We start from the raw sequence: 71,420 nt of genomic DNA, 5'->3' as shown, positions 1-71,420 counted from the left end.
TGCATGTATCTTCTTTCATTTTAATGTCATTAACATGGGGAATAGTTCGCTGCAAAGGCAAGTAGGAATACAGTACTTTACTAAAACCTTAACCTCCTTAGGTACTTGGCTCATCTTATCTCTGTGGTTCAAAGAAAGTAAATGTTCTAGAGTTTCTCCTCCTGATTTTGTCTGTTTCTCCCCCAGGCTTGGTAACCTATTTATACTCCCCTGAATTCACACATTTTCTTCCTAGGAATTAACCCTGATACACTATCCTCTCCTGTTACTTCTCCTTCTGATCAAGATAACCAGTGCAACAAAAGGCGTCTGCAGCAGTCTAGCTCAGAACTAGGAGCTCTGACTAGTTAATGCACAACAGTGACCTCTAACCAGCCTGCAATGCATAATGAGTCTAGCTCAGAACTAGGAGCTCTGACTAGTTAGTGCACAACAGTGACCTCTAACCAGCCTGCAATGCATAATGAGTCTAGCTCAGAACTAGGAGCTCTGACTAGTTAGTGCACAACAGTGATCTCTAACCAGCCTGCAATGCACAACGAGAGACAAGACTGCAAACCCAGGAGGGGCAAGAAATAGGAAAGAGAATTTTAAAATGTTATTCACCAATTATATAAGAATTGCACGTTAAATGTATTGGTTACTGCCTATGAATCCTTTTATAAAACTAAGGTATATATATACACACACATATATACATATATGTGTTATGTACATATAATCACTCCCTAATTTCTCTCTTTTATACAGTGTTTTCCAATTTTATGACTCATCCATACAGTTGATACATTGTATCTAGAACTTGACAATACTGTAAAGGCCAAAGTATTAGCACACTTTCTACTTTAAGACACAGTTTAAATACTTCCTATCTAATCTGAACAAAAAGAATATAGTTACAATGTTCAAAAAACCTTGCGCGTTGAGTCTTTGTTGCAACTTACACATCGCCTCAGAATCCCTGAAGAGGATCTGATTTCCCTGAGACTGATTCCACACAAAACCCCAGAATCAGATACTCCCCACCCAGATGCTTCTATGCTGCTGCTTCGAGGTGTGGGATTCAGCCTTGGGGGCCATGGCCATATTCCAATTTAGGGAAATACATGTTGGTGACCAAAAATTTCCTGGGGTTTTCATTCGAAAACAAAGAAATAATTTTTTAAAAACCTTTTTCAAAAAGATTGTATTTTCATTGAAATTTCTACAAAGGTATTTTCAGCCACTCTAAATTAATGTAGAAGAATCAATCCTTTTAAAATTTCTCTCCTTCAACTTCTTTCTCCCCCTCTTTCTATTAACACACGGGCTTATTTTTCCCCCATCCCCCTCTGCATTTTGCGTTTCCCCTTTGTCACACCACTGTCCCCTGAAGCCGAAGCCTGTGAGTCAGAGACATGTATTTCTGGCTTTACTTCTGACTAATATAACATTTCCCTGAGGAAGTAACTTCCTCCCTATTTTGTTTTGGTTTCTTGAGCTTAAAGACGGCTACAGCAACACAAGATATCCTGAATATCTCCAGCGATGATACCAAAACCAGAGTCACCGCATCCATAAAAGCGGCGTTTTTCCTCACAGATTTAGAATTCAAGCAGGTGAGCCATCAGGAAGCTTCCGGGGCTGCGTCTGGGCCTATCATATTCCAGGTTTAATTTTCACTGCCTTGGAGCAGAAAGTCGTGCTGTTTGATGAATGGTATTAGAGCAAGGCTCCACTCAATTACCAGGTCAGACGCCTTTTATTTTTTTCCTCACAAAAATGTGGTGAATTGCACACGACTGAATTAAATTTATTTCAATTAAGGCCAGGCGCGGTGGCTCACGCCTGTAATCCTAGCACTTTGGGAGGCCGAGGCAGGTGGATCGCTTGAGGTCAGGAGTTCGAGACCAGCCTGAGCAAGAGCGACACCCCCGTCTCTACTAAAAATAGAAAGAAATTATCTGGACAGCTAAAAATATATATAGAAAAAATTAGCCGGGCATGGTGGTGCATGCCTGTAGTCCCAGCTACTCGGGAGGCTGAAGCAGGAGAATTTCTTGAGCCCAGGAGTTTGAGGTTGCTGTGAGCTAGGCTGACGCCACAGCACTCTAGCCTGGGCAACAGAGTAAGACTCTGTCTCAAAAAAAAAAAAAAAAATTATTTCAATTAAATCCCTTACCCAATGGCATTTGAATCCCTGCTTCATGTTTTAAAAGTCTTTCTAAGAAAAAAAAAAAAATCACTTGTCAAAGGATTTAAATTTTGAGTAACACAGCAAAGCAACGTGAAAAAAAGAAAAACACATGCAAGAACCTCAAAACCACCTACGTGAATTCTTTAAGGTTTGTGTATACCCAAGAAATATACTAAATTTAAGTCTTTAAAATATTTTTTTTTCTCTCTCCTCAAGGTAAAGCATATGCTTCATAAAACTCTTCTTTTCTTCTGTTGGCTCCCCGATGAGAAGATTGCTCTCAGTTTTCTGATAGGCAAAAGAACTGAAATAGGAATCAGAGAACTTTTATCCTGTATTTTTTTTTTTTTTTGGCCAGTTTCTCCATCAGCCAAATAGTATATTTTCAGATATATTCAGTATATTTATTTATTCATTTATTTATTTATTTTAGAGACAGAGTCTCGCTCTGTCGCCCTGGGTAGAGTGCAACAGCGTGATCACAGCTCACTGCAACCTCAAACTCCTGGATGAAGTGGTCCTCCCACCTCAGCTCTGGAGTAGCTGGGATGACAGGCATGTGCCACTATGCCCAGCTAATTTTTTTTTTTTTTTTTTTTTGGTACAGACAAGGTCTTGCTCTTGTTCAGGCTGGTCTTGGCCTCCCGACCTTAAGCCATTACAGGCATGAGCCACTGTACCCCGCCCAGCTACCATTTACTGAGCCTACTATGTGCTGGGATTAGGATCATTTAGAAGCCACAAAAGCAAGATTAGGAACCTCTGTCATGAGGTAGGTATCAGTCTTTACTGTACTGTTCCTTCTTGGCACTCATGAAAACTACAAAGAACTAATTGTTAATGCAATTATGTGTTTGATGTCTATTTCACCCCCCACCCCCACCCCCGCATGGGCTACAAGGTTCACAAGGGCAGGGTTTGTGTGTAAAGTGTTCATTTTTGTAACCACAATGCCTAACCCAGGGCCAGGCACAATAGAAGACACACAGTGAATATTGCTTGAATAAATTAATTGGCAAAAACAAACACACCAAAAACCAAGGCTCAGAGGTTAAGGCTGTTAACCACGTTGTTAAACAGCAGAGCTGTGACTAGAACTCAGGTCTTTAACTCCAAGAGGAGTTCCTGTTCTCAAGTTATTTTCATTTTCATTTATATTCATCACTTCCTTTTCAGAGACTTTGTGAGAGAATATCAGAAGGAACATGGAGGCAAAAAATGAACTCCTTGGGTTTAAAAAAAGTGAAGTGGGTGATTTATTTTGTCTGATTGCCCAAACTCCAGGTCACGATCAAATCCTTTGTAGACTTTCAAAGAGGAACACTAATTTCTGCACAGAAAGACCCTTGGACTTGGACTGTCTATTTATTACAAAATAAGATGGAATTAGTCGGGTTCCCCACTGTACGCTGCCTGGAGGAGTTAGCAGAAAAGGCCAAAAGTATTTCACTTGCCATTTGCCTCTTTTCTACTGTGGGGTTCTAGTTATAAGAGTCTCTGGGTTAGGCTGACTTGCTACACCAATTTTTATCCTTGAAAATGGAAATGTTTAAACTGTAAACATGAGTAGATTCTAAATTTATTGTGTTTTTTGTTTTTAAGGCATTTCACAGAAATACATGTACAACATTCTTTTTTCAAAAGTGAGAAAAAAGTTTAAAGTCTCAACAGATAATGCACAATTATGTCTGAAATTGTTTGATAGCATAACATTTTTTAAAGTCATTCAGGAATCAACATCGTTAAGATTTCCTGCAGTTGTGAATCAAGGATGAACACAAGAGTGAAACACACTGTAGAGGACTTTGGGGGAGGGGGGACGCCTGCTACTCTGTTCTGGGTTAAGATTCTGAAGTTTTCTCATTCACGGTAATAATTGCCAAAATACAGGGTCATTTTCCAAGAAATTTATGTTGCTTAGACTTTCTGCTCCAGCTGGCGGATTGATTCCCCAGCGCTCTGTTCCAAATCTCAGCTCCAGCTCCTCACCGGTGCTGTCCTGCCGCGATGGCCAAGGTGGTGGTGCCTTGTCTGGACGGGGTGGAGGAGGGAAGAGATGGGAGGTGAAATCCATCTTCACTGTGAAAAGCCCAGTGTTGACCTGCATTTTTTAGGTTGATATAGTCATTTAGACACACTGATTGACTGCAGATCCTCCCTGCTTCTGGCTTTTCTCCTTGCAAGAGAAGACAGGCTGTTTTTGCAATAACCTTTCTCGCTTCTGCCCACACTCGGTGGCTCCATTCCCTGCTTTAAATCATTGTCTTCATGAGGTTTAAGTGAACCTCCTTCCAAAGCTCTTCAAATTCGGTGGCATATTGTAAATCACACCCTGGCTTTTTCAATTGCCTGGGCATTATTTTGAGGATCTTTGACTGTTTTTCAAAAAGCAGCAGATTTGTGGCAAAAGCTTGGCTGAATTTTCTACAGCATTTGCCAGAATTTGAATTTTAAATGTAGATTTTTCCATTAATCTCAGTTGTCCTTTAACGGATGTGGTCTCTTTCATGTTCATAACTCATCATTTCATTTCACTAATTATGATATCATCCTTCAGACGCTTCTAGGGGACTTGCAATGCCTCACAAGGACTCTTAATCAGGTTCACACGTTTCCTGCGGTCTTCTAAAGCCCCGCATCACGAGCTGAAATGGTGGCCAAGCTCACCTGCCACTCCTGCGAGTTCCCTTCGGTCCTGTCAGGGCCGTTGTCCTCCTCGACATGACACGCCACACCTGCTGTCACGCTGCACCTCATGACAGTCCCCACAGCTTCCTACACCCTCTCCATCCTCAGGACCAATTCAAGTGCCACCGCCGGGACCATATTAGATCCCAGTCAGGTTTCTCTTTCTTCCCAACCCCGTATTGTCCACATACATTTTGGCCATTCCTTGTGTATCAACTTGGGCACCAGACAGGTCTAGGTGGGAGCACCTGTTCTGTCACTGTCAATGTGACCTTGTTCACATAATTTTTTACACCTCTCACCTTCACTCAGCATCTTAATTTATAAGATGAAAACAGTAACAGATTGTTACGAGGATTATATGTATAACACGAGGCAAATGCTTAGCTCATATTAGGTACTAAATACATAAGTTTCATTCCTTTTTACCCTGTAATTTACTTTAATTGTTTTATGTCGCTAAATCCTGATACTTCAGTAAAGTGTCCCAAAGAAGGATTACTGTATGCATTTTTTGCAACCTGCAAAAAGCTTGTTCTATGTGGAGGCATATCAGATCTGAAGAAAAGTAATAATAAACTGGAATATAAATTGCTCTTCTTCCTGAAAACCGATGAATGAATGAATTGTGGTCACAGCCTGTGGACACAGGGCCGTGAGCTCGTACTGGGAGGAGAGGTCCCTAGTGGGACTGCCAGTCCCGGTGTGTGTGTGACTTTGGGCAACGTCTCTGTGTTTCAGGTCCCTCTGCTGTGAAATAAGGATCATAATGGAACTGACCTTACAGGTGTGTTGTATTAAATGAGTTCATCTACAAATATAAACAGTGTGTGGCACATAAATGCCGGATAAGTGTTTGTTCTATTATCGTTATACTGTTGTTGTTGTTGTTATTGGAACTGGGTAAAAAGAGGCAGCTGCTGTTACTTTAAGAAGCAGTGTGACCTTGTGGAAAAACGACAGTTTGGCTGTAGATAGACCTGGGTCTGGAAGGCTTATTTCTTATAAGTTAAAGCCTTCCGATCTCAGTTTTCTTTTTCTTTTTTCTTTTTTTTTTTTTTTTGGAGACAGAGTCTCGCTTTGTTGCCCGGGCTAGAGTGAGTGCCGTGGCGTCAGTCTAGCTCACAGCAACCTCAAACTCCTGGGCTTAAGCGATCCTACTGCCTCAGCCTCCCGAGTAGCTGGGACTACAGGCATGCGCCACCATGCCCAGCTAATTTTTTTTTGTATATATATATTTTAGTTGTCCATATAATTTCTTTCTATTTTTAGTAGAGACGGGGTCTCGCTCAGGCTGGTCTCGAACTCCTGACCTCGAGCGATCCACCCGCCTCGGCCTCCCAGAGTGCTAGGATTACAGGCGTGAGCCACCGCGCCCGGCCTTTTTTTTCTTGATATGTACTGTATGGTCTCAGTTTTCTAACACACAAGATGACAGTGATCCTCGTACATGTCTGTGCAGATTACTTTAGATGAGATACTAATCATAAAGCACTTAGCACAGTGACTCGTACAAAGAAAGTTCTCAAAAAGTGCACCCGACATCGTCATCATTATTATTGTGGCATTTTACTTAATGTATTTTAAAATGGGCCATTAATTTATTCCCCACCAAGCTAAAAAGAAATATTATCAACTAAATAATGATGGGCCATCGGGATAAGATATATTTCATTTTACATGAATAAAGACGTGGAAAAAAATGTCTTTAAATAGATCAAATACGCTAGTTTTGCTAAGTGAGGGATCACGAAACAGCTGATCTTCCATGGGGGCTCCGTGGTGTGGGAGGCAGAGACGGTGGGAGAAATGTGTCAAGAGGGATCCCTGGGCTGATCGGGGCTTCGAGGCCCGAGATCTCTGGCCTGGGTGTGTGAGGGCACATTATTTTCATTGTCGGAGCACCACGGAAGACTACTGGGAACTCACGGCTTTGCACAGTTTCCTTTCTTTCCCAAATACCTGGCCATAAGAGTTTCAACTAAACACAACTAAACCGTCTATGCAATATTTTTATTATTGCCTTTTCTCAGGTATTTCTACTTTAAATTTAAAAAATAGCCCGAACATAGAAATTGCATAGAGCAGCGGTCCCCAACCTTTTTAGCACCAGGGACCGTGTTCATGGAAGACAATTTTTCCACATACTGGGTGGCAAGGCTGGGGGGAGGGGGATGGTTTCGGGATGATTCAAGGGCATTACATTTACTGTGCACTTTATTTCTATTATTATTAGATGGTAAATATATAATGAAATAATTATACAACTCACCATAGGTTGGGGACCCCTGGCATAGAGGATTTCTTAGTTTTTGAGGTTTTTCTTTTTTAACTATATAGTGGTGCAAGATTTTTCATTCCATTTCCTCTGAGTGACCATGAAAAAAGTCTCTTCTTTGTCTTTTCCTGGTGCTAAGACCCTAGAGAATAAACTGGGTCTTTGGGACGTTGCCAGATGTGTGATAGTTCTACAAGGAAAACAATGCGCAATCTTTTCTGTTTGGAGAGACTAGATTCAGAGACCACGGCCCTGACAGGTTAGACATAAAACCAGTCCTCTCTGCTCTCCTCCAGCCCGTCTTCTGATTAGCTTTCCTTTGAAGGTTGACTGAGATGAGTTAGGGCATCTTTTCCAATTCAGACCCAGTGGGTGTGGGGGTGTTACAATTTACACACAGCACTGAAAACTTTGCAGTGCCAGGTCCTAAATCATCACTATCACTAAGTTTAGTCTAGTGCCACTGGCCTCGTCAGACACATATTTCTCTCTGTCATAAGGGATTTTGGGCCAGCTCACTTCAAAATCTTAGAGCACGACGGTTTCCTTTTCATTCCTACACATTCTTCATTCAATATTAATCTAAACAGCTTTTAAAAAATTATACCTTATTTTAGTGCCAAGAAATTCTGCAACGTCCATTCCTGTTCCTATTTCTAACCGAACGGCACTCACCTTCTCGCCACCACAGGGAGGAGAAGGCTGATTATCAGAGATGAAGGAGGAGATCTCAGCGCAGGAACGCGTGCGGCAGAAAGAGAAGAGCAGCAGTCACTTGCCATTTTGAAGTCATGTGAGAAAGACCCTGTGTTACCTGGAAAGAATGATTTCTCCCCTTAACTAAACCTGGAGGGGAATTTTCTAGATGGAATGCTGCTACCATCTGAAACTGAAGCACATAGTTTCTAAGCAAAGTGAACTTGACCGAAATTAAGATAGAATACGATCAACTGGCCAAAACACTCCTACAAAGTGTTTCCCGCCTTGATTCCAGTTTGTAAGATCCTTGATAACAAGGAAAATCTTAATCGTATTTGAATCTTCTGCTATTTTAAAACAACACATGTCAACTTCTAAGTTCTCAACAGATGTTTGTTGAATTTAGTAGAATTAGCGTCCAAGTTCCCAGCCATTGCTACAAACACCCATCCTAAAGAAGTCTACTTTTATACTTAACTCATAGAAGTAGAATAAGTTTCTTGTAGAGTACTGAAGAACTACAGAGAAACAAACAAAGATTTCAGCCACAATCCCACCAACCACAGACAACCACTGTGAACATTTAAGCAAATAAGTGCTTTTAGAACCTAGTCTGCCTTCAGTGTTCAGAATTCCAAACTCAGTGGAATTGTATACAAGCCATACCATAATATAATCAGTAATTCCAACAAAAATGCAGTGGACTCGCATTGTAGAACTTTTTAACTAGTAAAGGAAGAAGTTCTTTCCTAACCTAAAGCCATAAAGATTGGAGAAGGTAGGATTCCCCAGGAAGCAGACCCTGAGATGAGGTCAGATGTGCAGAAGTGTTATTGAGGAATAACACCCAAGAAAGAAAAAAAAGGGTAAGCAGGACTGGGGGGCAGGGGGCGGGGGGCGGGGCGCTGCCAGACCAGAATGCGGATCTGACAGTCTCCACCCAGCAGGGGCTCCAGAGCAGAGGTTGCCCATCCAAGGAATCCCGTGTTGGGTGGAAATGGATTGAACTTTGATCACCACCTTGCTCAGTTGTTGGCTGGTGGCCTCCTCAAGAACAGCATGAACTTGAGCTAAAAGCTGAGGTGGATCCAGAGAAGGCGGGAGGCCGACAGCTCTTGACACTCCCTGCTGTTGACCAATGAGACATTTCTTGAAAATGGATCTCAGTGGTGCCTTCTTGCCAGTCATGAAGATATTCTCTTATGTTTTCTTTCAAAAGAAAAATGCTTTGTCCATTGAGATCTTTAATCCACGAGGAATTTATTTTGGAGTATGTTGTGAGTTAGACCTCTAAATTGTTCCATCATTCACTGAATCGTCCATTGCTTCCCAGAGAATTTGAATGTGACTATTTAATGTGACATTGGATGTTTTACTGGATAATAGTTTTCAAGTATTGGAAGAATATTTCCTCAATGTCTTGTGCTACTTGCAATGTAAGTGCTATAGACATGATACACTTTTAAGATTAATCTGCATTAGTAACATTTTCCTAAATCTCCACCATCAACAAAGCAATAAATTAAGCCCTGATTTGTAGGAGGGTTCAATTCCTGTGGTGTAAATACTCCCATCATGGCTAATTTCCAGCTACCGATATGATTCCACTCCGTGCAGAGCGGAGAAGAGAGGCCCAGTAGCACAGCACGTGGCGTTTCTTCCGCACAGACACAGTACATGTAAACAACCTGGAGAGCACAGGTGATTGTAGTATGGACATAAGAGCACAGTAAATTGTAGCAAAATAAAGTGAGGAGTTTGAGGTACTTGTTACTTTTGTTTTTATATAACTAACTTACTTGTAAGCTTATATAACTTAATTTTTAATAATTTTTGTTTAATAACCAGCTCACAAAAGTTTGAAAATTTTACAATAGGCTCTCACAAGCCAGTACAAGCTAACTCCAGTGCACCAGCGCAACCTAGAACTTTCCCTCGTAGGTGCTATCCTGGAGTAACTTGAGTACCTATGCACAAGGACGCAGGCACAAGAATATTCATTGCGGTGCTATTTATAATAGGAGAAAGTGAAACTGACATACTTGTTCATAAGTAAAGAAGTGGGATTCATTTACACAGTGCAATATTAAAGCGTAGTTTTAAAAAATGACTTAAATCCTCATATATCAACATAGATCAACCCCAAAAGGAAGCTGCAAATACATTCATACAGTGTGATACCAATTGAGTAAAAAATTTTAAGCATATGAACATATTTTAAATCCAGTTTGTGAAAATATGCATATGTAACTAAGGGATAAAATTATGCACGAACATGAAACACACAGAGGTATTTACCTCTGGGGAGGGAAGGATGGTGGGACAGGACTTTGCCGGGTCTACATTTTATTTCTTTAAAGAGAAGATGATAAAAGAGAAGATAATCTGAGCAGTAATCATAAAAGAAAGTCAAATCAACATTACATGCCCCTGATTGAAGCACACGAGATTATCTGTGAAATATTCTTGCTAAAAAAGAGAACTTATGTTCACTTAAACGTCTAGATCGAACTACCAACTGATTAAAAAACGGGACAAAGAAAAATGTTAAATGGAGCCACTGGTATGCAATCAGCAAAATTTGGAGGGTGGGTTTCTTCAACAAATAAAAAAATAGAGGCGGAGGTGAGGAATCTACAAATTAGAAGAGAGTTAAGAGATTTATCAACCAATGGCAATGTATGGACATTACTTTGGTTCTAATTTAAACAAACATAAATTACCGAAACAAAAGGAAAAATTGAATACTGAGTGGATACTCAAGGATATTAAGGAACTACTATTAATTATTTAGGTGAGATATGATATTATGGGTCTATTTATTTTATTTTATTTTATTTTATTTTTTGAGACAGAGTCCCGCTCTGTTGCCTGGGCTAGAGTGCTGTGGCGTCAGCCTAGCTCACAGCAACCTCAAACTCCTGGGCTCAAGTGATCCTCCTGTCTCAGCCTCCCGAGTACCTGGGACTACAGGCACGTGCCACCATGCCTGGCTAATTTTTTTTTCTACATATTTTTAGTTGTCCAGCTAATTTCTTTCTATTTTTTTTTTTTTTTAGTAGAGATGGGGGTCTCGCTCTTGCTCAGGCTGGTCTCGAACTCTTGAGCTCAAATGATCCACCCGCCTCAGCCTCCCAGAGTGCTAGGATTACAGGTGTGAGCCACCACGCCTGGCCTATGGGTCTATTTTTAAGTAAGCCTTATCTTTTGGAGATTGATGTTTAAAAATGTATGGATGAAGTGATATGATGTCTAGGACTTGCTTCCAAATAATCTAGGGGGATGGGGAAGCATGTAGGTGTAGAGATGAAACAAGGTTGTTGTTTCTTCTTTTATAAGTTTGAAATTTTATATAAATAAGTTTTTTTAAAAAAGAAGGAGGAAGGCCAGGCATATTGGCTTATGTCTGTAATTCTAGCACTCTGGGAGGTTGAGGCAGGAGGATCCCTTGAGGTCAGAAGTCCGAGACCAGCCTGAGCAACAGCAAGACTCCGTCTCTACTAAAACCAGAAAAAATTAGTTGGGTGTAGTGGCACGTGCCTGTAGTCCCAGCTACTCGGGAGGCTGAGGCAGGAGGATCGCTCGAGCCCAGGAGTTTGAGGTTGCTGTGAGCTAGGCTGACGCCACGGCACCCTAGCCCGGGCAACAGAGCGAGACTCTGTCTGAAAAAAAAGGAGGAGAGGGAGAAAGAAAAAATAGATGAAAGCAGAAAAAACATTTATAAAATCTAAGTGGTTTTATCTAACATGTATCATATCTAACTAGGTGTCATTTTATTTTCTGTATATTTGGTGAGTTTGAAATATTACATAATTTAGTTGTTAAAAGATTTAAATTTGTATAAATACCTCCATAGTATCACAGACATAAAATATGCCCTGACTATATTTTAAATACCACGATCCAGCTTCAATGCAGGGAGATAAGTTATCAGCAGAGGAGCTGGGGCTTCCCAAGCCTGCGGCTCACGCACGCCAGACCCTTTTGATTTACCCTCCTGCCAGATCCCCTCGGCCCTCCAGATAGGGGACCACCACCGCCCAGTGCCATGAGCCAGAAATTAACCCTTCGTGTCCACTTAAATAAAAGAACTTAGTTCTAGCCACATACTGAGTAGCTCGACTGTCACCTTCAGTTAAATTTACCTTCCAATTATTTATTCTTTGCTCCCTGGTGAATGTCAAAGTCACAAGATCAGTTCATCGAGGACAGTGTCTAGTCCCAAGAGTACAACATGCCTTGTTCTTGTGTATGTGAAGAGGGTGTTTTCATGTTCTGTTGTGTTTGCTGCAATGGATGTGAATTTGGGCATCTGGGTTGGCCGTAATGGCCCATCACCAGAGATCGTCTATAAACTAGTCATGTATTTCTAAGTTTACCCACCAACCAGCAGTGAGAACAGAAAGTTAAAACATCTGGTATGTTACTCTGAGGTTTTATCAGGCCGCTTACATGTTGCTGAACAGTTTCAAACTCTTAAGAGTGATTTAAACATTCCCCATGCAACACACGTGCTCATATTCATCGGCACATATTACAGACTATAAGACACCTTCCGTGGTGGCCACCCACAAACAGCAAGGGAGAAGTCAGGCATCCTCAAAATTAGATAAATTAAAAAGAAAACAATACTGGTCAGAGGCAGAGAACAGTTTCCACATCCTTCTGAAGACTTTATGCTTAATTTTTTTTTTAATGTAAAAACTTTTTTCTCAGAATCCTTAGTGCCTTGCCAGATCTAGTTTTCCGGTAAATACAGAGAATTTTCCATTAATCTGCAGATACATAGAGGTGCCTGAATACAGCTCTATGTGAACAGCCAAAAGGGACACAGACCGTAGGGTCAGGCTCTGTGATAAATGATTTACTGGACTGGCAACGTGGAATTGTTAGGAGTGTGGACTTGGTTTTGAAAATCAGAATGCTTCTGTTAAAATTCCATCTGTATTGTGACTAATTAACTGGCCTTGGAAAAACTACTAAACTTTCTTGTGCCTCAGTTTCCCTTCTTTAATATGAGAATAACAACAGTACTTACTTCATAGGTATGTTGTGTAAAGATTACTTTAGTTAATGTGTGTAAAGCACCTAGAATGATGCTTGGCACACAAGCCTTAGCTGTTGTCATTTAATCCTCCAAACAACTATCACTGTTTTGTAGGTGAAGCAAATAACTTGTTCAAGATTAGAAAGCTGGCCGGGCGCGGTGGCTCATGCCTGTAACCCCGGCACTCTGGGAGGCCGAGGCTGGTGCATTGCTCAAGGTCAGGAGTTTGAGACCAGCCTAAGCAAGAGTGAGACCCCATCTCTACTAAAAATAGAAAGAAATGATCTGGACAGCTAAAAATATATAGAAAAAACTAGCCAGGCATGGTGGCACATGCTTGTAGTCCCAGCTACTCGGAAGGCTGAGGCAGGAGGATCGCTTGAGCCCAGGAGTTTGAGGTTGCTGTGAGCTAGGCTGACGCCACAGCACTCACTCTAGCCCGGGCAACAGAGTGACACTCTGTCTCAAAAAAACAAACAACAACAAAAAAAAAACAACCAGTTGATTATCACATATTTTGTATGATATACATGTTATATACTGTATTCTTAAAGTAACCTAGAGAAAAATGTTATTAAGAAAATCATAAGGGAGAGAAAATACATTTACTATCAAGTGGAAGTGGATCATCATAAAGGGTCTTCATACTCACACTGAGTAGGCTGAGGAGGAGGAGGCGGAGGGGCTGGTCTTGCTGTCTCAGGGGTGGCAAAGCGGAAGAAAATCCAAGTGTAAGTGGATTGTGGAGCTCAAACCCACGCGGCTCGAGGGCTCACTGTGCGGGTGCTGATTTCACAAACTGACCCCGTCCTGGGTCCTGCAGGAAGTAGATGCTCACATGGGGTCAGGAGAGCCCGCAGCTGACGGGGGAATAACAGCAGTGGGAGACAGAAGGAGGATGCTGAAGAACTGGGCAGAGAAAGCCTCGAGAACACGATTCGAAAGAAAAGGAGGAGAGGGAAGAGAATTTGGCAGGGAGAACCTCAGACCAGGACACAGATCTGATAAAGTCTCAGCCACCCCAACGGGTAGCTTGAGGAACCGACTGCCTGCAGAGGGGTCCGACCGACGCTGGGCACAGAGGGCAAGGCCTAGTTAGTTACCTCGTTAGTGTTAGGTTATTGGCTAAAGGCTGCCCAGGAAGAGCACAGCTTCAGCCCAAATCCAGGGTGTTTTCTAAAGGCGCTGCAACTAGCAGCTAGCTGCTATTTGCATCATCATCAAAACAAATCTATATTTTCAAATAAACTGATTAACTTCTTTAAAAAATAAAAAAGAGCGTCTGACTTTGAAGTAACAGCGATAGTGGTTTACTTCTCACGCAAGTGAGACAGTTGTAACATTCTCTCTCCATTGCTCAGAGCATATCAGAAAAGACATCCTCACTTCAACATTTATGCAGTAGTAAATGGGCAGCAGGGTAAATTATCTCATGACGCATGAATCATAGTTCCCTTATCCTCCTACTGATTAACAGTCTGGCTTTGAAAATCAAGTTGTATTTTTAAAATCCTCTATAGATTTACCCATTCCCCCCCCCCCCCCCGGCTTTTAAAGCTACAGCTAGGGGAGGAGCAGTTCATCTATTTTTTTTTTTTTTCCTGGTTATTCTAAAAATAACCACAGGGAAACAAAGGCTTGCCTGGAAACTCAGAGTTCCCCAGCTATGGGCTGAGGCAGGGGTTGCAGACTCAGAGGCTCACGAAGCCCAGGGAGGCCTCTCAATGTACAGAAGGAGGCAGGAGGGACACGGGGACCATGTGAAGGGGACCACGCGGGCCTGGTGCAAAGCCTGCAGCTCTGGCTCAATTGCAGCTCATTGTCACGTGGTAGGAATGTTGGCCCAGGGTGGTCAAATTCCCCATTTTGCAAGAGAAGACAGAAATACAGATTTTTAGGGGGAGAAATATTTTGGAAGGCAATTTGGCAATCTATCAAATTATAAATTTTACGTACTCTTAACATATCCTGTAGGAAAACTCTGTCAAGTACACAAACATATGTAGCGTTATTGATAGTAGTGACAGTGGGGGTGGGGAGTGAAAGGGCCTCAATAAGGCATTGAGTAAACAAATTGGGTACATCCACAAAACATAAAAAAGCATAAAAACATGCCTGTCAAAGCATTTTTAATTTTCTTTCTTCCCTTTTTCCTTTTCCTTCCTTTCTTACTTCTTTCTGTCCCTCTTTCTTTTCTTCTTTCCCTCCCTTCTATCAATCTGTCACTTTTCTTGAGCAGAACCTAAATCTTGCTCGTTAAAACATATGTAATATAGACCAAAAGAAAATATATATATATATATATATATATATATATATATATAGTCTGGGAGCCGATCTCTCTTCTGCTGACCTTGGAGTGGTACCATCTGGTCATGCAAACGCAAGGTTAGAAAGGCCCTGCTTTGGGAAAAGCATAACAGGGCCTTTTATCTGATTGGCCAAGGCTGCCCCTCCCCTGGGTACGTACAGAACCAATCTGCGGGTGCGGAGTGCACCGTCTGGGGGATGGAAACGCTTGCAGCTCTGGCTTGGGCAGTGCAAAGGCAATATATGTAACCAAAACGTTTGCACCCCCGCAATATTCTGAAATTTTTAAAAAAGAAAAAGAACCAGTTTGCATTAGACACCTCCAAGAGGGAATAACGTATACCCCAACACCTGCTCTCTGACAAAGTCTGCAAGACCTGTGGGAAAACAGGCGGGCTCCTTCCAAGGCACAGTGGTGGTAAAATCCTTGAAACAAAGTTACCCTGAAGAAACAAAGAAGTAACACGGATAAGCCAGCTCTAGTACTGAGTACCCTGAGAGAAAGGGAACTGCCGTTCTCGAATCGTCGTTGCAGCTGTCCCGAGGCTGAGCCCAGGACTGGGTGAAGTGACTGTGTGAAAACTCAGAGTGTGTCACTAAGAGCCCTGGGTCTTGTGATCCCAGCCAAGCTTTTATTTCCCTGAGGAATCCCTTTCCCTCCCAAGGCTGCTCTAGAGGGGCAAGGCTTTGCCCTGGCATCTCAGATAGTGGGCAAAGGTGGGTTCCTGGTTGGATCCTTTACGCTGTGGACTCAACCCTCCAAGAAGACTGCTGCTTCAGAAAGGAAAATTCCTCAGCCAAGCACGATGGCTCACACGTCCAATCCCAGCACTCTGGGAGGCCAAGGCGGGAGGATCACTTGAGACCAGGAGTTTGAGACCAGCCCGAGCAACATAGCAAAGACTTCATCTCTACAAAAAAATTTACCCAGGAGGGTGTGGTGGTGCTTGTAGGCCCAGCTGCTCTGGAGGCTGAGGTGGGAAGATCGCTTAAGCCCAGGAGTTCGTGGCTGCTGTCAGCTATGATGATGCCTGGGCAACAGTGAGACCCTGTCTCAAAAAAAAAAAAAAAAAGAAAAGAAAAGAAAGAAAGAGGAAGGAAGGAAGGAAGGAAATTCCTACAGGCTAGAACATTTGGAGATATTTTCAAGAAGCCACTGAGCATTCGAGCTGAGCCAAACACCCATCATTCTGAGAAAAATATTTTAGCTTTAAGTGTTTCACAAAGTTTGACTAAAATAAGGGGAAACAACCATGATAAATATAATTCAATAAATATTTGCTGCGACAGTTATTGAGTCTGCTAAGTATAAAGCAGTATATTGGGCACAATGGTGTATCATTTGGTAAAAATGATAACCAAAAATTGGTTGCTAGCTTCAGGGAACTTACTTTCTAGAACTGGGCTGCCTGATACATAGCTACTAGCCTCATGTAGCCGTTTAAATTTAAATTAACTAAAATTAAGTAAAATTTAAAATGCAGTTTCTCAGCACAGTGACCACACTCCATGAGCTCTATAGCCACATGAACATGGTCACAGAAAGTTCTACTGGACGATACTGGCCTACAGCGCGGGTTGGCTGTGGTTTTCAGCTTTGCAAACCAGAGGGTCTCTGTTGCAACTGCTCAGCTCTGCTGCTGTAGCATGAAAGTAGCCACAAGTAAATCAGCAATGAGTAAACAAACGAGCATGGCTATCCTCCAATAACATTTATTTACAGCCCAGCTGTGGTGGCTCATACGGGTAATCCCAGTGCTTTGGGAGGCCGAGGTGGGAGGATCACCTGAGCCCAGGAGCTGGAAATTACTGTGACTATCAGCAGTCCACTGCACCATAGCCTGGGCCACAGAGCAAGGCCCTGTCCCAAAACAACAAGACAAAAAATTTTATTTACCTAAAATAGGCAGCAAGCCAGATTGTCCTGTGGACCGTGGTTTGCTGAGCCCCTGTCTAGAGAAAGAAACAACCAACTGTGATGCAAGGATGTAAGACAGGAACAGAGAATTACTAATGAACTCTCTGTGGAAATCTGGACAGTCTTAATGGATGCGTTATCTATGATAGTAAATGATTTTTGTTTTAAGCCATTGACTTTTGGGTGATTTGTTATGCAGCAGTGGATAACGGATACAGTTAATCATGTTGCATTTTTAATACCTTATATAAACAACTTTCTGAATACCAAGATATAGTATATTTACCATATTTTATATCTTCCAGTGCTCAAAATTCACATCCTCTATGGAGCCTTTACCAACTTCTCCATGCAAATCGGTCAGTCTCTCTAACATTTAAAAATCTCTATTACTCCACACAGAATCCTAAGTATTTGTTATACGCTGTAGTAAATATATGAGTGAGCCCTTTGAGAACAGAGTTTATGATTTTTTATCTTGGAATCCCCAGCATCTAACACGAATGTAGGCATTCGATAAATGTTTGTTAAATTAGTATCACCATGACTTGATGTTACCGTCAGCACCTTCAGAGCCTACATATTTAGCATTTTATAGAAGTTTTATGTTCTAGGTATTTTATGTTTGTATAGCCATTGCTTACATCCTTGCAATAGCTCAATATTGCGTCTGTTCAGAGATTCACTAAAGCCATAAATTTCTAAACATTGTGTTTTATTTGTCTAAATTTTCAACTTACGCCCATTTTGTTCATAAATGTCCCAATCTCAAAATAGATCAGTTACTATTTTTGTGTATATATACTTTTTGTTTAAAATATATGTATACTCATTTTACAAAGTGGCATGATTTACATTTTGGCATTAGCTGAAAAGCAGTTGTGTTTTCACCTAAAGCTGCTGTGAATATATTTTTTTAGTGAATATAATTTACATACTAAATTTGCATTTTTATGGCCAGGAGTTGTAATTGAAAACAAGGGAATTGCACACACAGAAAATGAAATGTTATTTATTGTTTAATAATCCAATTGTATTTCGCTAGGAATCCTGTTAACAAAGTATAAGCAATCATAGTATTAGATCATAAAATATTACCAGATTAATGTACATTTTCATAAGAAACAGCACAAGTAAATGAGTGCATTCATCTTCCACAGTAGAGAAATCCATTCTGTTGTAAGAACTGCATCATCTTAAAAGTCTAGATAAATAATAATCAGATTTTTTAAAATTATTGAATAAATAAATAAATGACCTCTTTCCTAAAACTATAGTGTTTGTTAAAATGGATAAATAAAGTTTATTGTCTACTTGATAGAACTGTAGCTATTTAATTACATGTTAAAGAATAAATCAGAAAATAAAAGAGCAAAAAAAGAATTTAATTTATATTGTAAAAGATACATTTTTAACATACATTTAGCTATCATTCTAAAGTAGAGATAAAAAAGCAGCCATTCATAATGACCCTCCAGCATCATATAGGAATATGAACTAGATGTCAAAAAACTGTCCTAGATTGTATTTATTTTCTATATGTTAAATTCAAATATTAATTTGTATCAAATGTGATTTCTCTTGAAACTTTCAAATTAATGAATGTACGCATCAGAAAAAAAGCAGTCAAGAAGTAAACATTTAAGTATCCAATTGTCTAAAAATACTCTTACATTAACTTTTTCTATAATGTAGAAATCATTGTTTTCATTACTTTGTGCCTCCCGTTACAGCAGCGACTGCAGATGTGTCTTTTTCCTGGAGCAAACTGACAGCCCGGCACAGGACACGCGGCTGCTGAGGTGGTGGACGCTTTCACCCTGTGCTGATAACCAGGGAACACACAAGTTTGCCTCCACCTCGAAGGACCCAACACCTTTACTGTCCGGTTCCGGAGTGGTGACAGCTCCCTGCTTCTGTGCCACAGGTGAGCTCGTGGAGACATTTACCGTCTTATCATCCCGCGGGAGCTCACGCTGGTCCCTACACTCACGTCAGTGTAGTGGCAGCTGTGCGTGATGCCTCGATAAAATATTTGTGAGCCAGGGGTAGGATATAAATTCCACTGAAATACACGGATCTGCTACTTCCATAGAATTTCTCAAGAGCCAGTGAAATTGAGCACATCAGCGTAACCTCTCCAAAGGGAAGGGGAAGTTCTTACACTTCTTCTGTGTCTACTACCAAGAGAGACGCACAGAGCTTAGTGAACATCTTTGATTTTGGAAGCAACGCATGCCAGATTTAAGCGTGCTGTTCATATGCATTTATCAGATTTACCAAAAGGCTGAATATGTTTAATGGGTCCCAGAGTGAGTGAAAGCTTAAACAAAAATGTCCTGCAATTACAATGAAGTTGTAATTGTACTCAAATGTCTATGACCGGTTGTGATGCTTTTCGCAAATTTTTTGGGGAAAAAAATCTAGTGTTGGCCACATATTTTAGCAAGAACAATCTTCTTTTGAGAGAGAGCTCTTGACTTGATCTGTCCCTGGCAGAGAATTAAAAGCCTGACTTTGGAACACCAAGTTACATGACAACAAGTTAACGTGACACCACTGCTGTGACAAACCAGGGTCATTTGACTGCCTAGTCTCCAAGTTGGACACACCCAGTGGTTTCCATGATTCGAGTGGATTGGATTGAAATATATGGGTCCAGACAAAGCAGATCCTGGAAATGCAAGTACATTTCATTAACAACTGATTTTCATTCCCAACTGGCCTAAGTGTTTTGCTCTGACACCCTCCTTCAATCTCTATTTACGTCTCCTGGGGAGTTTCCTATTATTAATTGACCAGGAGGGGAAAAGTTCAAGCCTTATTTATAGTGATCACTGTATAATTTACAGGCAGAAATTCACAGCTGAGGCTTTACAGCCCCAACCAGGGTTGACCCTTTAAAAAGCATGGGTGGGAGAGTAGGAAGACAAAACCTCGTAATGGTTTATCTTGTTGTTCACTTTGCCTTGAAGGAGAGAGAGCCTCAGGCCTGTATCTGTAATCACTTTCCCTCCCAGGGCTTCTCCGGCCGGTCCCAGCATTTGAGGTAGTGGTCAAAGCTGGGAACTTAGCTAGAGCTTCTGGGCTACGAACTAGAGGTTTGTAGGTGACATAAACGTCTTGTTATGGTGAATCTGGGCTCTGGAAACCTTTGGAAACTTTACTACTTAAGGAAGGAAGGCTTCCTCTAGGTACACAAAAATGTACCACTAAATTGGAAGTCAAGCTTCTGCACAGCAAAAGAAATAACCTAAAGAGTAAATAAACAACCTACAGAATGGGAGAAAACATTCAAAACTATGTATCTGACAAAGGACTAATATCCAGAATCTACAAGGGACTCAAACAACTCTGCAAGGAAAAAAAAACCATTAAAAAGTGGGCAAATGACATGAACAGGCATTTTCAAGAGAAGATATACAAATGGCCAAGAAACGTGAGAAAATGTTCAACCTTGCTAATCACCAGAGAAATGCAAATTTCAGGAAGGAGAGTGATGCACAAAAAGTCTCCAGAGATTTGCCAGGGGTCTGCTGGAGTCTATGGCTGAGTGCTGGTCTGCACATGGAAATCGTGGAGGAAACTGCATAATGTCTGGAAAGTATCATGAGATACCAGTAAGCGGAATATTCCCTGGAGATCCACAAGACAGGGAGTATTTCCTGTTCCAATCAATCAGAGCGGAAAGACCCCTGAATACACAGGGCACTGAGATGAGTACTTGGAAGATCATTGCCACAGTAGTGGAACCAAGCAAACCCTGAGTAAAGGCTGCTCTGGACCTGGCCTAACAAAGCTTAGAAAGGAGTCAAACTGATTCCAAGTAACTTAGCAGCATTCTAGAACAAAATCCAACAATAAGGACATGCAGCAAAATATCACACCAGCTACATAAAACTGACAGTGTTTGGCATCCCATCAAAAATTTCCCATAGGAAGAAGCAGGAGTGTATAATTCCCCAACCAGGAGAAAAAAATAATCTATCAATAGAAACAGACCCCTAATGACAAGGATAATGGAATCATTAGAAAAGGTGTTTTAACCGGGCACAGTGGCTCATGCCTGTAGTCCCAGCTACTTGGAGGCTGAGGTTGGAGGGTCACTTGAGCCCAGTTCAAGGCTGTAGCGAGCTATGGTTGTGCCACAGCACTCCAGCCTGGGGGACAGAGTGAGATGTCATCTCCAGGGGAAAAAAAAAAAAAAAAAGATGTTTTTTAAAAAAGCTATTATAGATATATTCCATATGTCCAAGAAGATAAAAAATTCTTAAGAAAAATCTGAATATTAAAAAGACAAAAACTGAAATTCTAGAGATGAAAAAAGTAACATATCTGAAATGAAAAATGTGCTGAATGGGATTAACAGCAGATTCCATACAGAAGGAGGAAAGATTAGAGACTTGAAAACATAGCAATAACACATCTAAAATCACACACAGGTCAGGCAGAGTGGCTCACGCCTGTAATCCCAGCACTTACAGAGACCAGATGGGAGAATCACTTGAGGCCAGGAGTTCAAAACCCACTGGGGCAACATAGTGAGACCCTGTCTCTACAAAACACTGAAAAATTACCTGGGCGTGGTAGTGCACGCCTGTAGTCCCAGCTACTTGGGAGGCTAAGGGAGGAGGATTGTTTGAGCTCAGGAGTTTGAGGTTGCTGTGAACTGTGATCACACACCCAGCCTGGGCAATAGAGCAAGACCCTGTCTCTAAAAAAATAAATAAAAAATAAAATGACACACAGAAAGACAAAAGATGAAAAAAAAATGAGTAGAGTATTAATGACCTGTGAGTCAGTATCAAGCAGTCCAACAAAATGTAACTGAAGTCTAAGAAGGAAAGGTGAGGTAAATAGGAAAAAAAAAAAGTGAAAAATAATGGCAGAAATATTTCCAAATTTCATGAAAAATCAAATCTACAGATCCATGAGGTCCAATGAGCCCAAAGAGAAAAAACATTAAGAAAACCACAGCAGGCCAGGTACGGTGGCTCACGCCTGTAATCCTAGCACTCTGGGAGGCCAAGGCGGGAGGATCGTTTGAGCTCAGGAGTTCAAGACAAGCCTGAGCAAGAGCGAGACCTCATCTCTACTAAAAATAAAAAGAAATTATATGGACAACTAAAAATATATATAGAAAAAATTAGCTGGGCATGGTGGCGTGTGCCTGTAGTCCCAGCTACTCAGGAGGCTGAGGCAGGAGGATCACTTGAGCCCAGAAGTTTGAGGCTGCTGTGAGCTAGGCTGACGCCACGACACTCTAGCCTGGGCAAAAGAGTGAGGCTCTGTCTCAAAAAAAGAAAAGAAAAGAAAGAAAAGAAAGAAAAGGAAAGCATTTTGGTTTTGCGTTCTTTCTGAACTGCATGGTCTTAGGAAGTTTCATTTCACTGAAATGCCAGAACTCTATGGGAGTAGAGGGGGAAACCTGTATTCTACTAAAAAAATAATTTTTGTAATATATTCTTAGTGTTTGAGGTAAAAAAGGAAACAAATGAACTGCTTCTTTATATCACTTTACATCTTGTCAAACATTTTGACTTGTAATATGTTCCCATTTTCACAAAAATACTTTATGGGGTTTTGCTGAGGGGCAGTGGGGGATGAAAAAGGATAAGGAAGAAAGTTGTGGGAGGAAAGAAATAATAAAAAGGAATAAAAAAAAAAGAACAGAAAGGGAGAGTGGAAGTATTTTTCTCAAGAAATTTGTATTGTGCCGGAAGTAGGTACATTTTGTAATTAAGTTCTTCCTTAATTAAAATTCTTTTTTTTTCGTTTCTTTCATTCCAATAAAAATTTCATCTACTGCATGTCAAACAACGCAATAACGTATGTAGAAAACACTGATTCCCTCCTAGACCCAGCACTAAGGTAACCGAGGTCGTCGACCTGGTGACTAGCCTCACCTCCACCATTATATATAAAAACAAAGGGGATTGGAAGTTGTTTTTGTTTGTTTGTTTGCTGTTTCAAGCATTAGGTAATACTAGAAATATTATGCTGGAACTTGCTCTACGCAAATAACAACACATCATGGGCCTCTCAAGTCAACAGACAGAAATCTAAATCCTTCTTTTAAACTGTCCCTCACTATTCCACAGGAAGCGTTTACTGCGTTTGCCTATTGCCCTATGGACAGACAATGAGATTGTTCACGTTTTTTTTTACCGCCACGGTCAACGCCCCAATAAAGTTTCTAAATATGGCCTTAAATAAGGATGTTTCTATGTCTATGGGAAAGCTGTTTTAAAATGGAGTTTGGTAGGTCAAAGAGAAAATGTATTTTAGATGAGACATGGCCAGCTTTCTTTCCCAAATGTTTGCAATTTATATTCCTGCTACTATACTATGGTGTCCGTTTTCCCATTTATGTCTTACCAACAATGAATGCCATGGCCCTTTTTAAATTTCGCCATCATATTGGGAAGATTGGAAAGTATCAAAAGACCTATTCTTCAGTGTTTTTCTCAAATCGAATTCACAGCCTATCTGTTTAGGTCTCTGGCACGTGTAGCTAGTTGCTCCATAAGGTCAGCAGTAGACAGGACTTCAGCGGCGGTTTCTTTGCCCTACTCTGAGGTCCCAGATCGCCCACGGGAGACTGTATCATTGGAATTGTACCACCAGGAACAAAGCATGATATATAGGTTCATACCACCATTGTCATATATGAAAGATACCTTGGTATTCACTGGAAACAAAATAATAGACACACAAATCTGAGGGGTTGAAGAAGCTATCCAATGCTTAAATCTTATCTGTGAAATCCCTACCAATTTATTATTCCTCCTCTGCTTAAATTCCTCTAATGATGGAGAAGGTACAAAAGCAGACAGCCTATTCCATAATAATAAAGCTAACTTTTATTGAACGTTTATTCTGTACCAGACACAATTGTACGTGCCCGGCAGGAAGTATCTCATTTAATCCTTACAAAAAACCAATGGGGGAGGCTCCACCATTATACCTATTTCACAGAATAAACCAAGGCACAGATCACACAGCTGGCAAGTGGTTGCAGCAGACGTGAAGTCCATGGGAGCCACACTCAACCTCTACACCTTACTGCCTCCCAGAGGCGGGTTTATAAAACTGTGAACGCCAACCCTTTTTCTTTACACAAAGCGTAACACTTTTTCCTGTACTTCCGTTTCATCGCTCTTACTTCTACTCTGCTGATTTTCATGAATTCTTCTAAAATCTTTTACATATGAAAATACTGCAGCATTCTGAAAATAGCTATGAGGTTCTCTTTTCGTCTTTGGTTCTAGAAACAAGAGTGTATTTAATGGAACCCTGAGAAAGATCAGAGCATAGAAGCCACCCAACAGCAAGAGTGAGAAAAGGTAAGGGACCATATTTCTCAAGTTATTATAGACCTCAATTCAAGCCAACTATGAGTCTTTATAGGAAATGGGGCTAAAAATTTCAAAAGGAGGGACTGACTCCCCAGCCATAAGACGTAAGACATTAATGGGAAAGATTAACATAGCATCATGATATTTTCAAAGTCTCAGTCAAATCCGTCCGGTCAGTGAAATGCATACTCCTAAGAAGACTCCCAAAGAATACCTCAAATACCTAAGGATTAAGTCCTTTAGGAGTACAATGACAAATGAGAACACGGCACTTACAAGAGACAAGTTTAATAATGTTCTAGTTATAGGAATTCAAAGATAATGGAGAGTACAATAAAAAAATTAAAACAACAAAATTTCGACATTTATCACAAGAGAATGGATTCAGTGGAAATTCAAATAGAAAACAAACCAAATCAGATGACGTACTGGAAGTAAAATGTGCCTGTGATGAGCATCGAGTGTGTTGGTCAGAGGTTCGGCAAGAACACACTAATGTAAGGTCTCTCTCTCTCAGCATATGCCTCTTGCTGTTAAAATACCTAAGGTTTACATCATATTTCCCATTTGTAATCTTTTGAGACACATAATTATTTTTTCTTACCTTTTTTTCTATCCTTTGCACTTTCAGAAAAGGGAGCGAAATGATCATTTCTCTTAAGGTCTAGGCCACGTTACAGCTGCTTTGCTAAATTAGTTTGCACATGGGAGGTCATGAGCTCATGCAGCTTTATTCCTGAAAACTCCCCTACATTTTCTCACTGCCCACTTCATCATCACTTCTGTAAATTCAAGATACCAGGCTAACCGCGTATCGCTGTCTCGCATTGAAATCATTCAGAATCAAACACTAAGCACTCCTCCCAAACACGAAAATAGAACCTAGCGAAAAAGTAGCTATATTAATTATGGATTTTTTATGTATTCCATTTATTTGCAATTTGTAAAGAGTTTTATATAATGTTTATAAAAATTTGGTTCTACATTTCTTTAAGTAGTGGACTGTTAAGATAATTGTTAACTCTATCTGAATATCCCTGTTATTGGTTTGCTTTTAATTTGATTAATTATTAATTGAATAAATTGAAGACAATTATCACTTTGGGTTTTTTTTTTTTTTTTTTTTAGTATTCAGTTTTCTAAATTCCAATGAGGTGGATGGGCTTTTTAAAAATATGAGCTTTATTTTAATGAAAAGTAATACACATATTTTTAACTTCTGAACCATTATACTACAGATAAAATATTAATATAACCATAGATGTGCCCATTTATTTTCTGAATCCTTAAGGAATTTTCTGTAGAACATATGTAGAGAATTAGCTAGCTTGAGACAAAAATCCTTTATGAGATATAGGATTTGCAAATATTTTTTCTCATTGTGTGGGTGGTCTCTTTTTACTCTACTGACAGTGTCTTTTGATGCATAAAATTTTTAAATTCTCATGAAGTTCAGTTTGTCTCTTTTGTTGTTGTGTGTGCCTTTGGTGTCACATCTAAAAAAATCATTGCCAAACCTAACGTTGTGAAGCTTTTGTCCTATGTTTTCTTCTAAGAGTTTATGGTTTTACGTCTTGCATTACCTCGTGGATCCATTTTTAATTAAATTTTGTGTATGATGTTAGATAAGGATTGAACTTCATTCTTTTGCATGTAGATATATCCAGTTTTTCCAGCACCATTTGTTGAAAAGACTGTCTTTTCCCCATTGAATAGTCTTGCCACCTTCATTTAAAATCATTTGACCATATATGCAAGGGTTTATTTCTGGATTCTCTATTCTATTCCATTGGTCTATATGTCTGTTTTTATGCCAGTATCTAGACAATAATTAATATTACCAGACTGATTTTCTTTTACAATCTGTTAGGCATAAAATAATATCTAATTGTAGTATTAATTTGAATTGTCCCAAAAAATGTAATTTGAGCATCTATTCATACTTTTATTAGGCATTTATGTTTTCTTTCCTTGAAATAACTGTTCATGTCTTTTGACATTTTTTATTGGTTTGTGTTGTTCTTATTGTTTTTAAAAATTTATTATATTTTCTGGACAATAATCTTGTCAGTTACATATGTCACAAGTATTGTCTCCCAGTTTGTAACTTGACTTTTTACTTTTAATGGTATGTTTTGAAGAATAGGAGTTTAGTTTTAATGTAGTCAAATTTATTCATCATTTTCTTTGTGTTGTGCTTTTTACATCCTGTTTAAGAAAATTTTCCTTAACTCAAAAGTAATCTCATATATCATCTTAGAAAAGTTAAAATTTTGCTTGTCACTTTGAAGTATTTTATTTTATTCATCAGAAACTGGTTTTTGGCTGGGTGCAGTGGCTTACATCTGTAATCTCAGCACTTTGGGAGGCTGAGGCAGGAGGATTGTTTGAGGCCAGGAGTTCAACACCTGGGCAACATAGCAAGACCCCATCTCTTCAAAAAATACAAAAATTAGCATGGTGTGGTGTGGTGTGATGGCACAGGCCTGTAGTCCCAGCTACTCCGGAGCTGAGGCAGGAGGTTCATTTCAGCCCAGGAGTCTGAGGTTGCAGTGAGCTATGATGACACCACTACAGTACAGCCTGGGCAACAGAAAGACTATCTAAGAAAAAAAAAGAAAGAAATTGGTTTTTACATATAGCGTGAGATATAAGTCCTATTTTATTTTTTCTATATATTTATCTAAATGGGCTAGCACTATTGATTGAATAGTCTACACATTTCCTACTCATCTTCAATGCCACCTCTGTATTGTATCAGGTTTCCATAAATGTATGGGACTGATTATGAAGTATGTGTAATGTTCCAATGACGACTTGTCCATTACTTCTCCAACTCCATGCTATCTTACTGCATTCCTTTTACAATCTGTCTGGATAGCTAGGAGGGCAGTCCCACCCCATTTCTTGTTCTTCTTTGCAAAATTTTCCGTAGTCGGCTGTCCATTTCTCTTCCACATAAAGTGGTTCCACTTAAAATGATTCCATTTTAAGATCAGCTTTTCATGTTCAATGAAAACCCCTGTTTTTATGATAGGAAATGCATTGAATATAGGGATCGGTGTAAGGCCATTGATATTGACGTCATGTTGAGTTTCTATCCATGACACTCTTCAATGGTTTGTCGTCTTTTATGTCTTCCTATAAAGTTTTAATAGTTTCTCCAAAATGTTCTTGCACATTTTTTGTTCTGATTTGTTCCTGGATACTTTATATTTTTGATGCATTGTAAATCCATCTTTTAAAAATTGTATCTTCTAATTATTTGTAACCTACATATAGAAATGATAAAGTTGGTTTTTCATTAATTTTGAACTCAAATAATCCTGTATGATCTCTTACTAGATCTAATAATGTAACTAACCTTTTTTGTGTCTTTTTATGACAACTTTATAATATTTTATTTCTATCTTTGCAAAGCTTATGCTTTTTATTTAAATGCTGGTAAGGGATTTCAGTACATTATTGAATAAAAGCAGTGAGAGCAGATATCCTTTTTCTTATTTCATTTTTTAAGGGAAAGTCTTCTGAAGTTTCACCAGTTAGGATGATGTTTGCTGTTATCATTTATAGCTACATTTAAACAGTTATAAGAAGTTTCTTTCTAATCCTAAGTGCATACTTGTTTAGAAATATTACAGTTTTGAGAAAAGAATTTTTATCTGAGGAATGCAAGTCTTTTTAAATTATGAGGCCCAGAGAGACATTAAAATGAGACAGCAATCATACCCTACTTCCCTCTCTGAGCTATCTATTCATCCTTTGAAACTGCTTGCTGTTGCCACAAGTAGCTATAAATTAACCTTCTAGTGCCACCCAGACACTAGAACCCATACCCTATAGCTTACCAATGTATAACCAAATACTAATCAATATTATTTCTGTAAACCAATATGAATTCCTGACAAACAACCTTGTATCTGCCCACTCCCTGTCCCCCTTTTTTGCCTTTAAAATCTTGCTTGTAACAAAGGCCAAACGAAACTCATATCCAGGGCTACTTTGGTCTGAGTCTTCTGGGCAGCTGTCCTTCCTTTGGCTCAAGGAAAATGTTTAAATTATATTTTACACCTCAGCCTCTCCCCTTTAGGTGGACATTTCCCTGGTGAACTAAACCTTTTATCATTATGTCATGGTCCCTTCCATTCTAATGATGTTTTTGCCTTAAAGTTTGTTTTGGGCCAGGTGTGGTGGCTCACTCCTGTAATCCCAGCATTTTGGGAAGCCGAGGTGGGAGAATTGCGTGGGGCCAGGAGTTCAAGACCAGGCCAGGCAACATAACAAGACCCCTCATAACAAGAACTCTCAAAAATAAGATTTCATTTTGTTTGATATTAATGTAACTATAGTAGCTTTCTCTCTGTTAGAATTTGCCTGCTATATATATTTTCATCTTTTCTCTTTCAACTTTTCTGCATCCATAGTTTCACTTTTTTTTTTTTTTTTTTTTTTGAGACAGAGTCTTACTATGCTGCCCTGGCTAGAGTGCGGTGGCATCAGCCTCGCTCACAGCAACCTCAAACTCCTGGGCTCAAGCGATCCTCCTGCCTCAGCCTCTAGAGTAGCTGGGACTACAGGCATGTGTCACCACGCCCAGCTAAATTTTTCTATTTTTAGTTGCCCGGCTAATTTTTTTTCTATTTTTAGTAGAGATGGGGTCTCACTCTTTCTCAGGCTGGTCTCCAACTCTTGAGCTCAAGCGATCCTCCCGCCTCGGCCTCTCAGAGTGTGGGATTACAGGGTGAGCCATCACGCCTGTCCTATATTCATATTTGAGTTGTGTTTCTTTTAACTGGTATGTGGATTTGAAAGCCCATTCTAATAATTCTTCTCTTTTAGCTGGAGGTTAGTTCATTTTATTTATGATTACTGATATATTTGAGTCTATTTCTATAATCTTATTCTTATTCATTTTTTCTCTTTTTCTGTCTTTTACTACCATATTTTGGATTGATTGATATTTTTTCTATGGCATTTTTTTCTGTTTTTAAAATTATATGCTCTAATTCTATACTGTTTGTGGTTAACTTTTAATTTTAGTAAGAAAATTTAACTAAACCTAAGGTTGTCCAATAGCTTTTTTGTCCTTCCAAACAATACAAGAAGTTTGATCTCTTTAATTCTGCTTATCCCTCTCTAGGCTTACAGCCCACTGTTGACTATAATTTTAGCTTTATTTAATGGTGTTTTTAAATCCTAGTAATTAGACATTAGTATCATAATTTCAAATAATCACTCTTTGTTTAGCTCTACTCACAAATTTATAATTATCATTGCTTATCTTCCCTTTTCACATCTCAATCCTTTCTGCAGTACATTATTAAGAAGTTCCTTTAGTGAGTATCAGTTGATGGTAAATATTTTTAGTTTTTGCCTGAAAAATATTTTTCCACCCTTATTCTTCAAAGGTAGCTTATCTTGATAGCCAATTCCAGGTTAACAGATTTTATCACAGCATTTCACAAAATTATGCTATTATTGCCATCTGGTTTCTATTGTTGCTGTTTGCAAGTCTGCTGTTAGTCTAATTTTAATTCCTGAGTGGCTAATTTGCCTTTTCTCTCTGGCTTTTTAAAAAGATCTTCTCTTTATTTTAATGTTCTGCACATTCATCATGTTGTTCATTACTGCTTATTTCTTCTCTGTATTTATCCCGTTTGGGATTCATTGTACTTTATGAATCTGAGAATTTATATGTTCTATCGGTTACAGAAAAAAATTCTTCCTGCTCTTTCCCGTTCTCTCTATTATCTCCGTCTGGAACTCCAATTAGACAAATGATAGACCTCCTAGTTCTATCTTCCATCTATCTTAAATATCTCTTTACCCCTATTTCAAATCTCCCATCGCTTTTTATTTCTGTGCTCCATTCTGGATAATTTCTTTATAAATGTATATGTTTTTCTAATTTTCTATTAATTCCATTTTTATTTTATTTTAGTTTTTAAAGTGTCATCACCATCTTTCAGATAGCAAATATTCTTTTACATCATCTGAATTGTCTATTAATTCTAATTAACTAATGCTTAATTCAGTTGTACTTAATCTGCTTTAACTCATTCATTCGGTTTTTAATGTTAGCTATTCTGTTGTTCATTTGTGAATTTCCATTTGATCTTTGCGTAAATCTATCTGGCTTTTTAAATCTTTTATCTTGTTTCTGTTTCATGTATTCAGTTCTAACTTTTGTATCTTTAAAAATTTAAAGTGTTATTTTATATTCCCCATCCATTGTTAAATTAAGCTTGACTGGAAGCTGCCTTCTTACACATTTTAAGTTCCACCTTGAGGTTTCTTCCCACATGATAAACTATAACCCAACTCGATGTGCAAACGGACCATCACCTACCCTTGTAGCAAGTAGCCAAGTCCCAGCCAATCCCAGCAGCGAACGTCCCTCAGCCACCACAGCCCACTGCTCCAGCCAGGCTCACGTGGGCGAAGGCCCAGCTGTAACCCATCTAGCTGTTTCTGTGCCTCACTGTCCACAAACGACGTCCAACCCTGTGGCAGCCCTGCAGCTGCTCTGAACCTCTTCCGGTTCTGGGGCTGCCTGATGTGTGAATTGTTCTTCGCTCAATTAAACCGTCAAATTTAATTTGTCTAAAGTTTTTCTCCTAACACCAGTCAGTCCATTTTTGGAAGTTTTGGTTGTCAGATTATGCTGGTCATTATTTGTGTGTGCCATTGCCCATGATGCCTGGCTTCCTCGTCTGTTTTGTAAGTTTGGGCTGTGGGGTCATGTTCAGCAGGGCTTTCTCTTTTCTTTCTTTTCTTTCCTTTTTTTTTTTTTCTTTTTGAGACAGAGTCTCGCTCTCTTGCCCGGGCTAGAGTGCCGTGGCCTCAGCCTCGCTCACTGCAGCCTCAAACTCCTGGGCTCAAGCAATCCTCCTGCCTCAGCCTCCCGAGTAGCTGGGACTACAGGCATGCGCCACCATGCCCGGTTAGTTTTTTCTCTATATATTTTTAGTTGTCCAGATAATTTCTTTCTATTTTTAGTAGAGACGGGGATCTCGCTCTTGCTCAGGCTGGTCTCGAACACCTGACCTCGAGGGATCCTCCCGCCTTGGCCTCCCAGAAAGCTGGGATGACAGGCCTGAGCCACCGACCCGGCCCAGCAGGGCTTTTTCTATAGGAATCTCATGGGGCCAGGACTGAAGGTGACTTATTTACAAATTCTCAGTTTGGCACCAGGAACCAGGCCGCACAGCAGGAGGGCAGCAGCAGGGGTCGGGGGAGGGGCGAAGCCGCACCTGCTGCACCTGCAGCCGCTCCCCATGTCCCCATGTCCCCATCGCCCCATGGTCACATCGCTCTGTCACCAACCGAACCCCACCTGCACCGCCCACCCTCTCTCCCTGGTGGGATCAGCAGCAGCGTCAGACCCTCACAGGGGCAGGAATCCACCCAGCACCCAGGTTGCTGCTCCCCATGAGAATCCAATGCCTGATGATTGGGGTAGAGCCCGGGGGGCGACCCCACCCCCACCCCCCTGTCTGTGGGAAAATGTTTTGCACAAAACCGGCCCCTGGTGTCAAAGAGGTTGGGAACTACTGCTCTAGAGAATTTATTTCTCTTTTTGCTTCTCTTAGGCAACCGGAGGTTCTACCAATTTAGGGCAAATTCTTGTTATTATCCTGACTTGGATTTTACTGAACAAAGTAGGAAACGACTTTTAACCCCAAGCTCTTGTGTGAGCAGACCTGTCTTTATACATTTTCGGGGGAGCTTAGACAGAGGCAGACGAGTGTCCTGCCTTCTCCCAACAGGGACGGTTGGAGTCCACCCACTCCCCAAGGGCAGGGCTGTGACCACGGTAAGGCAAGCGCCTCACTCCTTACTCACGTCACCCAGTCCTGGCCCCGAATAAGGGTGTAGCCCCTTAATTGTCTCAACTTTATAAAGGGATCTTGGCTCAAACTGCTCCTCTGGCACAGGCCAAGGCACTGTCTCCTGATTCCATTCAGCCACTAAAACCCAGGCATCATGGTTGTCAAGACTGACAAATTTCTCCAGGCAAAGGTGGTGCCAGAGACGAATTACAACTCTAATATTTATCTCAGTTTTCAGTCTTTAGTACCTAGATTTTCCATACTTTTTGCAGGTTCAGCTATGCCTTTTAAAAATGACATTTTTATTTTTCCATTTAGATATTTTGTAAGGCGAATGTTTTAAAAAATTTCTACTATGCCACATATTCTTAGAAACTAGAATTCCCATTGTCTCATTAGAAGAGTAAGAAAATCTTTCCCCATCAGCTTCCTGAAGAATTTTCCCTCATGTGTCTTTGGCCACCGGGTTTGCATAAATCAATCAATGGCAAGAAAAGTGGAGTTTCCAGAATTTAATTAAGACTAGTCAGGATTTACCTTAGGGACACAGGGGGAAGTGATGGACAATGAAACAAAATCAGGAAATAGGGAGGGGATAGCTGTTGGGGAGACAAAAGAGCATGTCTGCAATGGGGTTAATTTAGGGGAGACGGGGAAGTTTAGTTTGACTAGAACACAGGATTTGACATTGTGAGTAACAGGACATAAGACTGGAAAGATATTTCAAGAGTCAGCCTGTGGGAGCTCCACAAATGCCCAGGTAATGAGTTCATATTTTACCCTACATGTAAAGTGTGACATTGAGGATTTTTGAACTATAATACAAAATGACAATTAAAATGGTGAGCATTATTGTTTAATATTTTGACAACAGTGTTAAGAATGAACTAGAGAGGGAAGAGACTAGAGGTGACCAGAGGTGGTAATTATAATTTAGGAAGTTTTACAGTAACTCAGGCATGGAAATGATAATGTTGGATTGTGAGGGAAGCATAAGTGGAATTTGGTGATTTAATTGGATATAGGATAAATTAGGGAAAAAAAAAAGCAAGGATTTGGTGCACTTAAATATTTGGTAGTGTGATAAAGACCAGTTCTCTCATTTGTAAGATGGAGATGATTATATATTTAATATCTATCTTAAAATGTTGTAAAAATTAAATAAAATAGAGTTTCTGAATGTACTTAAAATTTTTTACCGTATAAGACTACTAAATATTTATTAGGGCATCTCTAACATACATAAGGATTTAGTTTGGTTATTGCAATATAAACTAGTAGGTGTGGCTCTATTCCTTTAGGCTGTTATAGCCCAGTGTTAGGAGTTGTTGGGAGAAGGGACATATAATTTTTCGTGTCTTAAACAAAGGTACGAAGCGCAAAGGGTAATGATAGTGACAGAATCAGGGATGCAAAGTACAGAGTGGATACATCCAGGTGAGGGAATATGACCAGGGAGAGAAGTGAAGTCACTTCCAGGCTGAAGAGGTTAAGTATCTTCAGCAAACTTAGAGGTTATATGTTAAAAAGTAATTGCACGAAAACATAAAAGGAGCCTGAATTCCTGGATCACTGCTTAAAGGAGAGCTGACTGGCCAGAAACATCAGCAATGGGTTTGCATGGGTAAAAAATAAACTGTCTTTTCTTACCCTGCATCTTTATTAAGGGAGACTTGACAAATAAAAGTTGTATACATTTATGGTGTACAATGGGATGTTTTCATATATTGCAAAATGAATAAATCAAGCTAATTAACACATCCATCACCTCACATACTTACTATTTGTGGTGAGAATATTTAAGATCTAATCTCTCAGCAATGTTTAAACATTCAATACATTGTTGTTAACTATAGGCACTATGCTGTCCAGTGTATCTCTAGGATTTATTCATCTTGCAAAACTGGAACTTTGTACCCTTTGACTAATACTTCCCTGTTTTCCCCTTCCCCTAGTCCCTGGCAACCACTATTCTACTCTCTGCTTTTATAAGTTTGACTATTTTAGATTCTCATAGAAGTGGTATCATGTAGTATTTGTCCGTCTGTGGCTTGCTTATTTTACTTAGCATAAGGGACTCTGGGTACAGCCATGCTGTCCATATTGCAGGATTTCCTTCTTTCTTATGCTGAAATATTCCATTGCATGTCTACGCCACATTTTCTTTGTCCATACATCTGCTGCTGAACATTTTCGTTGCTTCCATGTCTTGGCTATTGTGAATAATGCTGCAATCAATATGGGAGTACAGACACCTCTTCAAGATCTTGATATGAACACCTTTGGATAAGTAACCAGAAGTGGGGTTGCTGGATCATATGGTAGTTCTATTATTAATTTTTTGAAGAACCTCCACCTTGTTTCCCATAGTGGCTGCATCGATTTACGTTCCCACCCACAGTGTGCCTTACGGGTTCCCGTTTCTCTACATCCTTGCCAACGCTTGTTATTTTTATTTTATTATTTTTTTGATAATAGCTATCCTAAAAGGTGCAAGGTAATATCTCATCATAGTTTTTTATTTGCATTTCCCTGATGATTAGTGATATTGTACACTTTAAGGATTACTTACAAAATAGAATCCTATACATAATGACAATGAATGTGCTAGAGCTACATAAATTAACATAGATGCATCTCACAAAGTTAATTGAAAAGTCAAGTTTTAGAAGGTTATATAGTAGAATGAGACCCTTTCTGTAAAACTGAACAACATAAAAAACAATACCATATACCGTCGAAGGGTACAGACACACATGGTGAAAGGTATGCAAGATGTCTTAGTCTGTCTCCACTACTTCCACAAAATACATGAGACAGGGTAATTTAGAAAGAACAGAAATTTATTTCTCACAGTTCCATGGCGCAACTTAACTGCACATAGAATCGCATTCCACGGGATTTCACAGACGCATCAGTTTTACACCTGTAGAAAACCTGAAGGCGCCGTGCACGCTGTGTGGATCACTGAGGCGTATCGCCGCCGCCCACCACTGGGAAGGTATTAACATGGATCACACTAAGCAGACCAGCAGACACGTCAATGTCATGGATAGCTGACCTGAAACTCAGTGTGCCTTTCACTCCAGTCATGCAACAGTGGACATGCTCTTCTCCCTCAGGCAGCAACAAGAGTGCGGAGAGCAACGCTCTGATTTTATGTTGTATTTATGGCCTGAACCACGATCTCTGTTACAAATGGGTTGGTGTGTGGGAAAATCCTACAAAACAGGGGCTGCCCATATAACTTTAAAAGCACAATACTGATCCATTTATTTTAATAATGTAAAAATTCTTGCTTTTTTAAAAAATCAATGTTCTTTCTCGAGATTTTACTGTTATATTGCATACACATAAGAGCAGGCTTCGTTTCTAATACTTGCATAACAAAAGGGCTAGAAGTAATTAGTCTGGATATTTTATGTGACAGTGATTGTGTGCATGTAGTTTATAATTGAAATGATTGTTCAGGGTTAACAAGGCTGCACTTCACTGACAACATACACTTACTTCATTTGGAATTCAGCTCATACGCTGTGCTTACCATTAATTCAATGACTGTTTGGGGGCAACTTACTAAGCAAATTGCCAAGTAAAATCACAGTGACTTCATTTTACTATATTGTGTCTCAGAACAATAGCCAGAGAACAACTGATGTATTGGTAAAACCCAATACTGATTCGTGACCTCAAATATTAGAGGAAAATGCAGCTGTATCATTTCTTTGCTATGCGACTCAGATGTGGGTTTTTGCTGCTGTTATTCATTCAATCCATTCATTTAAGTAAGTATTTTTTTAGCATTTCCTATGTACTTGTGTCACTGGACATACAAAGATTCTCAAGGCAATCTTTACCCTTAAAGATGTCACAGTCTGGCAGTAAAGAAAAACTCATAAAATTATGCAACAGGAAAGTGCAGAGGGAAGGTCATGCTTTGGATATTACGACAGCGCTGAGGCAGTGCCCAGCCCAGCCTGCAGAGACTGGGGAGGAGACGGGAGCAAGGTGAGCAGCTGGAGAAAGCTTACTAGAGGAGGTGAGGCTTTAAGGACAGGTATAACCTTGCCACTCCAAGGAAATGAGCACGAAGATTGAGGTGGAGATGCAGAGTAGGACTTTTTGTCAGAATAAGTAGCATGTGCAAAACATGAATGATAAATCTCTAGCACTTCGCAGAGGGCCCTGACGCATAAGAAGCCTTCATTATGTATTATTTACATTAAGGTACTATTCTGTTCTAGCTGTAATTGAGGGGGGTCAGGGGGAGAAATGATAATTAACTGAACTAGAACAATGATAGAAGCAAAGGAGAGGACCAATTTGAAACATTTTTGATAAAATTTGAGACCATTTCAATAAAACTAGTAGGACCTGGTGATGGTCTGGATGAGGAGATCCAAAAAGAGTTTAAGATCACTTAAGATCTCTAAATTAGATGGATGGTTGAGCACCCATGCCTTTAAAATATAAGATAAACATGGAAATAAAATTTCAAAGGTAATGATGGTTAAGTCCATTTTGGACATGATGAGTTGGGAATATTTGGGGTTTTTTTGTTTTTTTTGTTTGTTTGTTTGTTTGTTTTGAGAAAGAGTCTCACTCTGTTGCCCAGGCTAGAGTGCCGTGGCGTCAGCCTAGCTCACAGCAACCTCAAACTCTTGGGCTCAAGCGATCCTCCTGCCTCAGCCTCCCAAGTAGCTGGGACTATAGGCATGCACCACCATGCCCAGATAATTTTTTGTTTCCGTTTTTAGTTGCCCAGCTAATTTTTTCTATTTTGAGTAGAGACGGCGTCTTGCTCTTCCTCAGGCTGGTCTCGAGCTCCTGACCTCAAGCGATCCTCCCACCTCGGCCTCTCAGAGTGCTAGGATTACAGGCGGGAGCCACCGCATCTGGCTCAAGTTGGGAGTATTTTTAAATGTCTGTGTCCAGCAGCCGATGGCTAGACAGGTATGTTGCTCTCACAAACTTTGACCCTGATGAAGAGTTATGGGAGTCATTAGTATATTGTAATAGATTAAAAACATAAGCATGGATAAAATCACTTAGGGCAGTATTATACAGTAAGAGGAGCAGTGGGCTGAGACCTACTGAAGCACTCTGAGGAAAGAACATTTAAGGAAGAAGAGGAGGCAGAAGTGCCCTTTAAAAAGTCAGAAAAGGAGCCATGAAAAAGAAGGAATTTTTGTCATTTGCAGAAACATGGATGGATCTGGAGGACATTATTTTAAGTGAAATAAACCAGGCACAGAAAGACAAATATCGTATTTTCACACCCATATATGGGACCTAAAAAAAAATTGATCTCAAGGGGGTAGTGAATAGAATGGTGGCTACTAGAGGTTGATAAGGGTGGGAAGGGGTAATGAAGAGGTGTTGGTGAAGGGGTAATTCTGTTAAATAGAAGGAAAAAGTTCTAGTGTTCAGTAGTGCAATGGGGCAACTATAGTTAACAATAATTTATTATATTTCAGAATAGCTAGAAGTTTTCAAATGTTCCCAACATAAAGCAATGATAAATGTTTCAGGTGAATCATGTCCCAATTACCCTGATTTGATCATTATATGTTATATGCTTGTAGTATCAAAATTTAACATGTACTCCATGAATATGTGCAATTATTACGTATCAATAAAAAATTAAAAACAAACAAAAAAACAAAAACAAAAAAGTCAGGAAAGGAATAATCATAAAGATAAAAAGCAAATTTTAAGAATTTGGCATCTAAGAAGTCAAGAGAATAGCTCTGATGGGCAGATGACTGACCCCTTTAAAGGCACATGGGGTTTTAGGTGGGTGCCGTATAAGTGCACTGGATTTAGCAATCAAGCCATCCCTGAAGCTTTCAGTTGGCATTGGAAATAGAAGCCAGACTACCGTTCATTAAGATTTGACTGTGAGAATGGATGAAAAGATGACATGGCTGGATTTGGTATTACATAGCCCATCTACACTCATCCAAGATAACAAAAACAAAGTGGAAAGATAAGAGCCGAACGCAGCAGTGCTCTGGGCATGCGACACTGGTGGAGAAGCATCCACTGTGAAGTCAGCAGAGATTTGCTGGGCTTGAAAATAGAAATGGTTATAATTCCCAAAAGAATTTTCTAAGACCAGCTCTGTGAAACTAAGTGTGCTATTGGATGTCCGATTAAATGAAACAAAGATTCCCTACAGGCAACCTTAGGGGCATGTAACATTTGCTCTCAATCACAAGAATTGATAGTGAAAATGCACTCTACACGGAGCATGACATGTCATAACACACCATTCAGCTATTTGAAAAACATCAAATACATAAATCGGCGTCCAAAAGGAACTCTGCAAAACAGGCAGAGTATGGACAAGTCTGTGGGTAGCTCTGTGGCTCCAGCACTAATTTGTTCACTAACAGCTCAAAACATTTGTAATTCAGTAAAAGATGATACTTAACGTATTATCATTTCAAGGGTTTAGATCAGATACATTTGCATACATTTGATAATGTATGCAACTGTCTTGTCTGTCAGTAAAACAGCCCACTGTTATTTAATAAATATAGTAAGATTTCAGATTTAGTATCTTTCAGTTATTTTTTAAAAGTATTTATTTGCAACAAATAAATACATATTTATAAATATGAAATATTATGTACAGAAAATTAATTTTAAAATGTCAAATTTCACTTTTGTTCAGTAGGTAGGAATATGTATTTGAGACTGACGCACTGCCTACTGTGCTAAGGATGCACATAGGAATATGTATTTGAGAATGAAGAACCGATGACTCATTTATCCATTCAGAAATTCATTAGTCATTATTCACTATGTGCCATAGTACTATGGACAAAAGTACAAGATGGACTGTGGAGATACAAAATTGAAAAAGACATGTTCCCTATTGTCTTGTTTATGATATGTTGGGAAAACAATGCAAAAATTTACTATATATAAAAAGCTAACATGACACAGATTATTGTGGGAGATCAAAGGAAAGAATTCTAGAGGGGACAGAAGGAACAATAAAAAATTTTTAAAAGATAAACATTTAAATAGTAAATACTAAAAAAGATTTAGTGGGCTGGTAAAATTTATTTTGCTTTTGAAAGTCACATTGTAGCGGTCATTTATTAATTGTGCCCCCAGCACTAATAGAGGCCATTTTCAGCCATAGGTTTGAGTAGGCTGCCCGTAGGCAGATGGGCCATGATTGGCTTAAGAATAACCTATACTTGTAACGACTGGTTCGGAAATGATGGTTCAGAAATGGACACACAATGAAGATACGACTGGTAGGACTTCCAGGAGGGAAAAGGGCTTCTCTTATCTCACAGCTTCATAACAAGACTCTCATTTTACCTGGACAAAAATGAGATGGAAACCCTAGGAGCTGTTTGCAGCCATCCTTCACCAATGAGAAAAGAGCTTGCCTGAAAACGAAATTTGCACTGACGAGGCAAAGCAGAAAAAGAGAGAGTCCTGGTCACACACATCATTGAGCCTGGAATCAAGTCATACTTCATGGTTATATGAGCAAACCAATTCCTTTTCTTGTAACCAGATTGAGTTGTACGATCCATATCTTGCAACCTAGAGGGTCCTAACATACCTACCAGGTATTAGTCCTAACATAACTAATAAAAGTTAATGTAAATGAAACCTAGGGGAATGCATCTCTCTGAACTCCCTCACCCCCAACATAACAAGTATGTTCAATATCAACATAAAGATCCCAAAGGATGGGAAGCTTATAAAATATATCCAGTATCATGTTACATGTAGAGTTGTGGCACAAAACAACTCTTTTTTTAAAGCAAATCTAGATGTAAATGCTTTGGAAATAAAGTAAGAACTTTACCATTCTAAGGCAAGACTTAGTGCCCTACTTGCATACAGTTTTGTCTACTGTGAGTGCAGAGAATCTGAGAAGAAATGAACACACCCTGGAATAAGTGAGGAGTAAGGCCCTGAGGAGGCTTTTTAAAACAAGAGACATGATGAAAGTTACATGGTGTGCAAGGACACAAGTATGAAGATCAAATATGACTCTCAAGTATGAAGATCAAATGAAAACCGAAGAAGGAGGCAGATAATCTATTCAAGGTCTAAATGATATTATAATTACATTATGAAGTATCTGAAAATTATTAGTATTAAGATACTTTCTCATCTTTTAATTATACAGATTTCCAACTTTGATTATATTTTAAAGATATATGTACAAGAATGCACACACTGGGTAACGTGTGAAAAGTACAAAAGAGCTTTTTCAGCCTAAATGCGTGAAGGCCTGACTCACCTGGATGATTTTTAGACCTGGGAATGGAGGATATAGGGAAAATAGGCTCTGGTTAATTCAGTGATTTGCCTTACCAAATAACCTGAAAGCCATTTTTATATCTTTTTGCAATTACTGCTTGTAAATTTTGAAATAATTATAGATTCGCAAAGAGTTGCAAACATAGTACAGAGAGGTTCTGTTTCTATACACCCCTTACCCAGTTGCTCCCAGTGCTTACACCTCACACGCTTACAATATGAAAACCAGGAATTTGACACTGAAACAATGTATGTATAGCTCTATGACTTCTAATCACATGTAAATTTTGTGTAACCATCAATGTCAACATACAGAATTATTCCATTACCACAAAGATCTCCCTTGTTCAACCTCTTTATAGTCATTCTCAGCCTCTCATCCCCACCGAAACAAAAGTTTCCTGTAACAGGACTCTTCCTAGATAAGATGGCTCTATTCATTTTCTATTTAAATCTGGTCTAGGCTATTTCATTTCTGTCAAATGCTGTTCCCACCCTTTGAAGTGATGTCATGGCTGATTAGTATGGCCTGATCCTCAATTTCAAAAACAGTGCAATAAATCTGAACCTCCAAACTTAACTTCCTTTGTTTGAGATTTCGGGTTGGGGGCGGGCTGATCTGTGCTGAATTCTCCTTGCTAATCATGGTTGTTCATTTTCCGTGACTTCAAGTTTGGTCCCACCCGTCCATTGCTTTCCCTGGGGTCCCCCTTCAGCCTTCCAGGTTTTAAAGTCTTTTCTCAGACCACTGAGCAGTCTCCATCCAGATCCTTCCTTCTTATTCCAGCACCAAGGAAACTGACCAGCAAAATAGGCTTCCAATTTATTAATTTACTGAGCTTTATAATGAACTAGCAAGGTTGTTTATAGCAGCTCCTGAGACTTAAGAAAATGAAAATAGGACTATGGGTTTGCATAGTAAACACAAATACCAAAAAAAGGCATACGGATGGTACACGATGGTTCAGTCACCCTTCTCCTGCACAACTTTTAAAAAACTTAAGAGCCAGGGTCTTGCTGTGTTACCCAGGCTGGTCTCGAACTCCGGGCCTCAGGCGATCCTCCTGCCTCGGCCTCCTAAAGCGCCGGGATTCCAGGCGTGCGCCACCGACCCAGCCTCTCCCGTGTGATGTCAGAACCTACATGTGCCCCCGAAGAGCGGTTCCCGCCCTCAACTCTTCAATGCTGAAGAGCACTCACAAAATTGCTACTCTTCAGCCCTCCTTTCTGGAAACCCAGCCAGGGGGAGGGCCGGGGTGGTGCCGATTTAACGCCCGAAATTGCCTCCCGGCCTTGCGCTAATTCTTTCACCCTCATTTTAGTGGGGGTTATCGGGTAACTTTCACCTAGCGGACAGGAAACACGGTTTTCGTTCGTATTTTGCAGATACTCAGCAACAGGGAAACGCGCCTTTTCTCACTCAGAGCGCGACTGCGCTTGTGGCCTCGCCCCAGGACGGGCCCAGCACCGGCCACGAAGGTTCCAGATGTCCAACCCGGACTCACTCGCGGGCACCGACACACCTCGGGTGTTCTGATCGCTCTCTGGGATCTTAACAGATGTAGCGATTGTGCCCAACGATCCTAAGTCTAGCCTGACATGAGAAAAAATGTCCAGCTTTCATCTCAGGAAAAAAAAAATAAAAATAAAGAAGAAACTGAAGAATAACTTAGAATTCAGGTCCAGAGAGGTGGAACCAGCACGTTCGTCCCCATCCCGGCAGCTCGTCAGAGTCTCCTCAGCTGCCTTAAAGCCCCATTTCCTTTCCGCAGCGGGGCCGGCTGGCGGGTGCCGCGGGCTCGCTCTGCGGCCCTTCCCCGCCTGGCCGCGCGGTGCGGAGCCGGCCGACGGCAGGGGCAGCCGCGTCCCCGGCCCGCCCGCTCCCGCCGCCCGCGGGGCCCCAGCGCCGGACGCCCCGCCCCACACAGGCCGGCGCGGCCATGGCGGCCGGGCACATCCGGGCGCTGAGCTGTGCCGCGCTCGGGAGGCGACCTCCCGCCGTCCCGCCGCCAAAGCCTCAGTGGGTCGGACCCGGGTTCCGACAGCAGCTCCGCTTCACCCTCCGCTCCACTTCCGAGGGAGACGGCGGCCGCTGCGCGCCTGGCTCGCAGGGCAGGCCCGAGGAAGCGGCGACGCGCCCGGGGAGCAAAGAGTTAACGGCGGCGGAGCGGCGGATCGCGGAGCTGCACGCAGCCGCCTGCGCGGTGAGACGCCCCGCCCGCCCCGCCCCCGCGGCCCGGTGCGCCTGCGCGGGGAGGCCGCTCGCTGCGGGGAGGCCGCACGCGGAGGCAGAGCTGGGGAAGCTCGCGCGGTGACACCGCGGGCCTGTGACGCGCCCGCCGCTGCCTGCTCCGACCGTTTCGCTTGGAAACTGGCGACAGTTTCGCGTTCCGGACAAAGAGTTTACCATGTAGTTGTCTCGAGTATGGGTGTGACTTGTTTTCCTGTCAGCGTCCGAGCTTAGCCCCGGCCGCCGCTCTCTCGTGTGTGTGTGTGTGTGTGTGTGTATGTGTGTGCACGTGTGTGTGCGTGCACGTCGTGCTTCCCTGCAGTGTCAGCGGAACGCCTGGCCACGCGGTGGCTTCACTAACGAGCAGACGAGGCTGACACGCGTTTCGCTGTCGCTGCCCGCGCGCCCGTCTCCCTGCCTCTTGCCGCCAGACGACAGTCGGGCGCCACTTTGTCCCTGGACCCTCCCGAGCTGCTTCCTTCCGTCTCGTGGATCTAGCAGCTGCCTGTTGGCGCCAGGGTCTCGCCTTTCGCGGTTTCTGACGCGTCCGACTACCCAAGTGTCAAGGGGTGTCGCTGAAGCGTATTATACTTTATTGTCTTCACAGAAGAAACGAGAGAGAAACTGAGTCTTTGTAGAAAAGCAATATGAAAGTAGCCTATTATAAGATGTGCGTGTGTGTGTAGGTGTGTGTGCACGTGTGTCCACGTGTGTAGGTAGGTGTGTGCACGTGCGTGTGTGACCAGTACTTGTGACTTCAGCCAAAGGGTAGGGGGAAAACCTCGCCGATTGCCCGAAGTTGACTCTTCTCCACCGACATGAGCAGGCCCAGAACCGCCGTCCGCCCCGAGAGCGGGAACTGAGTCCAGACCGCCGAGGTGACTGGCAGCGTCTGGCCGTCGTTTTTTACGCTCTGCCGTCAGAAACAACGTGCTCACTTGCCCCCCACTCCCACACCAACGTGGTGGAGACAAGAGCAAAGTTTCGCTCTTTCTGGAGCCCGCGCCGGGGCGTGTGGAGAAGGGTCGGTCAGCCCGTGAGCGGAAGGGAGCCTTTCCTCACCGGCACCCACACCTGTGCCGTCGGTGCGCGTGTCACAGGCCGAGCGACCGTCCGGGGACCGGAGACAGCCCCACGACGCGCTCGCTGCGTCTTCAGCCACTCAGGGCCCCGCACAGGGTCCTTCCTCCGGCCCGGCGCGGGCGGCTCTTACCTGTCTCTCGCCGGACGTCTCGCTCCGCAGCCCGACTGCCAGTGCTCGTGCCGCGTCTCTGTCCCGTGTCGCCATTAGCGAGGCTCACGGACTGAGGACCAGTTAAGTCCGTGTGGCGGCCGCGAGCTCTGAGGCGCGCGGTCCGCGCGGAACGCGGGAGCGCAGGCGCATGCGCAGGAGCATCGATGGGCTCCAGGCCGCCAGAGTTGCCCTCAGAAGACTCCAGAAGCTGTGGAGAGTGACAAGAAGGCTGCTGCAGCGTCCCCCGTGTCTGTCTGTTTTTCTTCACGTCTCCAGATATGGGCTTTACCAATAAAGAAGTGAAGTTCTGACACTAGGTCATTGAAAGGAAGTGGTTAGAGATCCTGGTTTCATGGGATCCGCCTTGTGGTCCCAAAGGATTTGGGGGGGGGTCCCTTAGACCGGCCTTGGGACTTGCCTGGCTGGGTTTCTGCTGCCCTGCTCCGGCGTGTCTGGAGTGCCTGCGAGTGAACCTAGACTTGGACTCTACCTGTCCTTTTGCTACACACTTTATTCACGAAACACAGTTGTTGGAAACCTCAACCGGAATAAAATATTCAGCTATGAAATAAGACACTGAAGAAGCTGTTCATGGGTCACACAAAAATGTTTCACAAGGGACGCAGGTTTCACGTGCATCTTAACGAAAACGCTTTATGCAAGAGTGACGCACTGGGTTACTGCGTGGTAAAAGGGTTACATCAAAAGCCCGTGGAAAAGTTCCTCTACAAAAACTAACGGCTAAATAGTAACACCCAGAGGACCCAAATCCACAGAAGAGGTTGTTATTTACTTTTACCTTCACACAAAGTACTTGAGACACTTTTTAAAACCATGTTTGAATGTAGCGAGGGTATGCTTACTTGACACTTGAAATAGCATAGTAAAATTTGCTTTTGATTAAACTTGTGAAAGCAGTGAGTGTTAATATGTTCAAACAATACTTTTGTTTTGCCTAAAAATACAACTAGTAACACTCTGGGGGAAAAAAAAGAAAATATTGTAAAACATGCGATGGAGTAACACATCATGAAGGTAAAGAAAAGTGTTCAATAATAGCAAAGGTAATACTTTTCTATAAGGACTGTTGGTTTTGATTAGCACCTTTTCTGTAAGTTTAAATCATTATCCACATATTTTAAGTCCTGAAATTGCAACTGCAACTTCTGAGTGAAAGTTCATTTTCAGCCTCTTAAGCTCTTAAAATCATTTAAATCACCTGTTATTAAGCTTGTTACCTAGGAACCAAATGAAAAATATTGGAGCAGTGGCTACCTAGTTATTAGGCATAGAGGAGTTCTTGTTTTTCCATCAACTTCTCATTTTTCTCAAACTATATTTTCTCCTTATGTCACCTAAGGTTGGATTGTGTATAATGTCGGAATGCATTCAGTCTTTAATTGTAAGTGCCATTAAAATTGCTGGGAAGAAGTTTAATATTGTTTTTTAAATTTTTTGCAGTATTTTATGAGTAGACATTATGGGGAGGAGATATGATGAATGTTGAGATTAATGAATTGTTTTATTTTATTACACTCCAGGCTGGCCAGCTAAACTATGTGGATCCAGCTACTGGCTATGTGGTGCTCACACAGCTCGCCCACTTGCAGAGGGGCGAATGCTGTGGCTCTGCCTGCAGACACGTGAGTAACAATCCTCGAATTATGGCAGCAGTTTTCGGTGCTTCTGTAACTTCGTAAATACCTATTATTTGAACAAGTCAAATAAAAGAGCCAAAATAGATCTGGAGTGCACTTTTCACAAGCTACTTTAGCCAAGGACAATGAAGTTCTTAGTACCAACACAGGGCCTTTAAAGTTAATGGAATTTTGTAATGTTTCACTGCGGAGCATCAGTTCCTTGAAATGCTGTGATTTGAAATTCATGGGAGCTCTTTATTACAAGGAAACTTTTCACGAGGTTTCATGTAAGTTGTGTTCACTAGGCAAGTACAAAGAGGGCAGGAAAAGAAATCTAGAACGTTGCAAACTAGATCCCAGAAAACATTTCTTCTTTATTAGCTAAATAAATAGGAACTTGCCCAGCATGGAGAGATTGAGAGGTGGGTTTCCTTCACATGATAATGATCTTTTCTTTTTTTTCCTTCCCTCTGCCCCTACCCCCTTCTCTCTCTCTCTCTCTCTCTCTCTCTCTCTCTGTATGTGTGTGTTTAAAATAACTGTGAAACTAGATTTCCCCAAATTTAGTGCTGTACTGTTCCTAAAACGTTTATTTCAATGGATACATCTCTGTGTTCACTGATTAAGATGAACTAACTACTCCTTTCCTAATTTGAGCAAAGAATAAATGGGAATAGGTGCTACACTATTACTTTTTAAAGACATAGTAATAAGGTAAATTGTTATAGGATTGAGCTTATAAATAGAAAACCTATGTTTACAGAACACTTTGTATGTTTTAGTGCAAGAGGGTGTTATTTCCTTTAACTGGCCTAATTTAGAGTTAAAGAATAGACAATAAATACATGTATTAATTATAGCCAGTATTGAAAAATTAAACTTTCACTTTTATGTATGTTCCTATGCCCTTAGCTGATTCTAATCAAATGCATAAGAGCTTTGTGTAAATTGAGGACTTGAGGCTTTTCTAAGAGTGGGTTTTTGAAGTAAAATTTTTAAAGTTGGAAGGATGAATTTAGGAAATGGTTCTTGGACCCTAATTAGGACCATTTGTCTGAGGTTGCCAATATTCTCCTCTTAGTCTACAGGACCCTATAGATCAAATGATCTATGTAACATTGTTAGTAGTTTCTTTTTTTCATCATGAAAAGTGTACTTTTTCAAGGTGATTGGCAAATAATTCAATAATAATTTGTTTTATTTTTTCTGCAGTGTCCATATGGTCAAGTCAATGTTAAAGATCCATCTAAAAAGAAGCAATTCAATTCATATTTTTATGTTTGACAACAATTTCATCTCTCTTCTTTGTCTAGTTGAACTTGTGTTTTTAAAAAATAAAGTCCTCATTGAGAATTGCTTTCTGTGCTGTTAGTATTTGAACACTAGTTTGATTTTAAATACATATATTAAAAGAACATCAATAAAATGAAAAATCTAGCAAATGTTTATGTGTTTCTAAAATGGCATATTGATAGTTATTTTCCTTTCTTTTTGCTTCATTATCAGACACATATGTTGAAGAAAGAAAATAATGATTGTTCCATTAAATGGTAGCAATCGGGTCACATTTAGTAGCTTTTGATTTTTCTTAGTCTCAGTTCCCCACTGTTTTCTCATCAGTGCTAGCAATCCAAGGAAGGTTGCTGGCAAATAGAAGAGTTTGAATACATTCTTCATCTTATTTATATCTTGAGCTATACGGAGATTAGTATAATATATCGTGCACCATATGAGGACCCCAGAACTGCCATCCTGCGTCAAGAAATGCTCTCATCTTCCATCTGTTCTTCCAATAAAATCTTTAAATCATTTTGACTTGGGGGTCAGTCTGTTAAAGATGTGTCGCTTATACCATTCTTTCTTCTCTCCCCCACCCTTCCCTCCTCCGTTGCTTTTGGCACTTCCTAGGCGAATCTGGTTTTGAACATTTTATTAGCTTTACACCCATTCTATTCTCTGCGGTCTTGTCCCTGGATGTCAGTCTCCAACCTGAGTCAGGAGCTCACAAGGACTATTGTTTCCATACCTTCTCTGCTTTCCTGTGAGGACAGCAGCCCCCAGGAAGCGCTTTCTAGCCCGTGGCAGCTATTCAGTAAAAGGAGGCTGCTGTCCCTTTGGAAGATGGGCTTTACCCAGGGCTGACTCTCAGCCTTCCCCCCTCCCCACCCCACTGAAATCTGAATGGTTCTTGGACACCTCAGGGGCCTGCTTCAGGCTCTGCCTGTGGCCTGGAGTAAGGGCTTCAGAAATCTTAAGCAACCAAAAGGTTTTGTGCCTTCTCACATACTTCAGAACAAAAGCCCTTCTTAACTGTAAAATAAGTGAAAAGAAGGCAAATGAGGTTCTAGTTTTCTCTTTGATTATGACTTCTTTGGGTTTCTTAAATGTCAAATATTAAATTGTCTCCAAAAACTTGGCTTTCTTGGTGCCCCAGTCTTGCTGGAGCTCTAACCACGGTGCCCTAAGCAACACTGCGCACGAGCCCTGTGGGTATCAACAGCTTCCTTGGATGTAACAGGGCGGTGTCTGTGGCCTGGCATTGTCCTATCTAGAACTTGTTTTGAGGAGGGGAATAGGAGATGGTAATCAGCATTTCGATCATGGAGGTAGTCAGCCTTTCCAGAAAGGCATAGAGATTCCTGGGATCCAGTTTCCTTTCCATTCCTTGGGCAAGAAGCAACCAGCTAGCTCCAGGTTTCCCACTCGATTTGAAGATTAACAAGGCCATTTTCTGGGTTGGGTGTGGATCATGCTTTCTTCAGCAGCCCCAAGAAGGAGAAGAGAAAGGAATAGAATCTAAACAGTCATCTTTCTGGAGAAACAAGGGAAGGAAGAAAGGAAGTGCATTTTGAAAAGGGACCCCATGTAAGGCTGTTTTGGGAAAGCTCAGCAGGTGGAAATAACTCCTGGATGCCTCCTTCCCACAGGCGGCTCTTGCCTCCTCGCAGGGTGCTGTCTGCAGTAGGGAACTGGCCCAAGAAGAAAGGACAGCCAACACAGAGAACCCTTCTGTGGGACGGTGGTGATTCTTCCTGGCAGTTCTTCCTGGCAGAACTTCAAGCCTTATGGACAAACAGCAAAGCAGCCGCTGAGGGCCTGGAGCGGGCCTGGGGCAGAGAGAGACGCTCTTACTCTCCCTGCACCTGGAGCCAGAAGCCAGGTCTGGAGTTCGCTGTGGTTCTGGAGCGATGCGTGCGAACCACACGCAGGGGTGGCAGCAGGGCTAGCGCTCCCACATTAAACACAATACGGCCACATAAATGGGCCTCGCTGTAAGCTATATTGTATTCGCACGTTGTAAAGTAAAATTCAGGGTTCTTATTAGGTGTGTGTATACAAACACATGTGGGTGCCAAGAAATAGAGACTTCCTAGTTCAAACCAACTCTGGTGCTGCTCCAGTTTCAAGGTTTCTGGAGACTCTTTCTGCCCCAGGGCTCAATAAATCAAAGGAGATTGATTTCTAGATTGTTTCTCACGTGGAACGACTCAAAGGAAACGGAGGGGTCTTGTTGCGGAGGGGACTAGGGTTGGGGGTGAAGACAGACTCCCGCAGCGATGGTTCTTCCCTTCGCTGGAGCAGGGCCCTGACCTCGGTGGTCCTCGCGGCAGGTGGATCACGATGCAGAAGCCGCCATGCCCCCACGGATTATGCGGAGCAAGGGAGAGAGGAGCTTTTATTTTTCCAGTAAAATTTAAGGCTCCCTAACAGGGTATGTTTGGAGCAGATGGGGCCCTAAAAAGGGAGGCGCTCTCCGGACCTGGTGCGGGTTTTTGTTCCAGCGCAGCGTCCCTACTGCACAGGCGTTCGCAAAGTCTGCTCCGCGTACGCGGTTCCACCGTCCGAAATCTGCGGGCCTTGGTTTCGTCTCCCGACAAGGCTGGGGAAAGCAGCTCACTACCAGACGAGTGGCAATTGGCATGCTGCCTTCCTGTGAGCACTTTAAGATCACACGGCCCCGGGCCAGCCCAAAAGGAACCTCCCTCTCCACTCTTTGCGGACACCTGCCATTTCCTCTTCTCTGCCTTTGAGCAACGCCTTGCCTTTGTCAACTGGATATCTGCCCTTCTTGGAGTATGTAAAGCTCGTTGCTTCCCCCCCCCCCCCCCCATAATTAAAAGGTACTTCTGGATGCCGAAACTTTCCTCTTCCCTCAGAAAAGAAAGAAAGAGAGAGAGAGAGAGAGAGAGAGAGAGAGAGAGAAAAGGAAGATATTTAAATATGTGTGTGTTGGGAGAGGACAGTCTGCGCCGTCTCGCGCGCCTCTGTGCGGAGCCTTATTTCCGAGAAAACGCTGCGGAAGAACTCGCAGCCACCTTCAGCTGGAGGTTGGGTTGTCCCTGGAACGTCCAGCTACCCTGGACTTCGGGATGCCCGGATGCGTGCTGGGGCGTCTCCGGCGCTGGGCTGACCTTCATCATGAGGTTGGGCTCAAGACACAGAAAGTCCAGACCCACTGCCCTCCTTCCTGGAACTACGGGCGTAAAAGAGAGTGTTAACCCAGGAATCATGGACCGTAGGGGTCCTGGGAGATCCGTGACGACCACATCCCCCCACCAGCAATGTGTGTTCTGAACTGCGAGCTTCGGTGTGCGCGCCTGCGTGTGTGCGTGTGTGTGTGTGTGTGTGTGTGTGTGTGCATGTCGTTACCAAATACCTAAAATGGTACGTGAGCCCAAAGAGGTTAAAAACCGTTGCTTTGGACAAGGATGAGTTGAGAGCACCCAAGCGTTTTCGGGCGGGTATCACAGTCTTATCTGTGCGATGGCCTCGCTGACGAGCCCAGATGAACGCGGGAGGATTCTCTCCTCCTGGCTGCGAAATCCGACCGAGATGGGGGTTTCTCCAAGAAAGAGCGAAGGAGGTCGGATGGGAAGGGGAAAGTCGGGGGTGGGGCGCGCGGGGGAGTTTAAAAGGTAAACCGGTAGGACTAATTGGCTGGTGGGACTAGTTAGTGATGCCCAGTGTTTGGGTAAAAAGAGGGACTCTGTCCGGGGTGCTCTGAATGACATTCTGGGATTTGGGATGGAAAGAGAAAGCCAGGGGGCTTGGATTCGCAGCTCCTGGTCCGTTCCCCACCGACCCGAACTGTGTGCGGGAGCCTGTGGGGCAGGCACGGAAGCGGCGTCCACCCCGCACCGCGTGGCCCCAACCCCGCGCGGTTCCCGCAGGCAGCTGGGAGGCAGGCGGGCGCCCCCGCCCCGCGCCCTCGGCCCGCGCCCCGCCGAAGAGCAGCGGCGGTGGCTCAGAGGAAGGGGCGGGTAGGGAGGGCGGCACCATTACCCAGACCTGCATCTTGGAGCGGCCAATCTCACTGCTCACACCCCCTCCCCACTGGCGCGGAAACCTCGCAGCATCCCCCGCCTCCCCATCTCCGACTGTGAGGGGCGCACCGGGTGGGGGAGTGGGTAAATAATTGGCCCGAGGCCGGCTTCCCGGTTCTCCCTCCACTTTCCGGCCGCCTGACTGCGCCGGGGCGACGCGGCCCCTCGGGAACCTGAGACCAGGTAATACGGCCCCCGCCCCGTCCCGGGTCTGGCCGCAGCGCCGCGAACGCGGGTCTACCAGGGTTTGGGCGCAGGTCTCTCTCGGAAGGTTAATCACCACCCCCAACCCCCAGCTGGAGCCGAGGCCCGAAAGATGCCCCCAAGCCCCTCCCTGACCCCGCCACCGACGCCGACCTGGAGCGGAGAACACTCCCCAAAGCGCTGGGGTCCCGACGCCCAGCCCGGGGGCGCGGAGAGTGAAGGAAGGACCGGGAGGGGAAGGCGGGGATTCGGCGGGTGGACAATCAGTGGCTTAGCCCAGTTTCCCGCAGGAGCTACCGCCCATTCACCGCGTGTGCAGGCACCAGCTGGCGGCAGCATCTTTTAGGTACAAGCTGCAGGAAGGCAAAAGGCTGGCTGGGGGCCGGGAGCCCAGGGCGCGCTGCGGGACTCCAACCCCCGCTGCGCCAATCCTCAGGATGCTCTTGGCTTTATGAGGTTCAGTTACCGGCGAGTCCTCCATTAACACCTCCTCTGATTATTGAGAGGCTGGAAGGGCTGAAGGCAGCTCAGAGCGTGTCTGCGGGCACCAGCCCGCGTCTGTGCCCTCTGCCCACCCCTTCCTCCTCCCCCTCCCGATTTGGAAGCATAAACAGAAAATAAAAGACAGGTGGAGAGAGCTGAGGGTCAGAGGTGAGGGATTCAGATCAATTTAGAGAGAAAGAGAGAGAAAGGAAAAGGAGGAAAAATTTTTCATCCAAAGATTTATTTATTTATTTGGATTAACAGAGGGACGATCGGCGAGACGCTGGGACTGGTCCGCACCCCTGGCCGCCGCCTCCGGCCCTTGAATCGAATTCAGTTTTTGAAGGAGACATCTGACATCTGGACCTCAAGGTAAGCTCTCTGTGGGGCTTGCCCAGTCGCAGCAGTTTTCTGCCCTCGGAGTGCGCTCGGCCGGCGGGGGAAGCTCAGGCTCTGCTCCAGGTGGCGTCCTTGCCCGAGGTCTCCGCGGGGGCAGCGGCGCCCGTGCGCCCACCCGGCGGGAGGAGGTGCCTGGGGACCCGGGCCGCACCGCCGGCTGACGCGCGGCTTTTTTCTGCCAGTGCAACCACCATCACGGCGTGATCAACCCCTTTGGCTCCAAGAATGCTGAACGGTACCACTCTGGAGGCAGGTGAGTTACATGCCAGGTTCCTCCGTATTTCTCTGTCCCTTGGGCTGGTGGCACGTCATGTGAAGGGGTGTGTGCTTCTGTGGATACGCGTGTGCGCGCCTTGGTTGGGTGGAACCAAGGGGGGAGGGTGTTTGTCTTAAAAATTAAGCGGCGCTCCGTAGGCTGGCAAATACACAGTCTCCTGACAGGCAGGATTCCTGAAATCTGCGTTTCTGTCCCTTTGCCTTTCTCTTGAATGTCTTTGGCATTCCTCAGGATCCGGAATCTGGGGCACCAGGCACGGGCCAGGCAGAGGTCACAGTGCCACTGAGCCTTAAGTAGTCAGCGGCGTGAAGAAGGCGCTCCGGGTCCTGCGGGGAGCTGCTGCGGGTGTCTCCTACTTGGAAGGGATGCAAGGGGCAGAGAAGACACCGTTTCTCGCTCGTGTAGGGCTTCACTGCAACCTGGTTTCACGCACATTTTGTTGTTGTTGTTCAGTCCTAACCCAGCGCAGCCGTTTCTGCGCGTGATCTCAGCGGACGCAGTGCGGGGCTTCTTCCTTATTTCGGGGGGGCTGAGGGCCGGAGGCGCAGCCATCTCAGGTAAAAGGACTTCAGACTCCAGAGGCGCGGTATTCTAGACTTGGCAGCTGCTCCGCTGGAGAAAAATCCAGGTGCTATGGAGGACGGAGGTTTGGAGGGAGGCTTTGCAGGCGCAGAGGGTGTGCGTGGGCACAGAGCCCGCGAAAGAGCAGGGCCCTGGCTAGGGAGTCGCGCGTGTGAGAGGCTGGCAAGAGTGAGCAGCTAAGGCACGGCCACGAGTCCCCCTTTCCAGGCAGCAGAACTCCCTCAGCCCCAGCTCTGTTTGGTTCACTCCCATTTGTCTTGAGGGACCCCCCCCCCCCCCGTAGGACTGAATCAGAAATGCGTCCGTGTGGCAGCGCCAGTTTGGACCTGCCAAACTCCGTGTTGGGGGAAGGTTTGCACATAGAGAATCTCTGTCTCCAATGTCAAGAGAAAGGTCCCAGGACCTCCTGGCCATCTCTCGCCTTCCACCCCGTGCAGTCCAGGCATCCACAGCCAGGTGGCCCCGTGCAGAGCCCATGGTTCCCAGCCCCCAGGACGACACTGACTCCCCCCTTGGACCTTGAGGTGCTCACGACAATGACAAAAGCTGGTCATTGTTTCAAGAGCTGCACCCTTCAGACCAAAGGGGCTCCTCAACCAGCTTAATAGGGTCCAGAGGAAAGGTGACCCCTTGCCCTTTCAAGGGCAAACTCAGAAGCACAAGACCATGACCTCTAAAATACAGGTCTAAAGAGACCTTGAGTCACCTATGTCCTCAAGTGATGCACGTTTTGCTGGGTTATTTTCCTCTCTGAAACCTCAAGTCTCCGCTGCCACCCCGGGGAGTTCCACTGGCCCTGTCCCTTTGTCCAGGTGGACCTTCCTGAGCTGGGGACAACTCTTTGACCTTCATAGAGATTCTGGGATCCTGAACTCTCAATCCCAACTCCTCTGCTCCACTGGAGTCCAGCTGCCTGCTTTCTGAAATCGGCAACGGTAGCAGGCTGGGTGCTGTCAGAATAGAAAGGAAAGAGAGCTTAGTAGATTGCTCATGCTCAGCTGTCAGAAAGGGCAACCCTAGGCCAAGGATCTGCCCTCTTACTCTTAGCAGAGCTTTGAATTTGGAGGGGAGACCTGAGACCTGTTCCTGGAGCCTGCGGAGTGACCCTGTGCACCTGCCCATTGAGTGGGGTGGGGGCTCAGCTGCAGGAGCTGAAAAAGTGAACACTCCAACTTTTACAGAACACTTGCAGGTCATTCAGCTGGGAGCTGGCAGAAGGGGGAATGTTTTTTTGTCCAGGGCCGCCAGGCTCCAGCCCCTTGCCAGAGAGGTGAAAGGAGGCAGAGCTAAAAGACACTCTCCTTATTTAAAGTGCTTATTTAAAGACCTTTGAGAATTGGGGTGGAGGTGAGGGGATCTTAGGCAATCTCTCAGGGCTCCTAGACCGAAAGAAGTCACACCCAATTCTTGGGGCACCCCTCGTCCCTCAGTGGGCTTCCTTCCTAGGAACTATGAGAGGAGGCAGGGCTGGAAGGATGCGGAGCTATTTCTGCAGAACTAACAAGGACCTCCCAAACTCCAGAAGGCCCCTGGCACCACCCTCAGCCTTCTGCACACTTCCCGCATCCAGTGAGAGGGAAGAAACTTGGCAATGCTGGCACTGGGTGCAGAAACTTAAAACCTGAGTTTTATAAGAAGGAGCAGGCGTCGCTGGGATTCAGCTCTGAAGCTGACTGCAGAAAGTGCTCTGCCTGCTCTACCTGGTGGATGAGTAACAGGTATATGTGGAATAGATGAGCGAACGAATGATTGGAGGGCTCACAGGGGTTCCGTGCTTGGCTTCCCTGGGGCTCTCCACAAAGTTCTGTTTTTCCCTGGAGTTGTTACATTTTTCCTTCCTGTAGTCTCCAAAGTTTTATCTCTTGCTAGGAGGGAGTGGTGTTCTTGGGTTCTTTGTTGTTGTTTTTGCTGAGCTGGACTAAAATCTAACAGCAACCAAACCTAATTCCAAACGCCCCATTTGGTGTATGGGGGAGGGTTTAGTGCAGAAACTAGACAAAGAGGGTTGAGGTCCTCAGTTCACTTTTTGCTTAGAGCTTTCTTGGGTTACTGGATGTTCTCAGAGACCCCTCCTCCTCCTCCTCTTCCTGGGCTCCGAGTCAGTGTGGCGGCTGACGTGTGCGAGGGCAATCTGCCCCTTTGTGGGAGGACCTGCTGTCTCTGAAAGGACTGCTGCCCCCAGCCCCTCCTCAGGGCCCTTCTCGTGTGCACGTGTGTTTGAAAAGCTCATTGATTTCCATCCAAAGGGGCTAATTACATTACTTACAGTAAATAGCAACCCTGCTGCCAGGTAGGGCTGCCAAAGTGTGTGCGGGGAATCTCCAGCTTAGTTCACTTGATTGGCTTCATTTTTGTGTGAAATTGTGTTTTATGAGCTGTATTCTGGCACCCGGAGGACCTTAACAGCGTCCAGTCTGCAAATAACATTATTTTTGACCCTGAGAAAAAAGGAGGGGAAACAGTGGAGTCTTGAGTTTCATGGAAGAGGCGACGCTCCGGGCAGGAAGTGGGGCTGCCGCGCGGGGGCTGCGCTCCTGCGTCCTTCCTTCTCCCTCTTCCATTTCCTTCCTTCCTCCCTCCCCCCCGCTCATTCTCTCCCTTCCTTTTTTCTTCCCTTCTTCCTCCTTCCCTCCCTTCATCTTTCCAGATTTGGCCGCAGTTCCAGGCGGGCTCCCCCGGGCCGAGGGAAGCGGGTCGGCGGCGAGGGCTCCTCCGGGTACCCGGGATGGTCGGGGACGCGGGCCCGGCAGTTCCCGGAGTCTGCGGGCCGCGGGGGGAAGCACAGGGGACCCGGGGTCCTCCTCCCGCCGGGTGAAGCCGGGCTGGTCCCTGCCGCCGCGCCCCGCTTCGGGCCCCCAGGGGGGCTCTGACCATTGAATGAATAGACAATATCGGAGTATTGTGGACACTTTTAATGGGGCCAGGGAGGGGCCGGCGCCAACAGGAACAGAGGGCGACAGAACAAACCCACCCCTTGTGAGGGGCAGGTCTGCCACTCTGCTCGTCAGTTCTCACCTTCCCTCCCCCACAGCGAGGAGCCCCTTTCTCACCCCCCCCCCCGAGTGTGCAGGGGCGTCCAGTCTTTACAAGCCCCCGTCCTGCGTGGGTAGTGGGAGCAGCCTGCGAGGGGGCCAGTGCCCAGTCTTGGGGGGCCGGGCGCCAAGTTCCCAGGGAGCCCCGAGCCACAGCCCACGTTGACAAGTTTCAGATGGGACACTGGAGTCTCCCGCAGATTTCCTGTAACCCGAATTGTGTAAGAATAAACCTCCCCATGGTCAGGGTTCAGTTTAAATCCCAGGGCGTACACGTCCACACCCTGTCCCCTACACTCTAATTTTCTCGAAAATCTTTTTGCAAAAAGTAACCCTCAGAAACGTAGGCTTTCCAAATGCTCTTTCCACTTCGGAGGAAGCTCCAGAGCCCAGTAGGGCCGTGGTGTCTCGGGGAGGCGAGGCAGGGATGAACTGTCAGCTGCTTTTAAAAAGCGGGTTGAGGAACGAGCATTATCTCCTCTTCAGTGACGTGCTTAATTTCCACCCAATATTTATGCATTTTAGGTGATAGTCTTGTAGGCTGGGCATGAAAAAGTCCACAAGGAGGAAACCCAAAGTTTGGAACTGATATTCCGTGTGCCCTGTGCCAGGGTGTGATCTTGAACTCAGATCAAATAGGCCGCTCTAGGCCTCCCGCGCCAGGGCGGGGACAGTATGGTCTCCTTTTCCCCTTTAAAACATGACTGCTGGGAACTCTTGGAAGGCTGTGTGTGTGTGTGTGTGTGTGTGTTGTGGGGAGGTAAATGCCCCCTCCCACTACCTCCCCCTTCTCTGTTCCCCCCACCCCTTTGTGATGTTTGTGCCCGCTTGCCCATCACCAGGGGGCTGAGAGGAGTATGACAGTCTTTGTTGTCTGAATAAAAATCCGTGGCAGCTCCGGGGAGAGAACTCCTCCTACTAGATTATCAAAAATGGGCTGGCTTTAGTCTCTTAACAAATTGGACGCAGCTCAGGCAGGAGCAGTCCCCAACCCAACCTGCCGGCACTGGGAACTCGCAAGCAGCCAGGGACCGCTGAAAATAGCGCTTCTTCTTCTTTCTTTGTGTTCAAAACTATTTTCTTTCTTCACCAGATTTTGTTTTCCTCCCCCCGCTGCAGTTGTTTCCCATTAGTAACTCGATCTCTCGGAGCAGTGAGATTCGCCTTCTCCGCCTCCTTCCCCTCCGCCCGTGTGTTTGTTTTCTGCCCATCTCCGTCAGGGAGCCGCCGGGGCTTTTCCTCCTCCCCCCGCTTTTCAGCGTTTCCCCCTCCAAGCAGACCGATTTCCACTCTGTCTGCTCCTTTCTTCTCCTCTCTCCCCCTCCTGCCCTCTGTCCCGAGCGTGTCGCGCTCCCGCACCGCGCCGCCTCCGCGGTCCCTCCGCGACTTCCCTCGGATGAGCCGCGCGCCCCGGGCGTGCGTATGGAAATAGTGGGGTGCCGAGCAGAAGACGACGCGTGTCCTTTCCGCCCCTCAGCCATGCTCTTCCACGGGATCTCCGGAGGCCACATCCAGGGGATCATGGAGGAGATGGAGCGGCGATCCAAGACCGAGGCCCGCCTGGCCAAAGGCGCCCAGCTCAACGGCCGCGACGCGGTAAGGAAGGGCTCGGCCGCGGCGGTACCGGCCCCCTGCGCGCTCCGCAAGCCGAGCTCGATTTCCCCGGCCGGCCGGGCTCGGGGGTGGAGGGTCGCAGGGACGTCCGCTCGAGGCCGGCGGGTGGGTTTTCTCCCGTCCGCCCTAGGTCTCTGAGGCTGAGAGACAGCCCCCTTTCTGACTTGTCTGCACTAACGAGACCCCGAGCTCGCTACCCTTTATCGCAGCCGTTCCCGAGCGAGCAGGGCGAGCAGGGGGTGGGAGGAGTTGTTCTCTTCTACAAACCCAAAACTCCGGTCTCCCGTCTCCCTTGATTCTGGGGTGCCTCCCCTGCGAGGGTCGGCAGCCGAGGACAGGCTGGGCGCAAGCAATAGAGGACTGCGCGCCGCGGAGGCGTCCGGGCCACGCTGGAGCCCGGGTGGCCTCAGTCTCTGGGCCCGATGGCCGGACCTTTGGAGTAGATGCGCTGGGCCAGCTGCTCCTGGCTCGGCACCCCTAACCCAGGGATTGTCCGGGTCTCTGGCGTCCGGGTTCAGTCTCTCTACCGCACAGGACTGCGATTTAGGTTCTGGGCCAGGCGGGTGTCATGTATGTGCAGGGGAACGGAGGCACCAGTCCAAACGCAAGAACTTTCTGACCTTCAAAAGATCGAATCAGCTACTACTGTTACTACTATTTATAGTAAAAGTCAGTCCTCTTAATGAAGAAAACCAATTAGTAATCTAAATGTTTCCCTTTCCTTCTTACTAGCGGGAGGGGGAAAACTACAGAAGTCTCCGGAAATGATTTCAGCTACACAGAGCTGTGTGGGTCCTTGGGTATCACACCGGGAACTGCGGCTCCAACTAATCCGGAGGCTGCTCTCGCCCGCTCAGCGGCGTTTCGGGTCCTGCCAAGTAGCCCAGTCGGTGGACGTGTGGCTACGTTTGCAGCATTAACCCATCGCGGGCCCTGGTCGGAGTAAAGGACTAAACTTTACTTTTCCAGGCCCGCCAAAGTTTTGAGGGGAAGTCCAACCCATTTCTGCTAATCTTGAGGAAAATGTCCAGCGGTTAACTTCTTTTTCCCTTTGGTGGTTATCCTTTTTAAAAATAAAAAAGCAGCAACCCAAATCCGAATTTCGCAGCGGGATTGGGCTCATCAAGGTGAGGTTTACCATCCTTGGTCGCGTCAGTGGGGACCCAGGTGCAAAGGTTAACCTGGACACTAAGCAGATTTGCAGGACAAAGATCTCCGTGCGTATTTTGACACCAGAAAAGAGGGACTGTATGGAGGGAACCGGACAATGGATCCTCTTTGGGAACAGCCACTTTGCACCCGTGCTGGGGTGAAAAGACTAACAGCCCTGAAAATTAGGGAACAGCAGAATATGTCAAACATACCTTAATTAAAGCAATGTCAACTAAGGTATGAACACAGGTATAATAATCTCTTTTTTGCTTTGCATTTCAACACTGCTTATAAGAATTTAGAGAAATAGAATTGTAACACTGTTTGTTCAAAAACAATCTGTGCTAGTTCAAATTTCCTTTCCACTCCCCAATAATTCCCGTTGTTTTATTTTGTGTGCGTTGAAAGCCACAATTTTTAGCTTGTAAGTCTTTGAATTCTTAGCACCCACCGAACTATAGTCAATACGCTCCCAGTCCTTTTTAAGCCAGGCTCAGGATGGCCGGGACGTCTTTAGGTTAGTAGTCTAGGGGGGACGCGTATGCGGGATCAGGCAGACGCGGAAGAAAGGGAACCAGCCGCAAATGTCCACCCCACCCCGCCCCCCGCCACCCCCAGGTCTGCCTTCGCGCTACCGCCCGGGGCCGCCGCGCTCCCTGCAAGCGCGGGGCTCGCTCTGCCTGGGGAAAGGAACCCGCGTGGAGCGGCGCCGGCGCCCCCAGCCTCGCAGTGTGCTTGCTTTGCAGGGCATGCCCCCGCTCAGCCCGGAGAAGCCCGCCCTGTGCGCCGGCTGCGGAGGCAAGATCTCGGACAGGTACTACCTGCTGGCCGTGGACAAACAGTGGCATCTGAGGTGCCTGAAGTGCTGTGAATGTAAGCTGGCCCTCGAGTCCGAGCTCACATGCTTCGCCAAGGACGGCAGCATTTACTGCAAGGAGGATTACTACAGGTACTCCCCGCCCCCCACTTCTCACGGCCGGGTACACCTGCCGGGCCACCTACCGGAGCCTGGAGTCCCCTCTTGGCTCCCCCATCTTTTGCCCCTTCGGGGTCCCGTTATCATTTCCGCAGGGAAACCCAGGGCACACGCCTTCTAGCTGCAGTGCCCGGGCGGGCGGTGGGGCTGGTGGGCGCGACGCCAAGGTGTGCAGTGGGATCGGCGAGCACCTCGCGCTCCGGCGCCGCGCAGCTCGGTTGGCAGAACCCGGGGAAATGCTGGGAAGAGTAAACTAGGATGTGTCGCCGTCAACCGAGACTCGATCCGTTTATTTATTTATTTTTTTCTTCTTTTTTCCGCTTACTACGAACTGGGCAAGTTCCATGCCTTGGAACTGAGCTGGGGGCCCGGGCAGGAGCACCTGGGTGTTAGGGGTTTCGCGGGTGGCAGGAGACCTTGCAAATACCTATGAAAAGGAATAAATGCCCTTGCGGAAACCAAAGCCATTCAGTTCCGAGTTCCTTAACCGCCAGTTAGAACCGTGTCCGCCAGACTCTCAGCGACGAGCATCTTTGACTCTTCCCAGGTGCATTTCCGGACCGGGAAGGGCAGAGCTACGCGCAGGTGACCCGCCCCGCTCTCGGCCTAAGCGCGAGAAGCGGTTAAAGAAGAATATACTTTCCTCTGCAAAACTGGCATTTTTCTAAGGCTGTGTCCAGAAGCTTCCCCGCACACTCACACATCCAGGAATAATAATACCTTCCTTCATTTATAGAATAGTTTCTAATCAATTAAGCGTTTTCAATTGGCGTCGCAATTACGCGCTCTGTTAGCTAGTGCAGGTTTGTTTGCTTAGTGTTTTGTTTTGTTTTTGTTTTTAATCTTCACTTTACAGAAAAGGAAATGGAAGCTCAGTTGCCCGGTTCTTCTGACTTTAATGTAAGGGATTTTTCTTTTCTTTTCTTTTCTTTTGGGTCTTGGTCACCAGAACAGGTCAATGAGCAAATAAAATTGATGCCAAAATGGGCCCCCACGTCCTGTCCTCCCGGAGCCTTCCCAGGTCGCAGTCTCGGGTGGGAGATGGCTCTGTCTTGCTTCCACCAGCGCCCTGACTCGACTGTTTCCTTCCAGAAGGTTCTCTGTGCAGAGATGTGCCCGCTGCCACCTTGGCATCTCCGCCTCCGAGATGGTCATGCGCGCCCGAGACTCCGTCTACCACCTGAGCTGCTTCACCTGCTCCACCTGCAACAAGACTCTGACCACGGGCGACCACTTCGGCATGAAGGACAGCCTGGTGTACTGCCGCGCCCACTTCGAGACCCTGCTGCAGGGCGAGTACCCGCCGCCGCTGAGCTACACCGAGCTGGCGGCCAAGAGCGGCGGCCTGGCCCTGCCCTACTTCAACGGCGCCGGCACCGTGCAGAAGGGGCGGCCCCGGAAGCGGAAGAGCCCGGCCCTGGGGGTGGACATCGTCAATTACAACTCAGGTGGGCCCCGCGCCCCCGCACAGCCCGGCCTCGGCGGCCCTGAGGAGGATTCTAGAGCTCCTGTCCCACCCGAGGTCTTGCAGCGAGAGGGAGCTTTGCCCAGCGCCCCCCGTTCTCCCAGCTCCCGCGCCCTCCGCAGGAAAGGAGGGAGGGGCCGGAGGGGGAGGGGAAGGGAAGGGGAGGTAGGGACAACGCTGTATTTAGGTTGTGGCCAGAAACACATTCATAACCACGGGGCTGCAGTGACTTCCCCCAACAGCCTGAGCCAAATCCTTGCTGCCCATTAGTTAATGAGCCCATTAGTTTCTGGCTCCCAGTAGGAGCAAAACAGCCCCAGGGCAATTCCTTTGTGGAAGCCAAATTATAGATCCTGGAGGAGGGCTTCCTAAATCCTGAAGGAAAAAAAAAAAAAATCTTCAGAGCCCAACCTCATTCTGTCTAAGGGGGGCAGAGGCTGTGGTCAGCAGCCTGAAGTTAATCAGGAACATAGTTGGCAAGAGTGTTGAAAACCTAATCCCTGATCTTGGCGAACAGCAGCTGTAGGGGTGGGAATCGTTCTCCACAGCTGAGCTGGCCTGTGTCTTCCCCAAATCAGAGTGTCCGTCCAGCGGCTCATTCTCTGTGTGATAGACCTTCCAGACGTGCAGACCCTGCCAGCTGAGAGAGCTCCAGGTCAGGCCCCCTGAAGAGGCTTAGCTGCTCTGCCGTCCTCTACCAACCTTCTCTCCAAATTAAAACCAAAATGCAGGCACAGACGGAGAGCATACTTTCTTTCTTGCTTTGGGGACACACCTATCATTTATCAATGTCTCTCACGTGCATCAATTTCCCATTGTTGGTAGTCTGCCCCCTACTCCCATCCCCCAGGTGAGGATGGTGACAGGCCCTGCAGACCATAATCTCACTCTGAGCAGGACAGAAGCTCTTCTTGCAAGTACCAGCCACTGGAAAAAGGGGTTTCAGAAAGCTCTGGATAACTTTTGGGGAGCCTAAGGACCTTAACTGATCTGACTTCTTCCAATGCCCTGGCCCAGGCTTGGCTGGGAACCTCAGTGAGCAGGAGAGTCTGGGAAGGGCAGACCATTCTGTTGGAAGGGACCTTGGGAACTGTCTCGTGGCAACCTCACTGTTCCCATGAGCACCCCAGATAGCAAGTGTGGGCACCCGGAGCAGGGATCTTGCCTGTTTTTCTCTTCCAGTCCCCAGTGCCTGGCATGTGCCTGACATTGTTGCTCAATGGTGAGGGAACAGTGTCCAGCCGGTTAAGTGATTTGCCCAGAGTCATACAGCCAGTGTGCGTATGGAACTAAGGGTCCTGCTCTGAGCTGAGAGCTTTCAGGGGAAGCCACGCAGGCTGAGTGGGCGTCCCCCGGACTTCTGCTGGGCTCTCTCCCGGGGTTCTCGGCTGCAGATCTAACTGAGGAGGAACAGGCAGTTCTGGGCAGGCGCAATGGCAACGGGCAGGGTCGCAGGGAGAACGGGGACTGGGGAGCCCAGTGCTGGCTGCCCTTGTCCCTAGGAGGTTCAGCCCAGGGTCGCTGGACAACAGGAAGTGCACTGGCTGGCTCACTGTGGACCCTGCCAGGGTCGGTCTGTGTGAGGGCAGCCAGCACAGCGCTGTGCTGTGCCAACTCTGGGTGGCGGGTTGCGCCCTGGCCCTCGCCCTGCGCTGGGGCAGCGGATTCGCTCAGGGGCCACCTCGCCCCGCGCGCTGACTTCATCTCCTTTGATGCGTGGTCCCGGGGGCAGGGCAGGCAGGCCACTGATTGTTCTTTATTAATAGAAGATGACATCGGAATCTCGAGCCACTCATCAAGGCCCTACTGCCCTAATGAGAGAGAGAGAGAGAAACACATATATAACCAGCGAGTTTTGGGAGAGAGGGAATCTCTCAGCTGGGATAAAGTCCACAAGGTGGAGATTTCTAGCCAAAAGGCAACAATCCTGGCCTTTTGCTTGTTTATTTAATCTAATTAGCTAAATTTGATTTCACCTTGGATCTTACTTTGTGTTAGAAAGACCCAAGGAGCCCTGAGAACAGAATTTAGCTTCTCTTACTTCTCTGCAGAGAGCTAGAAAGTAAAAATTTATTTCTTAAAAATAATGAAAATCGCTTTCTGAGCTACTTATTGCTGCTATGAATTGTTGAGAAGGTTGGTGTTGTCCTGCTCCTGCAGGAGAGGACAGTGGCCGAGGCCCCCTTAACCCAAAGAGTTTGCATATCAGGACAAAACCAACCGGATGCCTCTCAGTGGGCTCCCCCTCCATCCCCTGTGGGCCTCACCCAGAGATACGAGTAAATAGAGTGTGTGTGTGTGTGTGTGTGTGTGTGTATTTAAAGATTAGTTGAAAATAATCTAGATTAACTGGTTTAAAGATGCCTGACCAGAAATCAGCCCATTATTTTAAAAAGTGCTTATGAATTGGATGCTAATTTGTTACAAAACTAAGAAAAGAAACCCTTCAGTAAATTAAAAACATATTAAACTGTAGAAAATAAAATGGACCCACAGTTTTAAATATTTTAGTCTTCTTTGGATTTTATATTGCCATCTCTGCTTAAATGTAAACAAGTGTCATAATGGGGAATGTTGATACTAAATCAAGTATAATTTACACAGTGATATGTTTTTTAAAATGCACAGAGAGCAGGTTTATGATTTAAAGCCCCTCAGAGAAGATGTGAAACTTGGCAAAGGTCAGTTAGTGCTGGACCTAAGGCAAATGCCTTTTAATGAGAATATTCTTAATTTAGTTTATACCTCTGCAAATTAATCAGGCAGATATTTAAGAAAGAGACATGGAAAGTTTATCTGAAATGCTGGATTGAAATAAGGCCCTCCAGAGGTGAAAAGAAGATGCAGTTTGGGATAGGCAGATTCTGTTTGGGTAATTTGGCATTAATTGAGAGACCAAACTTTTGCCATTTCTCAAAATCTGCTTTCCTTCAGTTCTTTCTTCCCATTCAGGCTTCAGACTCCTGGTTGTTAAACTAGCCTGGCACTGACCCCTAGTGGCCTTCCCTGGATCAGAGAATTCTCAGCAGGCTGTGCACGTTCAGCACAGAGACTGGCTTTGGGATAGGTGACTATCTCCTATGTGAAAATAAAATATTTAGATCGTCTTACTATATCATACCAGATGTGTACTTACAGGTAGATGTTTAAGACAATTTTAAGAGTTATTTCATTGCATAATTTGGGGAGAAAAGACCCCTATAGTTTTAGAAATAGACCTGAGGAAACACAATAATTTGCAAGTTTACATAATTCATTTGTAGTTAAATGGAAATAATGTAGCATAATGCACTGAGTTACTCTGTAGAAGAAATAGATTTCCCTCTCAAGTTGCATAATGTGTGATAACATGGTCACAGGAAAATCATATATAGTACTGTTAAATAAAAATCTGACAACCTATTCTCCTTACACATGGAAGTGTGTACTTGGTGTAGAAATGAGGCCTATAATTGTATTTAATGCACTCAAATACTCTTCTGAGTTTTAAATCCAGCAATAATGGATATAGAGTGCATATTCAAGAAAGAAATTTCATTTTCATCAAATAGTACTATAATTATTTTTCATAAACTTCATTTTAAGAATTGGTGATTATATAGTTAGGTTGGGAATCATATTCATTTATAAAAAGTATCACTTTGAGGGGAGAATGGCCAAGGGCATTATGTCGTCTAAGTGTAATACTCACTTTGATGTGTTGTTCAGGAAAAGTTACATGTTAGTCGCATGTGATAGGAATGAAATCTTATTTGAAGAAGCCTCCAGTGACTAACGTGTGCTTCTTTGACCACTTTGTTGTGGGGATGTTTATACTCTGGTTGTGAAATATAGCTCAGTTTACTGGAGATAAGTATAGTTTTACAGTAGGTCATAGAGATGCTATTTCATCCATTTGAGGATATGAAAGTGCAATTCTGTAGAATATTTGAACTTGACATAGCCCCACTGGGATGAAATAGGATAAAATGTAAAGTATACTCCCTGCGTTATCTCTGGGTATATGGTTACTTTTTCTGGTGGAGTTTAAGAAGCCTAATGTTCAACATTTGAATGTATATCTGACTTGGGTTCCACTTCAAGTTGATTTAATTTGGCATTAATATTCACTTGTAATTTTATTGATGAACAAAAGATCCAAAAGCTTCACTGAATGCTTCTTGAGCTCCTGACCCTGTGTTTGACTCAGGGGATCCAAAGGTGAATATGATATAGTCTTTTCCCTCAGTGAACTTACCTGCTCTTTTGCCAGGTGTCTTCTGGAAATACAAACAAAGGAGACATTAGTTCATGCCTAGTCTTGTTACTTTGGGAGGAATTTCCTGTTAAATGAGTTTTGTATGTGGGTGACCTCTTGGTTGATGACTCTAAAACTTCTCTGTTTCTATAAATACGCAATTTGCTGAATATTTTTTAAAAAGTAATTCTAACCGGAGCATAGCAGGCAGATAATATTTTATCAAGCAGAATGGAAGACCTCATATCAAGGGATGCCTCACTTTTTTTAAGATTCAAGTTTCTTCCCCTTAAATGACATGATCAGATTGACTTTCTATCTTCTATTACGATGCACCAAAATGCAGGATGATTGGATCTGAAGAAAGTATTTAAAGAAAATAATGGCCATGCCCTTTAATTTGTGAAGTTGGCTGATTCAGTAAATATTTAGCACAATATTTTCATTTGTAATTATATTTCCTATCCAGAGCCAGGAGATTATTGGGGACGATGACTTTCTGGCTGGTTTCAAAGACTGGGATTGTTTTGCCCTTGGTGCTGAGAAAGGCTTTGCAAGGGGAGAGGAAATGCCACCCTTTCTCTGCCAGGCCAGCCATGGGCACAGCTCACATCCCACTCACAAGCCTCTGGAGCAGCAGGGACTAAGAGCTGAGGCTGGAAATAAGCACCATCAGTGCCTCGTAATGTGAGCTGTGGGGAGTGCTTCAGGCAGAAACCGAGCGAAGAGAAGTCTGGGCTCATTCCCTTTTAGAAATATTTATTAAAATCACTCCAGGGGAAAATATTTTCTTTCTGGTATAATGCTATAATATCCAGTTATAGCTAAAAGCTCTCAAAAATAATATTCTTATGTTTACAAAACAAACTTGCAAATTCTTAATTCCCACCTTCTCCCCCTTTCCCAGCCACTTTCTTCTTCCTGTTTGAAAAAGCTCCAGGAATAAGGCTCAACTCTGAAACTGATTTAGAGTCTTCCTTAGTTGGTAGGCTCTCAGAAACTTTCAGCCTTGAGAGAGCTGAAACATTTGCTTGCCATATCCCTTATGACAAAAAGCAATGCCCTTAGACACTATATCTCATTGCAGAAATACAGACAAAACGTAGAGTCTCAAAGAAACTGTGTGTGAGTGTGGGCAGTGGGGGGGCGACACTCATAACTATATTAGAAAAAGGTTTCTTCTTTTGACTCTTGGAGGTCTCTCTTAGTCCCACATCATTATTTAGGGTTTGTTAATCTTCCCCAATTTTTCTAGCAACCATTAAGCAAAAGAGAGGATTTAATTAATATTTTTTTTCCGTCACATAAGCTTCAGTTGTATCCACATTATCAGACTAGTTTGGCTCACTTTGGCAATTCTTTCTTCATAACTGGGTCGACAGCCTTTTTCACGAGTGCCTTGTTGTCATAGTAGCATCAGAGTAGCTGCCATAGTTCCAGCTAATGCAGAAATTTCCGCTGAGCAGTTTGTTCACTGTCACCGCCACAGGTTGTAACGAAAACGAGGCAGACCACCTGGACCGGGACCAGCAGCCTTACCCCCCCTCTCAGAAGACCAAGCGCATGCGAACTTCCTTCAAGCACCACCAACTCCGGACCATGAAATCCTACTTCGCCATCAACCACAACCCGGATGCCAAGGACCTCAAGCAGCTCGCCCAGAAAACAGGCCTGACCAAAAGAGTTTTGCAGGTAAGACACCTTCATCTTTGTGCAGATATCTCCCTTCCCCTTGCCAGTAAAAACAGTTCTCTTCCCTGGTTAGCGTGACATGGATATTTCTTATACTGCTTCTTAGTAGTTGATCGCAGTTATCTCCCCAGAGGGTACGCTGAGATGCTGCAGGGGCTTCCTGGAGGGTGCTCAGAGACCCCGGGTCTTTTTAGATGCAGCCACGTTCCCCCACGGATGGGGAGATGGGCCCTCCAGAGCCAGCACAACTTGCCTTACTGCTGGGTGAATGCAAGTGATGGTATTTGCAAAGCTGTGGCTCTAGAGATTTCCATGCACATTAAGTTCAGTGCACAGACTTACAAGGGACCTGCTAGCACTGTCTTGCTTCAGCAGACTCTTAGCCTCACTCACATGCTGTGACCTTCCACATTCAGCTCCACCCTTTTTTTCAACTCCCAAAAGTACGGTTAGTGTCTCAGCAACCAACTGGAGCAAGTATTTTCCCACCTTAACAAACCATAATTAAAAACTACATACTGGGAGTTGGTTTTGCTGTCCAGTTTCTCTTAAGCTCATCATGCTAAGAATATACAGCTCATGAAACTATAATGGGCTGCTGTGAGTCACATGGGATCTTCTCCCACTTCTTAATGGCAAATAGCAGGCGTTTTCAATTCTGCTAAGCAGCTTCAGGCTGTCTGAGGTCTGTGGTCTGGGAGAATTTTTCCTATGTGAAGAAAACGTCCATGGGTCAGACTCTCGAATAGCTTGAAGTCTGCGTCAGGGATGTGCATTTCAAGAGTGAGTCTCACCTTGCCGCACTGTTAACGCCCTGCTCTCTCCTCCCCCTCCTCCTCCTGCAAAGTCAACAGGGGAGGAATTAGGGGCTATTTTCCTCCCTGTATCCCTGGGCCTGCCTTTCCGCGGTGTGTCCAGCTGAGCACCAGCTGTCTGGAGGGGCACCTACCTGTTCAGGCCAGGGGGTGGGATACGCGCAAGGGAGAGAAAATGCACCGGTAGTGTTGCTTGAATTATTCTGTTTTAAAAGAAAGAAAGGAAAAAAAGCCCCTCCCCTCCCAAGAAAAATACACAATTATATTTAAAAGGAGAGGCATATATCAAAAAAAAGAAAAGAAAGAAAGAAAATTAAAGAAAAGGAAAAAAAAAGAGTAAAGAAAGAAAAAGGAAAAAGAGAGACAGAAAGGAGACACAAGGGTGAACCTCGGTAAAGACGTCAACTGGGATTGGTTTGCAGGTTTGGTTCCAAAACGCACGAGCCAAATTCAGAAGGAACCTTTTGCGGCAGGAGAGCGGGGGCGTCGATAAGGCGGACGGCCCTGCGCTCGCGGCCCCCGCGGACGGCGCGCTCAGCCCCCCCGGCGCCGCGACCACCCTAACTGACCTGACCAATCCCACTGTCACTGTGGTGGCCGCCGTGACCTCTAGCGTGGACAGCCGCGACCCCGGGAGCCCCTCACAGACCACCTTAACGAACCTTTTCTAACATTGGTTTTTTTTTTCCTTTTTTAAAAAAAAAAAAAATTCTTCTGCTTTTTATTATTATTCTAATTATTATTATTTTATTATTTACAAGACTTTTTTTTTCCTTCTGACCCACAAGATATTTGGGGAATAAAAAAATAACAGCTTGGTGTGTACCATCTGCAGCCGCTTGGCCAATGAGTTTGCAGGTCCGTCTCCTTCAAGGGAACATATTCTGTCTGCAAAGTGTATTCGCATTTTTTTTTTCCTTTAATTCATTAGGTCTTTCAGTCGGGAAGGGGAGTTTTTGAATCATTCTTATAAGTGCCTCTTAAAATTGTATGTTACTTATTTCCAGAATCTCGAAGAAAAAAATAATGAGTGATATTATGATGGGCAAATAATCATATTCCCAGTTAAATGATTAGGGTAATAAAGAACCAGATAATTAATTAAAGAGTAATTTTTAAAATCTTATAATTGTACGTGTGATTGTGGAATTTTGAAAACATTCCTTTTTTTTAAATTTTAGAACTGAAAAAAATGTTTTGAGTATTGCTATTTCTTATCTGAGCTGTTAATTCAAATGAGGAATATGATTAAACAAAAGCATTAACTATAGCAACTTTAAGTAGTATGGATTAATTAGGTGGGAAATCTCTTCCAGGAATGTGACTTTTCTTTCTCTTAGGGATGTACAACCTAAAAAACTTTTTACTTATTTGTTTTTCAACATTTGAAAATACTTAAACTTCCTGTGTATCCATGAAAATTCTACATACAATCTGAAATTCTATACTTTTACCCTCCTAGAGCAAAAAAACAAACAAAACAAACAAACAACCCCCCCCCCCAAACCTTCTGAAACCATTCTTCTAAATTACTTTTTTTCCCAGGGAAAATGGAAATAAGCAAAATATAATTTTTTAAGAAGTCAAAAAAGTGGTATCATTTAATTAATAGCTCTATTAATTGGCTTCAGCTGTACCATCATATTGTATCTGGCATTCTATATGAATAATGTTAAAAAAAAAAAACCCAACCTGATAGACTAATACTAACAATGAGAATTCTTTGGTTTTGTTTTATTTTGGCACAGGTTGACTTAATGTGTCAAAAATACCCTTTTCTGACATTAGAGATTTGAAGTTATTAGTCTTAAAGTAGAAAAACTCAGAAGCCTTGTGGATGCTGATCTGAATATATTTCCTAGTTTACAGTAGCATTTTTTTTGTTTAATTTAAGCTAAAATCTTAATGGTCTGGGCAGTGGTGAATGTTCATCTATATGCTTCTGTTGTAGTTAAATACCAATTAGATTGTGGATTTCCTAAACAAAATAAAAAAGAAGTCAAGATATATGTCTTGCTTTAGTGGATTGTTAAGAATAACTTTGCACATATTCTCCACTTCTTGGACCCCTTAAATCTCCTCTGGTGGTCTGAGTGGCTATTTAATAGATTTTAAAGGTGTCCTTCTGGCTGTATAAATGTGTGGTTACATATTGACAGTTCACTGCCCACATTAAAGTGCATTATTGTAACTTTTGCTCAGGGTCTTTAGAAAATTAGCACAGAAAGTAGCTTATTTTTTAAAAAAAAGATGATGGAAGATAAGTAAACACTGTAACAGAAGAAAGGTGTGATTGCCATTATATATTTAGCAAGTGTGGTTATCATCTTATATGGACCTTAAATCTTGACTTTTCATATTTCTATTACACTTTGGGCATTTACCACTAACCAGACCAAACAACCTTGGTAAGGCTGAGATCTTATTAATACAGTTTTACAGGTAAAATATTGACACTTATAAATTTTGTTCTTTGACAGAACAATATATGGTACTATAGATCTACTTTATTAAGTAGACTAATTATAACTCAGTTCTCCTATGTGCCTTATGATATAACTTGGAAGTAAGTTTGTGAAAAATCAGGATATATGTGTTGTTTGTTAAATTAACTGTTTGAAGCCCTTTTGACACCTCACTAGTTTTGTACTGTTTCACTTCTTATTTCTGAAACTCTTTTTATGGTGTATCCTGTTAGAGGGACAGACATGTCATAGAAAGCAGTTGTGCACTCTTTCAAATATAGTTGATGAATTCAATAATCTTATATATTGAGCTTCGTGTTTATAGTACAGTAAGTGGTCTAGCAAAATTGTCCATGTTTCTTTGTTTATTGATAAATGCATTGTATAGAAACTATTTCCCCTAAATATTTATGGACCAAACAATTGTGATATATCCTATTAAATTTGTGTGAATAAACCATTTTGAATCTAAGGAGTTTTATTTCCCACCAGTTTTATTTAAGTTTTAACTGTAGTAGTGTGTTTCCACTATCTACATGGAAAAGCTGTTAAAATGGTAATACAAAATTAAAAAAAAAATATTAAACATACAACTAGTTTTTAGATTTTCAAACTTCTGATTCATATTAAATGTACACACGGTTGCACAGGCAATGTAATTCAGCCTAGAGTTACCTTTAACTATATTTGCTCATAATAAAAGTAATGCCCCACTGATTTGACTCAGGCCAATTTTTAGAATAAAAAAAGATAATTAGCAGATAAAGTAATTGCATGGAAAGAAACCTTAAATATGATTAAGATTTCATGTTAGGTCTATTGAGCACAAATGGATATTTGTAAATCTAAATAGAAATTGCAGACCCCTAAAAGCCAAGTTGCTCTGTAGTTAATAAATTGTCACTATGATTTTTTTCAGGGAGAACAAATCTTGGGGCATTACAGCCAAACATCCCGACGTTTGAAAATTCCCTAAAGTATTAAAAGAAGGG

General features: G+C 43.9%; 2 protein-coding genes and 1 non-coding gene across 6 annotated transcripts in view; 2 read left to right on the top strand and 1 right to left on the bottom strand.

Annotated features, from left to right (window-relative positions):
• Window positions 1-30,394: 30,394 nt before the first annotated feature.
• LOC138375887 (small nucleolar RNA SNORD24) lies at window positions 30,395-30,472 on the bottom strand. Its single transcript, XR_011231589.1, has one exon. It is a non-coding gene; the product is annotated as a small nucleolar RNA SNORD24 (small nucleolar RNA).
• Window positions 30,473-42,547: 12,075 nt separating this feature from the next.
• On the top strand, window positions 42,548-47,049 carry C27H1orf53 (chromosome 27 C1orf53 homolog). Its single transcript, XM_069459625.1, has 3 exons — window positions 42,548-42,811; window positions 45,613-45,714; window positions 46,924-47,049. Exons 1-3 carry the CDS (start codon window positions 42,548-42,550, stop codon window positions 46,993-46,995), a joined length of 438 nt encoding a protein of 145 aa, XP_069315726.1. The 3' UTR covers window positions 46,996-47,049.
• A 5,297-nt stretch (window positions 47,050-52,346) lies between these two features.
• Window positions 52,347-71,420, top strand: part of LHX9 (LIM homeobox 9) — a 19,696-nt gene continuing 622 nt past the window's right edge. The window contains exons 1-6 of one of the 4 annotated variants that reach the window (XM_069459529.1): window positions 52,347-52,374; window positions 57,490-57,608; window positions 59,525-59,727; window positions 60,847-61,202; window positions 66,946-67,148; window positions 71,348-71,404. In XM_069459529.1, coding sequence (XP_069315630.1) covers window positions 52,347-52,374; window positions 57,490-57,608; window positions 59,525-59,727; window positions 60,847-61,202; window positions 66,946-67,148; window positions 71,348-71,404 — 966 coding nt within the window. Of the gene's footprint in view, window positions 52,375-56,994; window positions 57,609-59,524; window positions 59,728-60,846; window positions 61,203-66,945; window positions 67,149-68,385; window positions 68,635-71,347 lie in introns of those variants that run through there. The other 3 variants (XM_069459527.1, XM_069459528.1, XM_069459526.1) reach the window with 3 other exon arrangements.

Source organism: Eulemur rufifrons, chromosome 27 (assembly GCF_041146395.1).
Source record: "Eulemur rufifrons isolate Redbay chromosome 27, OSU_ERuf_1, whole genome shotgun sequence".
NCBI classification, from domain to species: domain Eukaryota; kingdom Metazoa; phylum Chordata; class Mammalia; order Primates; family Lemuridae; genus Eulemur; species Eulemur rufifrons.
Note: the sequence above shows the minus strand (reverse complement) of the source record. Positions and strands in the feature narration are given on the sequence as shown.

Coding starts and splice junctions, on each gene's coding strand:
- C27H1orf53 (XM_069459625.1), top strand. CDS start 42,548: ATGGCGGCCGGGCACATCCGGGCGCTGAGCTGTGCCGCGCTCGGGAGG. Junction 42,812..45,612: donor TGCACGCAGCCGCCTGCGCG/GTGAGACGCCCC, acceptor ATTACACTCCAG/GCTGGCCAGCTAAACTATGT. Junction 45,715..46,923: donor GTGGCTCTGCCTGCAGACAC/GTGAGTAACAAT, acceptor TTTTTTCTGCAG/TGTCCATATGGTCAAGTCAA.